Source organism: Dermacentor variabilis, unplaced genomic scaffold, assembly GCF_050947875.1.
Source record: "Dermacentor variabilis isolate Ectoservices unplaced genomic scaffold, ASM5094787v1 scaffold_22, whole genome shotgun sequence".
Lineage (NCBI taxonomy): Eukaryota > Metazoa > Arthropoda > Arachnida > Ixodida > Ixodidae > Dermacentor > Dermacentor variabilis.
Window position 1 is genome coordinate 726,921 of NW_027460390.1, and position 72,089 is coordinate 799,009.

Below are 72,089 nucleotides of genomic sequence, written 5' to 3' on the forward strand. Positions count from 1 at the left end.
CTCCTTTTGTGTCAATACATCGGCTCCAGCGAGACTTCCAGCTCTCGAATGCGTTGTCCTCCTCCGGAATGGCCTTTAATGCTGTGGTGCTAGCTGCTTTAATCACGTCCGCTGTCCCAAAATGATTGCCTTTCAGGGGTATTTTGAGGCATGGAAACAGAAAAAAGTTGGGCGGGAGCCAAGCCCGGGCTGTACGGGGGCTGGGGGATCGTTGGCCCCAATGCATTAACCAGGTAGTCGGTGACGATGAAGGCACTGTGGGCCAGCTCATTATCGTGGTGCAACTTCCAGTTGTCTGCAATGTCCGGCCGGATATGTTGAACCCTGCGTTTCAGTCTTTCAAGGACATCCACGTAAAACTTGGAGTTCACAGTGGTTCTTTAAACTCATGATGAACCAGTCCGTGGATGTCAAAAAAAAACAATGAGCATGATCTTGATCTTTGATTTGCTCATCCTGGCTTTCTTCTGGGGAGGGCATGAGTGTGTGTGCCACTCAGATGATTGCCTTTTGGTGTCCAAGTCATATTCAAATACCCAAGTCTCGTCTTCTGTAATGATGTTGTCCAAAAATTTTCGCTCACGTTTGCACATGTTGAGATTTTCTTGGCATGTTTCAACGCGGCGTGACTTTTCATTGTCAGTGAGCACTTTTGGAACCATTTTTGTGCACGCCTTCCGCATGCCGATATCGTTTGTAACAATTTCATGAACTTGAGTTTTCGAAACGTTTAACGTGTCGGCCATTAAACGAACACTTAATCGTTGGTCTGAGTTCAACAGTTCTCTCGCTCGTGTCACATTGTCAGTCATAGTGGTCGTAGATGGCCATCCAGCGCAGTCCTTGTCGTCGCCCTCTTCCCGGCCTTCCAAAAGGCTTTGTGCCACTGAAACACTTGCCGATCTGACCAGGCATGTTCTTTATAAGCAGTCTTGAGCATAGTAACAGTTTCCGCAGCGGTATTGCCCAAGTTTCACACAAAACTTGATCGCAAATCTTTGTTCTAATGAGCGCTGCATTTTCACTTGCACAAGAATAAAAAACAGCTCTCACAAACGGGCCCGTCCGACACTCTCCGATGTTCGGAGCACACTGACTGACGGACCGCTGCTTAGCTGGATTCCGTCACTACTAGATTCAACCAGTTAGACTGCTCTGACATACAGTCACATCACAATAAATTTACTGACATTACTTTCAGGACAGACCCTGTATGTGGTGATAGACAAGCTTTTTAGATATAAATGTTGGGAACCTGGATGGAGTTGAGGGACATGTACAGTAAAAACAAGATGTATAAGGTCAAAAATTAATTCTTTTAGTCAGAAATTGGTCAGTGGTGTCTGGCTTCTCTTGTTCCCTGGCCCTGGATGGTGAATACAAAGTCATATATATATATATATATATATATATATATATATATATATATATATATATATATATATATATATATATATATATATATATATATATATAGTTTTGTACAATCAAGCATAGAATCATTGCCTTCTACCTGAGCTAACGTATGGGGCAGAAACTTGGAGGTTTCTTGGAGACGAAAAAGGGCATTGTGTTGTCATGTTGGAAAGCACTTTTCCGGAGGAGGGTGTGTCAGCCACTGACATAAATTTTAATGAAATTTATACCAATATAGCTGACATAAAATGTTGAGCTGTCACGAAGTTGAATCAGTTTGGTTCGACAACAATCTCAAATGATGTTAAGGTGGAAAAAGGTTTTCTTTTATGCGCCTTCTTCAGTGCAAAACACACAAGCTTAGGGAATCCATATCAGAACCATTGTGTCGGAATATAAATCATGGCTTCATGTTTCAGAATTTCTGCAGACACACCTTGACAGGCTGGGAATCAACAACCAATTCCTTGCTGCCAGCTCTCAGACTGTTGTACACTTCCTGCAGGAGCATAATCTGGGGAAAATGGGCAGGCTTTAGTATAGATGCAGAAGATTTATACAATTCTTTGCCGCAGGTGCATCTCTTGCAGTTTGTTAAGGACTGCATACACAAGCAAACAAGTTAGCTGGAATTTGCTGAAAGGTGTAAAATTCTTGTTGCAAACTTTCTGGAGCTTCTTGATTTCTATTTAAGGTCAATTTTGCTCTGGTGGGAAAGTAAAATATGTGTCCAGAATGCTGGAATCTGCATAGGTTCCGGTGTTGCACCAGTGCTCAGTAATATTTTAAGTTATGTTGACCAGAAAATAATCAAAACCTGAGTGGGCTTGCTCTTAAAATTTTCAGATACGTGGATGATTATTTGTTTTTCATGAGCAAATGATAACTTTCGCAGAGCTGTCATCGAAGTACTGAAGCTATTTAGAGAACAATAGCAAGGTTTCAACTTCACTTTAGAAGTTCCAGAAAAAAAAAAGTGCTGCAACTTCTTATGTCAGGCTTACTTTTATGTGGGATCACGTATGCTGGGGATGTCAGTCGAGAACTTCTAAGCTCCTTCTTGATTATAGGTCTAGCCATTCAAAACTTATTAAGTACAGTATTGCCACTCACGCAATTAGAGATGCCCCAACCAAGAGCTATCCTCACCTTATCCTTGAAAGTGTAAGGAATCTGGTGACAAGGCTTAATGAGGCAGGTTATTCAGTTTCAGTGGTTTTTTTATCTTGAAGCACGTTAATTAAGGAACTTAAGGTGCGGCCAGGGTGGAAGAAGCTTAAGGAGTAAGAGCGGAACAAAGTTGCCATTATCCCCTCTATTAATTGTCACACAGGCAGAAAAAGGTGGCTTCTAAGTTTCAGGAGAGGATTGGGTTTTCATTTAAAGATAAGCTGAAGGGAATATGTGAAGCAATAAACAAGCACATTCTTCACAACGGGTGTCTGAGCAGGGAGGACTGCAAAGTGAAATATAGCATACAGTTTGTCTCTTGCACACGAAATGTTGTTTATTCGATTCCTTTTTCTTGAAGCCTACAAAATATATATCAGTCAGACTGGAAGGTGCTTAAACATTCGACTAAGGAAGCACCATAGTTTTTTTAAGGGTTTTTGCGCATCCACACCTTTCTGTGCATTGTTGCAGCATTGGGCGTCATCCAGTTTTTGAAAGTACTATTCTGCTGTTCACACACTGTGAAAAGCTCTCAAATGAATTAATGGAGGCTTATCACATTAGAAAGAAAAGCACACTGTGTGTTAGCCAGCCATCCATCTCGCTGCAAGATAGCGAGGTTGCCGTGTTAGATCTTAAGTAAAACCACAGAGTTGCATTGTGCCTTAGGAATTGTTTTTTTACATTGATTAATCAGCCGTGACATGTGTGTTGCCGTCAAAACATGTGCATTCGGTGATGTGAAGGTTGTTTTGGTATGCATCTGCATATGGTAGGGGGCCGGGTGTTGGTCACGTGATGTGTGTTATATATTGGTTGTTTTCTTTCAATAAACTTCATTTGATAGTGCTGTATCCTGTCCCATTCTATTACTTTTGTCGGCATCTGTCATGCAGTAGCTGCCATGAAGCTTCAACAACTTGTCCAATTTTCTATCATATTTTCAATCGTATGGAGCATTAGAGTTACGAAATGGGTGCCATGGTATATATATATATATATATATATATATATATATATATATATATATATATATATATATATGTGTGTGTGTGTGTGTGTGTGTGTGTGTGTGTGTGTGTGTGTGTGTGTGTGTGTGTGTGTGTGTGTGTGTGTGTGTGTGTGTAAAGGTAAAATGGTGGTAAGGTGGGGTGGTAAAAGTAAAATGAAGAGATTTTCACATCATGACTAGTCCTTCTAACACATTTACCTACAAAATTAAAGACTCTTCTTATTAAGCACCTTGTACATAGGTATTCATATTACTAATAATCTTTCAATGCAAATGCATATCAACTTTTTGAGTAATGCTAATAACTGAACACATGGCTTTTTGTGCTGCAAGTTTTCTTGGGACTCCTGCTTCCCTTAAACTTATGTTGTATAATATGCTTGCAAGATCAAGACTGGAGTATGCTTCATCAATCCGGGATACACCGACAAAAAAACACAACTCTCATATTTAGTTGAAGCCATACAAAACCAACCTGTACATTTTATTGTAGCTGCTTATTCCCATGCCGCAAGCATATCAACAATTAAAAGTTGCCTTGATTGGCTAGGCAACAAGAAAACTTACCTGTTTATTTCACAAATTCTCAATTGAAACATGTTTTTATTACCTCCTTGTAGCTCATTGATATATATGTGTGTGCGTGTGTGTGCGTGTGTGCGTGTGTGTGTTCTGAGGCTGCCTTTTACAGGAATAGTAAAGATTGGTTTGGGAAGTTGGCACCTGTACCTCGAGGTTGTAGTTCATTCTCAATGAGATACAAGGAGGTAATAACGTATGTTTCAATTGAGAATTTGTGAAATAAATGGGCAAGTTTTTTTGTTGACAAGCCTGGCCAATTAAGGCAAGTTTTAATTGTTGATATGCTTGCGGTATGGGAATAAGCAGCTACAATAAAATGTACAGGTTGGTTTTGTATGGCTTCAACTAAATATCAGAGTTGTGTTTTTTGTCGGCGTATCCCAGATTAAGGAAGCATACTCCAGTTTTGATCTTGCAAGCATATTATACAACATAAGTTTAAGGGAAGCAGGAGTCCAAGAAAACTTGCAGCAAAAAAAGCCATGTGTTCAGCTATTAGCATTAGTCAAAAAGTTGATATGCATTTACACTGAAAGATCACTAGCAAAAAATCTGATAGGGCAACCTAATAAAAATTATATCAGTTTTTTTCTATTGCATTATGAAACGATGCAACTGATGCAGTGATAAAATTACTTTTAGTTCTATTCTGGACGTATATGTGCTATTCTGCTTGTACAAGTCTACTAGTGTATTCTTTTTATTAGTGTAATAGTGTATTCATATTAGTTTGCCAGATCTATAGTCTATCAGTATCTATGTGTGTTGTATAGGTGTAATGTGCTTCAAGGAGAAGCAAGCTTCCTCTTTTGCCCAAAAAATGAGTCAGAAATTTTGCATTTATATTATGAGAAAAGACAATACATATAAATCAAATATGAAGCCCAGGATTCAGAAAGGAAAGATTGTTGGAACAAATATACACCATACAACAGCTTAAAAAGAATAAAAATGTGATCCCATTTAAAAGAGAAAAGATGTTTAGATTGGTTCACAACAAAGTTTAGCCTCTTTAAACAGGAGGTTATTGGCAATCAAGCCACCGAATTGGTTCACACTTACACCACAAAGATTATCAGACTTCACAATCTGGAAAGCTAGTGAATGGAAGTGGTGGGTTCTTCATTATTCATTACCATGCCTTCATGGCTTTTTGCTAGATAAGTATGTCAGACATTCCAGTTTGCTTACGGAGGGTGTCTATATACTTCTACTAGACACCGTCACTTCAGATGACCATAATGAGATCATCTGATCTTCTCTCGGAGTTTGTTGTGAGAGCACAGTCTTTGTTTGGATTGGGTGCAATGACATACAATGTACACCAAATCCTGCATCTTCCTAAAAGTGCGGCTAAACTAGGACCTCATTGGTCGCATTCTTCATTTGTATTTGAAGGCGGAAATTAACTTCTTGTGAAATTGGTCAGCGGAGCTAATGATGTTCCTTTACAAATATTGGAATGTTATGTACTTGCTCGAAAGTTACAGGCAGCTAAAGCTAGTTTAAATCTTTCACCAGAAGCAGTGAGTTTTTTTGGTGTACAGGAGAGGAGAGCTGGTCAGCGGACAGTTTTGTTAGGCACTGCAAAGCTGTGCCTCAACTTGGATGAAAGTGAAAAACAGGCTGTAGTCCACAACCGTGGCTGTGACTCAACAAGTGTCACTGAATATTAGCGAATGGTCATCAACCAACAAACATTCCACTCTCTCCAGTACACTTGAACTATAAAGACCAAAAACAGTGCATTTGTCAGCCTCTCAGGTGCGTTTTCTCTCATTTGTAGAATTCTTACTGGAGCAAATTCTTGCATAATTCTGAAATGCAAGAAACTATTTCCTGTTGAAATTCTCTATGCAAAGCACCTTTCAGTCTGCGTCAGAAGAGAGGAGCCACTAGTTTACGTAACACCCAGCGAAGTTATGCGCCTTTATGTGTTTATAGAAATAGACAACAATATTTTTGAATGGACAATACGAAACCTTTATGAAAGAGACTAATTCCCATGCTCAAAACATGGCAACGATGAACAGTATGTCTTCAGCCATGGTACATGAATGTCTGGTAATAACAGGTTATAGCTTTAAAAAAAACTGTTGGTAACAGTGCACCACACTTTATGGCATTCTGCAATAATCAGCTTTTTCATGTTTGAATATATTAACCAAGCCAGAGCGATCAAAATTCTAGAGTGTTTATTTTTTCTTGCGTTAGCTTCTTGTTTTCCTAATGAACCAGCTAGCCCAATTTGCCACTCTTCATTATTGTACTCTTGTTGATTAAGTGCTTGGGGAATTGCATGGTCTGCATGTTGGCAGTAGTGATGCAGCTGCTGATGAACAGCTGCAGTAGCCAAAAAATGACAATATTTTACAGGACTTATGCACAGTTTCAGGTCGGTGTCCTTACATGTAGCGAAGGGCCCTACTTAACCACGTGACTGCCTTGAGTGGGTGATCACAGTGAACAAATAGTGCTTCACTAGCAGATGGTGAAGAGGTAAAGATTCTCAGTCTGTATGCAGAGGCATGGAAAGCAGCTGAATGTTAAGTGAGCAGTTGTGCTACTTGATACAACAGCATCATTTTCACACCATGCATCTGTCTGCCTCACTTTATTTACTCCTTTGACTCAATGTAGCTGGTGCAAGTTTATCCATTAACTGTGGCAGCATGACTAAGACACTATCTTTTTTCTAAATGAAACAAGCAAACTCTGAAATTTTATTTTAACAGTGTATTACGGTTTGAATCAAAGACTCCAAACACTATATATGAAGCCTGTTCTGATAGTCTTCTTTGCTTTCGCATGCTGAAGGCTACACAGGTTAAACTACTTTTACACATTTCGACGCGCGGTGGTTGAACTAGCACCCAGTGAAGAATTGTGTCTTCTGATTTTGCAATATGTGCACTGATGTTTAGCTGTTTTTGTTCATGATTATGTGGTTTTAAAAATGGTAAATCCATGTTCTTACTTGAATAAGCTCTCAGATCTGTACTCACTTTTGCTTAAATAATATTGCTGTATTGTCATGTTCTGATACATTGCTGTAGATCTTGTACCAATAGCGATGCTTGTCCTGTTTCCTTGCTTCCTGTTAGTGTGCCATGCCAGTTTGTTCTTTTTGCACAAGCTCACTTGTGTTCTGTCACATATCACAACACTTTTGGGGTGAATGCAAAAATGCATAGTCTAGAGAAAATAGCTTCATATGAAGTTGTAATATTATAAAAGCATATGCCAATTAGACCTGGTGTTCTATACAGCATCTGTGAGCACAAATGGGCATGGTGAAGTTGGTACTTCAGTCTGTGTTCTTCCTCTTATGTGTTTGTTTAAATGTGGCTAAAGTTGCTTGCTTATTCTTTAGATAGTGAAGTGTAAAATAAACCCTAGTCATGTTTGTAGTCATGTTTTTTGTGTCTTGTCCTTGTTCCTTTGTGGATGGATGCATTAGCGTTGTTATAATTTTCAAATCAAGTATGCACAAACTAGCCCAGAAAGTAGCTTTAATGAAATCACGTTGGTAGTGTCTAACTTATGGCATTCACAAACTCAGCCGGACATGTTAGAGCTACAGTTAGTATCCACAGTCTTGAAAGTGCTTTGTTTTGCTTTTGTAAATAAACTTTATTACAAGAGTAGGAAGATACCTATGAAGAAAGGAGTCAGACAAGTAGACACAATCTCTGCAGTGCTATTCACTGCATGCTTGGAAGAAGTATTCAAGCTATTAAACTGGGAAGGTTTAGGAGTAGGGATCGACGGCGAACACCTCAGCAACATTCGGTTTGCCGATGACATTGTTCTATTCAGGAACACTGCGGACGAGTTACAACAAATGATTGAGGACATTAACAGGGAGAGTGTAAGAGTGGGGCTGAAGATTAATATGCAGAAGACAAAGATAATGATAAATAACCGGGCAAAGGAACAAGAGTTCAAGATCGCTAGTCAGCCTCTAGAGTCTGTGAAGGTGTACGTCTACCCAGGTCAACTAATCACAGGAAAACCTGACCATGAGAAGGAAATTCACAGAAGAATAAAAATGGGCTGGATCGCATACGGCAGACATTGCGAGCTCCTGACTGGGAGCTTACCATTATCATTGAAAAGGAAAGTATACAATCAGTGCATGTTATGGGTGCTGACATATGGCGCTGAGACTTGGAGACTGACAAAGAAGCTTGAGAACAAGTTAAGGGCCGTGCAAAGAGGGATGGAACGAAGAATGCTAAGTATAACTTTAATAGACAGAAAGAGAGCAGTTTGGACAAGAGAGCAAATGGGTATAGATGATATTCTAATAAACATTAAGAGAAAAAAATGGCGCTGGGCAGGTCACGTAATGCGCAGATTAGATAACCGTTGGACCATTAGGGTGACAGAATGGGTACCAAGAGAAGGGAAGTGCAGTAGAGGATGGCAGAAGACTAGGTGGTGCGCCAAAATTAGGAAATCTGCGGGTGCTAGTTGGAATCGGTTGGCGCAGGACAGGGGTAATTAAAGATTGCAGGGAGAGGCTTTCGTCCTGCAGTGGACATAAATATGATGATGATGATGATGACAGTAATACTGTTTTGGATATGCATTAAATGTTGCACATCCGTCTTGCAAAATTTGTAAATGTAATTTTGTATTAAAAGAACTGGAGCACACCTGCTACAAAGATGGACTGATACTTTTCTCATGCAACTTCCCCAATGTAGTTTCACAGGCTAAGTAACGCTGCTGTGCTTTGAAAACGTGTGCTTTAATTTATGTTGAAACTTGTTTAGGATAATATATCTGCATACAAGCTGTAAAAAGTTTTGATAATTGCACAGTTTACACACTTCATTTTTATTTGATACTCCAATATCGCAACTGTGTTTGTTAATTTGTTCACGTGGCAGGCAATGCATTCAGGGTTGTATATTCAGTTCATTTTAAAAACGTCTCTTCAGGCGTGTGGGCACCGGCATGTGTGCTATTTCTAACATGCTTTATCAGTGCCTCAATCAGATTTCTGTATGTCGTATGATGATCTCTATCTGGGTTTAAAAGACTGATACGTACATCATGCTATTTGGTCTTGTAGGCAGCACAGTGAGATCTATCTGCTGCCTGCCAGTCTGGTAAGGAGTTCTATGGGTCAGGTGGGAATATATATCACTCTTAGAAGGACCCGTACAACCTATACATATTCCTAAGAGACTATAGAAATTTCTATCAGTTTTTTTTGCTAGGGTACTGATGTTAGGTTTTTAACTAGTGATGGCACTCCGGAGAGACATTAGTGGAGACATTGCCCCACTGGGCACGTGCAGCAGCTAAGCCCAGTGGGGGGGGGGGGGTTGATATGGACTGGGCGCCGGCTTGCGAGAGCAAGGATGACGTGGCATTGCGGCGGTGCCCTCTCCCCTCATGCAACACCTGGCGCGCTAGAGCGACGGCAGATGTACCCTTTCACCCGCTCTGCTCCGTAGAGGCACGCTTGCAATGTGGTCACAACCAATGGGATTTGAGGTTCCATTTCGCTGAGACGACAGGCGCTGCCTTTTTTACTCAGTGGGCCATTTGTTTAGTCTGTTTGAACAGAAACGGAGCTGCCAGAGTTTGGTTGTTTCACGACAAAGCACACAGTCATCAACAGAAAGTTTAGTTTTCTACGTTAAGTTCAGTGCGAGATCTAAAATGAGAAAAATCAAGGGCCTAAACACTCAGCATTGTGGCATGCCAGAAGTGACAAAAGACAGATTTGTGAATTGGAGTTGTTAACATACAAATTGTGTTTAGTCATGAAGAAAGCATTCAGTGAATTTTAGTAATTGCATGTGGATCAATATTAAGTTAGCTTATTCAGGAGAAGGAGGCAGTGGCACAAAGTAGCAGAATTTAAAACGCTAATTAAAAGCATCCATTCAATGCAAGAACTAAGTTCAATGGAGGAGATCAAGTTAGTGAACATGACAATATAGTTGTGTTTTTCATGAGAGACAAGGTCTTATGGAAACCATGTTGACATTTGTTGCAGAAGTTTTGTGACACAATTTAGGATTATTATGGAGATTGAAATAAATGATGTTACAGGGAGGCTTGGCAATTGAGGCCAGCAATTGTTCCGCCCAAGTGTCTCTCATGATATTACTGCGGTAGATCACCATGTATGTCGTCTATCGCTGTCCTTGTCCTTTGCGCTGTACGTTATTTTTGATCACCACATGCATTCTGTTCTAGAAGCTGAAAAGGTAATGCTAATCTGTGTAATGCATCTGTCGAATGCCGACAACAGTATGACGCTGATGCGGTGACAACGATGGCATGATCGATGATGGGATGACAATTCTAGAGTCATCACGATTGAGGCATAACGACTTTGGGATGATGAGTGCATGCATGGCAATGACTGCGTATTTACTACACAGTGTGAAGGCGGCAGCATCTGACGGCGTGATATTACAACTAATTTGAAATGACAATGCAATGATGACTGTGACTGTGAATGGTGAACAATGATGCGTCCACTTGGCAACTAAGGAAAACATATGAGGACAGCTAAGCATGTCTTATCTGAGTGGTGATTGCGAAAGCATTAATGCCCCATTGAACGCCGCTGAGCAGTCCTTCGAGTTTTACGCTGCAAGTGTTGCACCCTACAGCTACATTGGGCCCGAGCTAGCAAGCAGCAGCAGCCTGCGGTGCCAACACCGCATGCCACCGACGTGCTGCATGACCAGAGACCAGGAAACAGCAGTGGCCATCAAGGCCGGCAGGCACACGCTGCAGTTAAGCCCAGTGGAGGGGGGAGATACGGACCGGGCGGCGGCTTGCGAGAGCAAGGATGACGTGGCGTCGCGGCGACGCCCTCTCCCCTCACGCAACACCTGGTGCACTATAGCGACAGCAGGTGTACCCTTTCACCCGCTCTGTTTCGTCGAGGTGCGCTCGTGACGTGGTCGCAGCCAATGGGATTTGAGGTGCTGTTTCGCTGAGACGACAGACGCCGGCTTTTTTGCTCAATGGGCCATTTGACGCTTTCGCATAAATAATCGCTACAGAATAATGACTACGTGGTTATGTTGAGCTCGCGTTCACGCTTCGTCTACACGGACCACCCTACCTGTGTACTTTTGGTACTGGGGCCAATTCTGTACCATGCAATACACTCAGCCATGGAGCACCCGCAACGATCACGCGATAGGCAAAAAACGCTGTGCTTTAAACATGCACCTATAGAGTGCCCCAATATTGCAACCAGCCGATCCGTGCATAGTGAAGCGTCCGCATGGCCGCGTTTGCCATGTGGCCGTGCTATGCGAGTGTGTGGCTGATATATCAATTGAGTAATCGAAAGACTGGTTCCGAATGCATTTACTAACCAATTTGAGTCCACGGCACTTTTATGTGCTGCTTTGAATAACTGCGTGTGGTACTGCGGTTCCCGCCGTTGCCCAATGCATGTGGCACGTACTTTAGCAGCAACGCTCGGCGTGTTTCGACTAAAGCAATTTCATTTCAATTCTGCTCGGCTGTAGCTGCTTATAGTTATACAGTACTTTGGTTATAAAGTACAGTAAGTCTAGTTAATAAATTTTATTGGGATGTGAGGTTTTATTTTGTTAAATCGAGAACTTCATCAAATTGAAACCACTTGATTAGATCACGCAACATGCCATAAAATTGATGCAAGAACCAAAAATGTCGTTTTTGCCTACATTCACACTTATTGTAGCAGTTGAGCATGTAATCTGCCTTAACAGAAGAAACGATTAAACATTCTTAAAAGCTATATGTCAGTGATACTAAAATCACTAGAACTCAATTAGACCTACTATACCCACATTTTTTTTAATTATGGCAAATCAGGCAAGATATTAGTTGATTCTAGGTTTTCAGTGCTCATGAATGTGACAGTGAAAGTATTGAATGTCATGTAGTGTAATGCAACGAAAACAAGGACACAAGAAAAAGCAAAACACAGACATAATTAGGCGCTTGTGTCTGTGTTTCATTTCTTTTTGTGTTCTTGTTTTTTGCTGCACTACACTACATGCTGTTCCATGATGATCAACGAACAAGCCCACATTGCCGCCCCCGTGTAGAGAACAGGAAATTTCGTTATACACTTAAACTTTGATATAACAAAGTAGGTAAAATCGGCAATTCGCTTCGTTATATAAAAATTACCTTGTATTGAAATTCGATCTGTTATACAAATGAGTACAGTCGCCGATCGATTTTTGTTGCACGGAAAGGGGCCATGCAATTTTCCGAATTATTGGGCAATAAAAAAAAAGCAAGTTTGAATGAGAAAACATTTTATTTTGACGAATATAGGAGTCAGCGATGAATGATACGGTTTCATGCCACGTTGATATCTTCACATCAGCGGTACGTACGAATTAAGTGACGCCATATGCTTTCGCGCGCACTCCGCCCCCAAAGCGTCGCCCGGTCGCACTGCGACGACGCTATCATGAAAAGCGCCAGCAGCTGGGAGCGAATGCTTCGTCTTCTTCTCGTTCCAACGGGTCATCAAAACTCGAAATTGCGCAACCTTCAATACTAAACGTGCTGGAAAACAGCTTACATGATGCCACGCCGTCTTGGCATGCCCGCTCTTTCCACATGCAGCAGATTACCTCTAGAGCAGGGTGCGCGGGTGCATATGCGCTCAGCCACGCGCAGTCATGGCCGAGAGGCGCGCCAACTTACCCCCTTCCCCCACTCCGCCCCCGCGCGCGCGCTTGATCGCGTTACCACGAGCTCGTTTTCCTTCCCCACTTTGCCATTGCTCGCGTGGGAAGGCCGCACTTACGAAGCCATCATCTTTCTTGTCTCACCCTCGCACTCTTTCACTCGCACCTAAAACACAAGTGCGTGGGGCGCGATAGGATCTGATCGCACTTAGACTTAATTTATACGGAACATGATGCGGCTCCAAGCTGTTGTTCTTGTCGCGCTGCACGCAGCTTGAGAGGTGCGTTTGCAAGCAGCCGCTTGTAATTCAATCATTTGACTATCGGCGTCAGCAGAAGTTACCATTGATTGTCTTGGCACTCCTCTGCGGCAGAAGCGAAATTTCGTTATACTGAAATTGCACACAAACACACTTCTTTATATTGAGGCTCTAAATGCATGGTGTTCTATGGAGAAGAGGTTATGAAAAGTTAAATACTTCGTTATATCGAGAATTTCGTTATACTGAGGCTTAACTGTATAGAGATTTGAATTTATATACCTTGTTGTTCAGCTCCTTGGGTCATGGTTTCTATGACTATGACTCATATAACTCTGTATCTGTTGCGTAGAAAATCTCTCTCGCCCCGTTTCCCTACCGTTCTCCTTTTGGAGGAGGCCCCCTCTTGATGCTATCCTCTTTCCACTCTTGGCCCACATCATTTCATAATCGAGGCATGTAAGGCCACAGTTCCTTATGCGATGCAGCTCTGACATCATGTGTACCATACAGAATTGTACATGAGCCTGAGCCCATGCATAACTATTCTTCTGATCAAATGTTAATTTTTAGACTGACGTCCTTTCCTCTTGCATGACAGTTATCTCTGCTGTATTGTTGCTGCTCTCTCATGTATGTATACCAATCAATTATCTTAGTCAATTACTTCTTGAACATTGAGTCCAATCTTTGCCAACTTAAGTGTGTGTTGAATGTTAATTTTTTAAGACCTGTCTTCACAATCTGTCTCCACCTCATCCATTTTAGCATCCTCAATTCAGTCACTTCTCCATCCTGACTGCTAGGTGAATTTATTAAAATTGTTTAGGTTCCATACAGTATTGCTGGTCATGTATTGTCTTATAAGTTTATTAGACAGTGAAAATCTTCAACTTGACTGGAACTTGTGTAACATAAATATCATAATGCATCTTTTCAGTTTTTCCAAACTATGTCAATTCTGCTGATTCTGTGGGCTGTCCAAATTTTCCATGTTGGTGTTTTCAGTTATCATTGAACCAAGGTATCCGTCTTCTTTATGGTTTACCCTCAAGGCTTCCCTTTCATCTACTCTGAGAAATTGGCATGCGGCTACCAGATGTGGGGAGCTTGCCTCACAACACATGCACATGCTCAGCTACTTTTTCCAACCTTTGTGCTAGATGTCAATCAGCATGAGCGAAGCAGCGAGAATGGGGAATTATGAAATTAAGGCAGAGGCTCGAGCATTAAGGGAAGTCACACTTATGGGGTGAGTACATGTGAAGAAAAGTATTCAGAAATGTTGGGAATTTGCAGTTTCCTGTTTATTGGTCTATTAAACTCTCCCTAGCTATTTAAGTTATTTCATCATGTGTTGCAATTTTTAGTTGCAATATGTTCTTCTTAAGTGCTGCCACACTTACTACTAGAAGTTTGAGAACTTATATTTCTTATTCACTTGGTTCATTCATACCTACAAGCAGCAGTCTTTTCACTTTACATCAGCTATTGAATGTAATGCCCAAATATGTTCTCAGTCTACTTCAGTGGGAGTCACTAACACAGTGAATGATCATGAAGCATGTGTGTTCTTAGAAAGTGCCTTCATGTGATGCAGCTGTAAGTTAAGGTAGGGGATGCTTTGGAAAGCATGTTATGTGGCTTACATGAGAATTATTTTATGCCAGAAAGCACACAAATATTTGTGTTTAATTCTGGTGTTCTTCTTCCTTAATTACTTTCTTGATTCAGCGCATATATATGAAGCAAGAGATCTTGGCTTGTTCTTTCTTTACATTAGCAAATTACATTAATCATATAATAGCACACTTTACATAATTGAGCACATTAAAAGTCACTTGGCGAGCAAAGCATGTACTTGTCTTTTTGAATATCCCAGCTTAATGTTTTAGTGTGTGCAGTTTGGACGTGATTCTTGAGAAGCACTACATCTGCTTCAAGTATATGAGGTATAATTGCTTTTGCTTAAAAATAATCCTAATCTTCCTTGATAGCTGTCCTTTTTTTACTAGACAATATAAACATGGTGCTTAATTCCAAGATAACTATGCCTGCTGTAACTGTATGCATCAGTGTTTGACTATTCGTTACCTACTATTCCTATTAGAAAAATGTATTTGCTAACCTCCAATTATTTGCATTGAAGTAGTGAAGAGTTTGACGGCAGCCTGTCTGGTTTGGTCAAAAGAGGCACGGTAAGTAGTTTAAAATTAGATGCTAACCATAAAAATGAAAAATAAGAACTGGTTCAACTGGAGCTTTGTTCACAATCTTTGCGAACAAGGCTTTCAAGTGGGAGCCGAAGCATCTATCTTGTATGCCCGATCTTCATTTGCTTATTATTATTATTATTTGAATTCATCTAGCCCTAAAGGGGTGGCAATTTATTTCGAATACTACTCTTTGCATTTTGTTTCCATTGCTGAGTTTTTTTAAAAGTAACTTCATGCACCACAGAAGTACAACTCAAACATTTTCATTCTTTCAAGGACGTCACAACTAGTGGAAGGTATTCTGCACTAACATAATTATTTTGAGATTTCCAGTAAATACGTAGTCCTCATAAAAAGTATCTAAATAATTTTTGCCTAAGCGGTTATACATTAACCATGTAGGCTTCATCAACTTCTGACATCACTTGGTCTTGGCAAACTTGTGAGCTGACAAGTTTGAGCCTGCAGTCACTTCCCTCCATATTTGTTTCGATGAAGGCTTGCCCTTTGGTGCTACTCTGGATCCACCCCCGTTTCCTGTGATTACCACTAGGGGCTTCAAGGCCCACACCCTCAGGAAGACTTTTCATGCACAAACCTGGTTCTTTCACACTTTTACTAAGACAGACATTGAAAGCAAGGATGGCATAGCAGGCATGTTGGTTACAGAAGTACTTTATTAAATAGCTTTGTAAGTATTCATCTTGTGGACATTTCCTTATCCTCTTCTTCTGAATTAGCTGGGGGAGCATGTCTCCTTCTCATGCATACCCCAGCCCAGCCAATCAGAACTTCAGCAGCGGATGAAATGGATATTTCCACTAGGTGGACACAGAATACATCCCCTGTGCTCTGTCCTATCTTATCTGTCCTATCTCCATGTATCTTACTCAGTAAACTACTGGTTCAGCATGTTGGTCACCTTAATCAATCTTCCAATAGCTCAGCACTTAAAAGGTATACAATACAAATAAGGCACTGTAAACCCAAGCAGTTAGGCTGGCGATTGCTGCTGTTATGCACCATACAGGCTGAAGCAATGGCTTCACCGTAGCTTTTTAAGTTAACTTTACTGAACTTTGAATTTAGAGAAGGCAGAATATAAAAACAGACTAGCATCTTTCTTATGTGCTTCACGCCTCTGCTTTTTTGTGTTACTAAAATAAGTATGTTGAACCTAAATGAAGTAAAAGGAAAAGAATATTGTCACACTAATTTCATTTCACTGTCTTTTGAAAGTTATAGCAAGATTTTTTAATTGCATTACGAGTTGTTACTTGTTTCAATCTTAATGTTCATTTCTCATACTCCAATTGGACTACAACTGTTCCCTCATCCACAGCTATCAAGGCCTTATGGCAACCTTGGAAGCTCTCTGAACTGAGTAAATGCTATGCATTGCATCATTTATTAATACATTTTCATGGCTGCCTTTAACCTCTATAGTTCCTTATTAAAGCCAGCATCTCTCTTGTGACCACATTTAAAGAGCTGTATGCCTAACAAGAAAGATGGGCACTTTGTAATGCTAGTATGCTCTAAGTAAATTGTTTTATGCAAGAATTGCTGACATAATTGTCTGACAAATACTGCATCATGTTTGCTATTTTGCTTTCTGTTTCAATTTCACTGCATCTATACATTTTACCAGTGCATGAGTAGGGTTCAAGGCTGTTCTCTAAAATGCTCATGAGCACTTATCATGATCAGTTCCCCATATAAGTGGTTTTGCTGATGAGAATACAGGAATACAAGCAAAATTGACATGGAACCAACATATATATAACGTCTGCATGACTGCCTATCAAAAGTTATATTTTCTGAGAAAATAAACTGGAACATGCATCGCGTAATGTAAAACTTATTGCATGCACCGCCTTCATTAAGATGATACTAGAATATTCAGCCGTTGTTTGGAGTCCCCATCAAGTGACGCTCAAGAGGAAGTTAGAAAGGATACAGAGTCTGGCGGCACGTTTTATTTGTTCGAAATACCAAAGGAAGGAATCGGTCACGCTTATGTTACAGCGCTGCAACTTCTATCTTCTTGAGTTACGTAGGAAAAAATATAGGCTGAAGGTGCTTTATCAAATAATGCAGGATCAACTTTAGATTGATAAGCTCAAATATCTACATGCTCCAGGCAAAAGATACCCGCAAACTAACCACGACTACGTCATAAAGCCGGACTGTACCAACAGTGATACATATCGATACTCATTTTTCCTGGATGCGATAGAAATGTGGAACCAATTGCCAAACGCTATTGTTAGCCTAAAAGATGTCACCGACTTTGAAGATGCTGCTGAAGCATATTTATGGGAGTTTTCGAATTAGTTTTGAAGTGCCAAGTGATATGTGCAACTTGATATTCATTGTGTGTATTTTGACAAATGTCAGAAGTGTGCTGAACAGCATTCAAGTGAACATCTTATTCAGTGCGAATTGATAAGTGTTAAGCAACTTTACGTACATTGACATTGTCCATATTTGATTTATGTAATTGTATTGTCCTCTCTGTTATTACCCTCTATGAGGGTTGACAGTATTAATAAATAAATAAATAGACAACGAGGAATGTGGGTAAGAACACTTTATTTTCAGCACACATGTTTTTTTAATGAACGGCTGTTATACTGCTAAAATATGCACATTTAATAAAAGTACACTGCTCTGCTTCATCACTCCATGCTAAGTGCAAGTATCCTGTACCAGGAAGTCAAACCAAGACGTGGGATGTTCAGTCTGTGAAAATAAAAACGAGTTTGAAACATTAACGTGCAAAAACTAAAGCACACTCAAGAAAATAAACACAGCACAGGAACATATCCAATGAATCAGAATTACCTTTGAGAGCAAACATATAGTTTCTATGCCACAGTGAAAAAACCTTATTCCTCCGGCTTTTTTTGTGCGTGAGAAAATATGAAAGTGCATGCGTTCTCCCCATATTGTGTATCTGTCATCTTTTCACACACAACAAAGATGTTGTCTCAATGTGCCCAACTGTCTTTGCATATCCATTTCTCTGCTCTCATACCATGATACCTACAGTTAAAGGCTGTAGCAATGCTTAGCTTGAATGAACCAACACAAGCTACATGCACTGTGCTGTTGAACATGGCATTGTAAGTTAAGATTCATGCACAGCACATTCATGTGCTATAAACATTTGATTGTTATTGTAGGCGAGATAAATAAAAAGAAGGTATGTAAATAAGAATGTTCCCTAATAAGCTGTGCAGAAGTGCTCTCCCGTTTGGACAGACGCCGAGCACAGCTGCAGTGAACAAGAAGCCAACTTATACAGCATTTAAAATCTAGGTTCTAAATGTGCTGCAGATTTTTCTGAATTCATGGTCGAAAATCTAGGTGTTAAAGGTGACAAACATTTAAACAGGTCTCTATTTGGACTGGTAATGCTATGTGTCACCTAGTTTGATAAAATATGCCATATCACTGGTCTCCCAAGCTAAGGCTGCTGTCCAGTTGAAAGTGCAAATTACTCAATTATGTCTAGGGCACGTTTGAGCAAAGGGCAGCCAAGATTACTGTGCCATTGAGGTCTATTTCCTGAAATCTGATTTCTTCTCAGAAAGCTACCTCTCTAAAAAAAAAAACCTTCCCAACAACATAAACCTTTCTTGAGAAAAGCCATCACACTGGTCCTTGAACAGTAATTACACAGTGGCTCCTTGTGATGTAATGTTATGTACGTCAGCACCTTACAAAGTACAGGAAAATTTAATAATGGCAGCGTGACAGGTATACAAAAAAGTAAAGGGATAAAACATAACACAGGCTGCCATCAGTGTTCATATCTCTACTTTAATGTGGATGTTTTTAGCAGTGAATACATGTTCTCATTAAACTGAGTCATAATATTACAAAAGCGAAACATTCTAAACTGACAAATGTGCTTTATTACGATCCACCGCAATACAGGAGGCGTTTTGCAGTGAACGGTCACGTAAGGTTTTGGCTAACTACGGCGGGCGTGTCCTGCAGCGAGGCCTCTTGTGTATTGCGGTAAAGCGTATTATTGTGACAAGAGCTAACCTGGCATGTATGGCTTTAGCCAACAAAAGTTCTCAAGACATCATGCATCCTGCTGCGAAAATCTGCTTTGTTGAGAGTAGAACATTAGGTTCGTCGCTGACAGAAACCATACATTCGAGATTCACGTAAATCTTTCCCAATATCGGCATGCTTCACCGCAACACACAAAGATGTTGCGGTGATAACGGTGGTCGAACAGGCTGGTGCAAATGTTTCGACAGGGGAGCGTGCCTTCATCAGGGCAACTGCTTTCCTTGGCAGTTTTCATATACGTGAGCCCCCCCCCCCCCCTCCACTTCCAACAGGGGAGATATAGCTGGACCTTTGCCAAGAAACGTACCGGCAAGCGTTTGGTAGTGGCTGGTAGAGATGCAGGAGTCTAAAAAGCGTTGCGAAATTCGGTTCCGTAAGGTTAGCTTCACCGCAATACAAATATGTTAAGCAGTTAGACATACATGTTTTGCGGTGAATCATAGCAAGGGTACCTGGCCTTTGATGCAAAGCAGCTTCCCAAGAGGAACGCTAATCCAGTGGCTAGTTATGCAGTTCCCCGCATGCGAGTGAGTTCCCTGCGTTCGGCGGTTTCCCAGTGACATACAAAATGACATTGATTGACTGTGTTGTAAAAGGGCGACGGCACTATATGCTGATGCAAAAGCGTCGTTTCGCTTGCGAAAACTGCGCTCGGCTAAAGAGAACACCTTGACTCGCATATGACCAAAGCAGTTGAACAGGAAACTACGAAATTACGTAGCTATTATGGAAGAAATCAACAGTTAAGAAAAAAATGAGCGTGTAAACATTAACTGGCTTACGAGGTCGACAAACCAATGGTTCAAAGCATCACAGCCACGTCCGAAATAGCGCTGAAGGCCGGCCAGTACACTTAGGCGCCTCGGCGCGCGTAATGTAATAGGAGACGGCAGGTCCACAAGTACATTATTAAGGAACACATATGTCGGAAAAAGCGGTCACTCTTCAGTTCTGACATGCTACACCGCGTAACACTAGTATACTGCGGCGAAGCTGACTTCAGGACGCCGATTTCTTCAACTCATCTAGCGAGGCAGGTCCGTTTATCACGCTTGGCAACGTTTGACATTTTCTGCATTAATTTCGTTTGTTCTTTTTAATTTTATTATCACAGTGACCCTGTATCACGCAGTAGCAGAGCTAGTGCCGCGTCTTAGCTGCGTTAGGAAAGGTAAGCGTGTATGCAGCAGGCACGGCGGCATTGGCTCTTGTTTGGAAACTTCAAGAGACGCTCTTCCGCGGAGCGATGCCATTTGTATTATTAAAAGAATGCAGGTGATCATTAAATGAGCCGCAGCAAAGCTGTAAAAAAGCAGTAATAATAACGCTGTTCTAAGATCCTCTCGCTCGAGCGAGATGGTCTTAGAAAAAAAGCGCGATGTAACGCGATCTGACGGAACAGCTCGTCATGCCAGTGTTTTCTTACGTCCTCGTTCTTACGCGCACCCTCCCCTGAATCAGACTACTGAATGGTTCTGTGCACGCACTGACGATCCTGACGGAGGCAATACCACTCACATGAGCAGTTCCATATAACATGCCACGGCCCATTCCACATGCCGGCTGCAATTTGACGCGGCCATGAGGCAAAATATGCGCACAAGGTACCTAATGGTAACGCATCAAACAGCTCACAGCCCCAATCCTTTATTACACGCATATAGCGTGGAAAGATGAATTACTCACGCTCTAAGTGGGCACGGAATACGAACCGCTTCGCAGCGCAGCCGGCTCCGTAAGACAGACGCCATGGAAATGAGCGGATGTGACATCATGGGTTATAGCGGACGTGACGTCATGGGTGAACGTAGACATTTCGGGCACCTTTCGTCTGCTGTGCCCCGGGCACAGCAGACACGGCCCATGGGAATGATGGAAAGTACAGGTTACGGATTGGTATTCTATTGACTGGCGAACTAGCCTACAGGTATTTTTTGGCATTTTTGGTTTCGCTCCAAGCGCAACTGCTATAACCCGCAGTAAGATAGTGCGACGCAAAGCTCTCTGCCTTTGTTCTGTTGCTCGAAATAGCGATAGCGCGCTGGGCCGGCTAAAGCCCCTCCATCCACGCGCTGGTCGGCGGAAACGTGTATGAAGGGGCTTTAGGGCCAGCGGCTGGGCCGATGCTTGTGTCGCGGTGTCGTGTCAAATGAAACCTTAACTAGGTTAAAAATTAAATTATGGTGTTTTACGTGCCAAAACCACTTTCTGATTATGAGGCACGCCGTAGTGGGGGACTCCGGAAATTTCGACCACCTGGGGTTCTTTAACGTGCACCTAAATCTAAGTACACGGGTGTTTTCACATTTCGCCCCCATCGAAATGCGGCCGCCGTGGCCGGGATTCGATCCCGCGGCCCCTTAACTAGGTTGGCACCAATTGAAGTGGGAGGCAAGGCACCAAGGCAACCAGTAGGCAAGAGAGAGAAAGAGAGAGAGATAGAAGAAAGGGGAAAGGCAGGGAGGTTAACCAGAGGGGAAGATCCGGTTTGCTACCCTACGCTGGGGAAAGAGGGGAGGGGGAGGTAAAGTGACAACAAAGTAAAGATAAAGAAAGAAAGGAGCACAGACATACAATCACAGTTGGTCACTGTCGCCGCACACTGTCACCGCACAGCACAGTAGCACTTGCAGCACACACTGTTCATGCTACAGCCGCTTGTCCAATTCTGTAGCCCTTAAAAACTGCAACAGTGCCCTCGTCGCCATCTGCTGCGATGGCTTGTGATGGCGGCGTTTTAATATAAGTTCCTCTGTTAGAGGTCTTCGGTCAAAGCGCCCTATCGCGTTTGCGAGCGATCGTATCTGTAAATTACAGCGAGGACAGTCACAGAGAAGGTGCTGAAGAGTCTCTTCGTTGCCACAGTTATCACACGAGGCGTCGTCGGCCCATCCGATTTGGAAAGCAAAAGACTTGGTGAACGCCACCCCTATAGCCATATTCGACAAAGCAGGGTACCTTCGCGACGGCAGAGTCCAGCTGAAATGCAAAGGCGTAAAGAAGAGTCCAGGTTGTGCAGCCGGTTGTTTTGAAAACTTCCTGCATTCCACATGGAAAACGTGATATCTCGGCTGAGTATTCGAAGTTTTCTTGCGGCATCTGTCCTTGATAATGATATCGGCTCCTCTTCGCTGCCTTGAAGAGCCGACCGAGCAGCGTTATCGGCGTGTTCGTTTCCTATGACGCCGCAGTGACTTAGAAGCCACTGAAATGTCACGTGGTGTCCTTTCTCAGTCAAGGTATGGATTAGTTCTCTAATCTCATATATCAGTTCGTGTGGTCCACACCGCAGGGCTGATAGCAAAGGCTGCAGTGCTGCCTTCGAGTCACTGAATATTGACCATCTTCGAGGTTGTTCTTGGCTATCTTCGAGGTTGTTCTTGGCTGACGAGACGAAGTGCAGCGCGAAAAGCTACAAGTTCCGCAGCCATCGGTGTCGTTGGGTGACATGTCTTGAACCTGATCGTGGGGGCTTTAGCTGGGAAAACCACGGCTCCAGAGGAACACTGGATAGTTGCCGATCCATCAGTATAAATATGTACGTGGTCGGCGTACCTCTCGTGCAAAAGGAGCAGAATTAGTTGTTTAAAGCAGGTGATGACAGCTCAGATTTTTTCCTGATTCCTGGTATGTTGAGGTGCACTGCTAGTCGAGCCAAACACCATGGAGGAATCGGTGGCTTAGTTGCAGGGCTGAAGCCTGATGGAAGGCAGGTGTAATAATTCGAAATCGTAGAACAAAATGATGCTGCGCTTTCTGACGGTAGTGTTGCCAGATGGTGGGAACGGGCACGGGCAACGTGCCTAGTGTGCACTCTCAACACTTCCACCGCAATGTGTGTTTGTATGGGTTGGTCTCGGGTGATCGCAATAGTCGCTACTGTCGATGTGCATTTTGGCAAACAAAGACAAACCCTGAGAGCCCGAGCTTGAATAGCCTGTAGAGCATGAAGATTTGTCTGGTAAGTGTTGGTCAGTACGGGCAAACTGTATCTCAAGAAGCCCATAAACAGAGCCCTGTACAATTCCAACATTGCATGCACTGAGATTCCCCAAGTCTCTCTGCCCAGAAACCTGAAAAGCTGGGAGATTCCTGTCAGACGTTGTTTCAAGTAGGTCACGTGTGGGCTCTATGAGAGATCTCTATCAATCTAACCAGTAGGCAAGCTCTCCCAAGTAACAAAGGACCTAATGAAGAAACGACAAAAAAATGAGTGTCCAACTCAAGAGATAGGATACAATTCGCGGGACTGTCAAAACTGATCAACAAGGTGAAAATAAGGGATATTCGAAATTATAACGTGAGAAAGGCTGAAGAAGCCGTAACAAATGGACGAAGCCTGAAATCGGTGAGAAAGAAACTTGGCATAGGACAAAACAAGATGTATGCACTGAAAGATAAGCACGGTAATGTCATCAGCAATCTCGAAGATATAGTAAAAGCAGCGGAAGAATTCTATACTGACCTGTACAGTACCCAGAGGAGTCAGTATACCTCGATTAGAAACAGTAATGAACAGGATACAAGAACTCCTCCTGTAACTAGCGATGAGGTCAAAAGGGCCTTGCAAGACATTAAATGAGGAAAAGCGGCAGGAGAATATGGAATAACAGTCGATTTAATCAAAGATGGAGGAGACATATTGCTTGAAAAACTGGTGGCTCTTTATACGATGTGTCTATTGACTGCAAGGGTCCCAGAAAACTGGAAGAATGCAAACATTATACTAATACACAACAAGGGAGACATTAAAGAATTGAAAAATTATCCGCCCATTAGCTTACTCCCAGTATTATATAAAATATTTACCAAAATAATATCCAATAGAATAAGGGCAACACTGGACTTTAGTCAACCAAGGGAACAGGCTGGCTTCAGGAAGGAATACTCTACAATGAATCACATCCATGTCATCAATCAGGTTATCGAGAAATCCGCAGAGTACAATAAGCCTCTCTATATGGCTTTCATAGACTACGAAAAGGCATTTGACTCAGTAGAGATACCAGCAGTTATAGAGGCATTATGTAATCAAGCAGTACAGAACGCTTACGTAAATACCTTGGAAAACATCTACAGAGGTTCTACAGCTACCTTAATTCTACACAAGGGAAGCAGGAAGGTACCTATATTGAAAAGGGTCAGACAGGGAGACACAATCTCTCCAATGCTATTCACTGCGTGCACTTAGAAGTATTCAAGCTATTAAACTGGGAAGGCTTAGGAGTAAAGATCGACGGCGAATATCTAAGCAACCTTCGGTTTGCCGATGACATTGTTCTATTCAGCAACAATGCAGACGAGTCACAACAAATGATTGAGGACCTTAACAGGGAGAGTATAAGTGGGGTTGAAGATTAATATGCAGAAAACAAAGGTAATGGTAAATAGCCGGGCAAAGGAAGAAGAGTTCGTGATCGCCAGTCAGCCTCTAGAGTCTGTGAAGGAGTACGTTTACCTAGGTCAATTAATCACAGGATACCCTGATCATGCGAAGGAAAGTCACAGAAGAATAAAAATCGGTTGTATCGCATACGGCAGACATTGCCAACTCCTCACTGGGAGCTTGCCATTATCATTGAAAAGGAAGGCGTACAATCAGTTCATTTTACCAGTGCTGACATATGGGGCAGAAACTTGGAGACTAACAAAGAAGCTTGAGAACAAGTTAAGGACCGCGCAAAGAGCGATGGAACGAAGATTGCTAGGCATAACGTTAAGAAACAGAAGGAGAGCGGCTTGGATCAGAGAGCAAAAGGGTATAGACTATATTCTAATTGACATCAAGAGGAAAAAAATGGAGCTGGGCAGGTCATGTAATGCGCCGGTTAGACAACGGTTGGACCATTAGGGTTACAGAATGGATACCAAGAGAAGGAAAACGCAATCGAGGACGACAGAAGACTCAGTGGAGCGATGAAAATAGGAAATTCGCGGGCGCTAGTTGGAATCGGTTGGCGCAGGACAGGGGTAATTGGAGATCGCAGGGAGAGGCCTTCGTCCTGTAGTGGACATAAAACATGATGATGATGATGATGTGTCGAAGCCCTGACGAGAAAGCGACGGCATCGTAAACTTTAAAAGAAAGTGTTTTGACCTTTTTGACCTTGGTTTGTTAAGTGTGTTAGGTTGGCGCTGTAGCATTACGTGCTTTATGAAACTTCAGAAGAGCAAAAAGAAGGCATTACTGATACAAGACATAGACAGCTGTACTTCTGGTGGCTTGACAATCAAATTTGATTGCGGGCTTCATTACGCATTGCTCGTTTACGTGCTCACTGAAATGTGTGTTTCAGGCCATTTGAGAACACAAACTTAGTTGTGGTAGAAAAGGTTGCTGCTTCCTGGCTGTAGTCTGCTGTCGCAAAAATGGGTAAGTGCAAAGCCACGCCATAACAGCTGCTGGCGAGCGCTTCGGAAGCGATACGTCAATATAAAATATAATCAAGCATACTCGTAGGAGGCCACAAGCGTCCTAGCTAGCATTGCAGCAGATGTGCTTAAAAGTATTTGAAGACATTCAGCAATCGTGACAGCCGACGCAGCCTTTCGAAAGAGCGAGAGAGTTCACAAGTGCCTGTCGTCTGCGAGAAAAGTCTCCCGTTCGCAACGAGCAGCTAGGCGTCGTAACAAACTACACTTGTAGCATTCCTGTCAAAGGCACAACACTTTCTCCCAGTACAAATCTTTTATTTCCATAAATACTTGATGAGTATGTTTATATAAAAACATGCACGGTTGTTACTGTTGTAAAATTAATAAATAATTATTCTCTGGCGCTAAATCGGGAACAGAATTGCAGAATGCATATCCTGGTGTGCCCTGGTGGTAAACCGTGATTCAATCTCAGTCATACAAAGTTTATGTAATGTGTTGTGCATTATATGAGATGCTGCAGAAATAAAATTAGATTTTACGCGTTAACATTTGAGTTATAGCTTCGTTTACTGCGCCGCAAGCAAACACCACTAATCTAAAGATCGAAGTTAATCCGAAGCCTGTACTTCCCATCATTTCCCTGTAGGTTGAGGCAACGCTCAGGAGAGGCCCCGTAGACACTAGCGCCACATTTCCCTCTAGGGTATTTATTTAGAAACTCTATGGGCCCACTCGATCATTGTCTAGTACACTCTTGTTGGAACCTACAAAACGCGCGCCAATTTGGCGTCCTATTTGGCTCACATTTTCCCCTTAGTATACATCGTTTCGTATTTTTGTGAAGCAGTCTGAGCACCGATATTTGTCTGGAGACTATAGCTTTAGAATAGTGTTTGTCGCGTTACGTACGTTAAATGCAAGCACCTTTGCGGGTCGTTTTGGTGTGCGTCCCTTCAAGACTCTTATTTAACGTACGGGAACGCAAACGCAAGGATGATATGGCTCCCGCAGAGCCAGAGTTGGGCTTCTGTTTTTCACGTGCCGCTCTGTTTCCATTCGTCAAGCGCAGTCACATGAAACTCCATCCTAACAGTGGCAACATGGCAGCGCCCATACAGCGCCAACCATCGCTACTAGATACTGGCGCTGTTACGTTTCGCCTACGACGCGCGGTATAGCCGGCGCGGATGCAACGGACGCCGGGGCTTCGTTCAAAGCGGCGGACATTTTGGCCCGTTCAGCGCTGCCGCAACGCCTCCCCGCCAAGCGCGTCCAGGCATGTTTCAATGCCACGTGTCTTCGTGTGTGCGTCTGTGTGTGTGTGCATGTTGGTGCCCACGCTTGTCAAAGCGCGGCAGCCGGGGAGAGGAGCTCCCCAACTGTGAAGCGAGGAGGTCTGACCGGGCCGCGCATTTACATTCGCTCTCCTGTGCAGCCGGTCGACTGCAGCGCCGCCCCCGCGGCGCCAGCGGGAACTATATATCTAGGTAACTTTGCGCCCTAGGGGAGCCTAGGTCCCTAGTTGTCGTGTAAAAAACGCGCCTAGCTCCTGAAAGGCCCTAGTCCCCATGCGCGCGCCACGGGGCCCATAGAAATATGCGCTAGCGCAGGGTTTGTGCCAACTCGCCGGAGCAACAGGGTGGGAGTTTCATTGCGCGTGCACGCAAGCAGCGCGACCACGAACGAAGCGATACCAAGGTGGAACAGCGGATTTTACGGCAATCGAAGCTGTGTGTGTGTGTGTGGGTGGGTGGTGTGTTTGTGACGCGCTTGGTGTGTGCAAAGAGCAATTAAGTTGCGTGTGTGACGAATGTGTATGCTCAAAATAGCACGACCACGAACGAAGGTGGAATATGGCGTTTTGGCGTTTGGTGTGCGCAAAGCAGTCGAGTTGCGTGTGTGACGCGTTTGTTCGCGCAAACAGCACGACCACGAACGAAGCGATGCAAGGTGGAACAGCGCGTGTTGCACAATCGAGTTGTGTGTGTGCGTGCGTGTGTGTGACGCGTTTGTGATGCGCAAAGAGCACGACGACGATCGTCTTCTAAAACTGCGCCAGAGCAAACCGATTGTTGAGTACTACATACGTACTGCGCGGGCGTTAAAACTAGAGAAACACGGGATTGCGACGCGACCAGCCGCAGTGTATAGGACTGTACGTACGTACGTACGTTTTTGTAATGTGGTCAATCTTAAAAGGACGATGGCATTTCTGCACCGGCGGAGAAGTGGGAAATCGTGATTAAATTTGGCCGATCATTGTCAAAAGCAAAGGCTTACCCTTAATTAGGGGTTATCCCCTACCTTCTACTGAAACTGGAGCCTCCAGTAGTCTTCATGCACTTTTGTAGTCCTGACACCATACGACGATACCCTCTGACGTGGGGCCCAGACTACTGGAGAGCTGGTTGATCAAGCTTGCACTTAACCTTTTGTTCTTTGATTATGCTACAGTGCTAGAGCGTAGTTTCTTGCTATTAGTAAACAGGCAAGACAACAAAGCATTGCTACTCTACTCCTGTTGTGGCTCTACAGTCAATGACACTAGAGGGGAAAGGAATCGAGATCCAAGCCAAGTGGCAAATTGTGTTTAGTCAGTCTTAAACACCCTTAACTCAATGTTTTAAATGCCTGTGTGGTTGATACCTTGTCTAGTGGAACTTCTTGCCATCCCCAAAATGTGCATAGCACCAGAGGTATAGTTTGACAGCTGTAAGCAGTGCAATTAAGGGAATGCAGTACCTGTATTGCAGCTTTACACCGGCTAAGATATTGAAGCTTGGGAGTATGTTCATATTTCTCATCTATAGTGTGGCAAGAACTTGTAATCCGCCCTCAAGTTCTGCTGGAGCACAAGCTACTGTTGCTCTTTTGTGCAGCTAGTGTCAGCAGACAAGCTTGCAGTATTGCTAGGTAGAAAAGCACTTAGGCTTCACGACCATCCAAGTCATAAATGAATAAGTGCATGGCTAGAAGTTGTAAATTGCAAGAAACAGTTCAAATGCCATTGAGCATAGTTGCGCTATTGCAATGTATCCTTCGGAGCATTGTACGAGCCATGGTAGTTCCCACATTGTGTTGAAGTGCCACACCAGTGACATATGATAATGATGCTAGCGTGATCCAGTGTGGCTGTACTTTAATGTATAAAAACTTTTCATGTGTTTTAGATTATATTTAGTGCAGTATCTGAAAGTTTATGCGCAGAAGATGATAGCTGACCTTACAGCCATGTTTTTTATACAGTCCTTCACTTTCCATCAACTTCAGCAAATCATTGAAGCCCCAAAATAACACATTTAATATTGGTACTCAGATTGAACAGTTTCAGTTCTATGTCTATGTTTCAGAGAACTGGACCAAACTTGAAGAATGAAAATTTAGCTACCTATTGATGCTGTAGCTTTAGGCTCTGCAGGAACCATTTATCTGCAGCACCCAACTTATCCCGTATTTGACGGATCATGATAGATGTGTGAAGAAGCAAGAGTGTTATGCAGAACAGTTTTCAAGAGGTAATGAACCTCTCCCATATAATTCATAAATAACTGGAAGGTTTCTCCTAAGGAAATGTTCGTGCTCTGCACTGTAACATTGACAAGTACCTCCCTAAGATAAGGTGATAAAGAGAGCTGGTTTTATGAATCTGTTGTATTTCCACAATTTTGACATGGCATAAGTGAGGCCCAAGGCATAAATGGTACTGCGTGCTGCACTTATTGTACAGATCAATAGTAGCCAATCAATAGCCATTTTATTGAAGATGCAAACTGGATCATATCCTAGGGCCAATTCACTGTCAATGAAAACTGTTATACTGGCTTCCTGCACTGTTTATTGATCATGGACTTCTTTTTGAAGTGCGATTGAAGTCCCTCAATATCTTAAACTATGAATTGCAACTGGGAGAATGTGTCCATTCATTAGGACCACACTTTTTGTCTTTAGTTCTCATCATTGTAAACAGCTTCATAATGAGAGCAACCTCAGACGAAATGCTTTTTTTCCTGGCATCCTTCTTCTGCCTTCTTTGTAAGCACAAACTATGGACATGTAAACAAGGTAATCTTGCATTTACCCTGCCTACAAGTGCCTCTTTTGACATTCATGCCTGTATTGCCTTTTCAGTGCCACTGAACCACTGAACAGTAATGACGAAAGCATTGTGCGGAAATATGCAAGGTGATCAGGAAATGTAAAATGAGTCATACCCCCGATTGTAGCAAACTGTTGCAGAGAAAACCCATGCACGTTTCTCGGAAAGTCTTCACAAACCTATCACATGCTTCAGACTGCTCCTGTGATTCAGATGTCTGCGATAACACGTAAAAGTAGGTTCTCACGGGCACATCTATTCTCTAGTTCATGAAGTCTTCATTCCAGAGAGCCTCACCATGCCGCAACACGAACCCCCGTATTCATAAATGCATCTTAACTTGAAGCCCATGCTTGACTCGATTTAAATGACGCCTGTCATGAACACACCAAAAGAAACGCAATGAGCATCTTGGGCGCGTTCACACCATGCGTCATTTATATCAAGTCAAGCATGAGCTTCAATACATATTGCTGAATACGGCGGTAAGACTTGATAAAGTTTGCTATTATTTATTTGTCCAATGTTTCAGTTTTCTCATCAAGAATATCTAGCTTTTTCTGAATGCTACCAATTTTTGCTTCATTCTCCTTTTCACCACATGTGCTTCATGGCAATCTCTTTCTCCTTTCCCATGCTGTTGGCCAACGTGCAAGTGCTGTCTATGCACTAGACAGTTACGATGTGGTCAGCAGGCTTTGAATTTCTCTCTTTGCTTTTGTGATCAAGTCTGCCTGACCATTAGATTACTGTATACAATGAAAACAAAGCCTTTTTTTTTTCATGAAATGGGCAAGCACTTGCATCTCTTGCAAAGGATCTTTCAGTAAAGTTTTTCGTTCCTGCAATCACACTGAACATGCACGTCCATCATAATTTTTATGTATCTAGAACGCACCGCCAGAAAGAGTAACAAAAAGCAGCTATATTTTCAGATAGCACTTGTGGCTAAGAAAGCAACCCAAGACCAATTATGGATGGTCTCCATTTTTTTTTTTTCAACATGTAAGGAGCATTGTGCACACACCTCTCAAGCATAAAGGCAGCACGTATGAGCCATGATGCCTCAATAGCTCCCATGTCTGATCACCCAAAAGAAGGCAGGCCAAACATAAAATTTGTTTTTTGGAAATTCCGTTTATTATAGCTAAAATTTTATCTTGAAAACACAAAAAGTAGTCTTCATTTCAAGACCGTGCAACCTCTGGCTGTATATTGCAGAGCATGAAAACATGAAAATATACTAAATTGAAATAGCAACAGCAAAGAAACACTGGCTTCCATCTTCTGCAATGCAGAAGAGAGTGACACTGTACACGGTAATCCAAAGTATGGACCCAACTTGGTCGTAGCATACATGCTCTGTGCTGATGTAACTTTAATTAGAACTGAAGTGTGGCATCCACTACTCGCCTGTGTCATCAAAGGCCATTTCATGTTGCCACACATTCTTTATCTGCTACCTGAAAAGATTACATTACACCATGAAGATGACAAAGCTCACATGCATTAAAGGAAAATTGGTTGGCTATCTTGTCTCCCACACAACTCCGCCAAATACATGCAATTAGTGTAAGTATGCTAGTTCCTTGCACTGTTTCCCATAACATCTTTGTTGAAGGTACTGGGTAACAATATCTCAATCACTTCACAAACTGTGGAGATTATTGTTAATTTTTAAAGCAAACAGCTTTATTTGCCTCTTGACAGCACATGGCATAATTTGTTTAATGTAAAAGGTTGAAGCAATTCATCGGCATGTGCTTCACAATGTGCCTTGCAAAGATTCCTCATTAACAAATATACTGTTTCGAGAGTTTTCATTTCAGTTTGCTGACACAATGACAAGAGACAGGAGGGAAGCTATGAAGCTGCTTGTCTCTCCACACCAAAAGCCAGCACCTATAGACTCTGCTAAAGATGTACTTCTCAAAATCTGGCTACTCCTTGACCAATCCGTGCAAAAATGTTAAATACGTGAGTCAGAAGTTATGTCAATCAGGCTGCTGCCACTCAAAGGGCAAAGCTCCTTGAAACAGCAAAGCCCAAAAAACAAGGAAATAAGAGCATGTGCGAACGTTTCATGCTTTATAATGTAGAATAAAGATTTCACCAACGCCAGGAATGACACGCATTAGTGCCAGCGGGAACATCGTCTTGAGAATGGCTCCTTGATTTGGATTACATATTTCAACTAACAATTCTGCTGTATTGATTTACAGGTTGTATTTATGAAATCAGCAGCAATTCTGCTCGTACAGTTTGAGAAATATGCCAAAATTGATGCATGGTTCTTTCACATAAGAATTTGAAGGACAAATTCTAGGAAGCGTTACAAAGGCAGAAACAGTGTTCGAAGGTGTCAGAATGAGGGCCATGAAATGAGGTCCTTGACTAACCGAACAGTGCCACTGCTTCAGACATTTTAAGCATGAAATGCTTTTAGCTCCTGTTGTCAGCCACCTTCAATTAACCAAAAGCCAGAGCCATTATCCTGGCACTCAAACCAGCTCATCCGGGCAAACAGTCAAGACTGCAATACATATGCTAGTTACTTCCCAAACATGTTAAAAAAATATTGCTTTTGAGTTCTAAATATTTGCTCACAATATCACTCAAGCTGTAACTTCTAGTATGCTGAAGTTTTATTTGTCACTTCTAATAGCAACGTTCAGAGGCAGATACAAGGCACTGTACACTTGTCATTTTTTGGCACTGAGACACAGTTGCTTGTGCTCTTTTCAATGCCAGCAGTCCGCGAGGTCCACGGCGCATATGGTGGACCATGACGAGACTTGCAATGGGGTTCTGTCTTTGACAGGGAACTTGCTTCCATATGGACCAGTGTACAGTTGCGTGATGCGGGGGGGTGGGGTGTGCCATTGCGAATGTGCGCTACACCCATTTTAAGATTGTGGCTAGTAACATCTACAATCAATCTGCTTTGTCGGCAGCCATTTCATGCTTACATCTATTCTCGATTACAGGAGAGCCAGTATATTTTATTGTCACCAGAACAGCCTGAAAATGCTCATACAAAATTCTCCAAAGAGTGCAAGCGCTTCCGAGCTTTTTTAGTCTGTACATTCCAGCTATCTGAAATGAATCCAAGAAAGTAGTGGATGTTAAGGATATGATCATAGAGCTATGGCATATTACTTCGAGGTAGATGAAGTGGTACACGAAGGTTTCCTGTGTATTCTATTTCAGTGATAACATCATAGTGAACTGTTGGATAGGAGAGATGCCGCGCTAGTGCGGCCAGCATCAAGTGCAATCAAAACGTGGCTTTGCTGTTGTTCAAAGCAGATATTGCATTCACCCTACAGCAGAAAGGAAACGAAGCAACACCTTCAAGAAGGCAGTCCCCAAACAGCGAAAAAAAAAAAAAAGGTTGGAGGACACTTAAGCTGCGCCTTTAAGAGCGGAACACGATAGCATTAAAAGATCCCTGGCTGCTTCTCACGCTTCTGGGCAACTGCAGCTTATGCTTCTGTAATGTTTCCCTTGAAATGCTGGTGGCAAACGCTATGCACGAAGGCGAGCTTTCTGGGGCATGCCACTCCTAAGACATACCTGAAATGGCAGCTGGAAAAGGGGTTTGTGTTTGAGTTTCCGCACAACAGAATGATGTTTTCTCGCATATTCAAATTACAATCCAACGCTATCATGTCTCAAAGTTGTGTGCAAGCCATACTTTATGAAATTTTGACACATTATACTTTGAGAATTTTAATTAGTTCAGTAACGCCTATATGCCACGTGGAGGGCCTGCACGAATCAGGATGCATGGTTCGGGATAAATTTTCTCATATGGAAAAGGTCGCCAACACCACTGCTGGATTTTCAGCGACACGGGGCCCTGAACGCTATGGCTGTTAATACCATTGTGAATCAGTTCCAGGCCAACAGCACATGTGCCATGCACAAAAAAAAAATAAATAAAAGTAGATGCACGTGGGCACTTCCCAAAATTTTTTTACAAGAAAGGCAGAGGAAAAACCTTTGCTGCTAAGGCATCAGATGAGTAATGTGTAAAACATGCAATATAAAGCTTAATTTTACACCCGACAACGATTACATTGTAATGTAGATTGGAGACAAGAGTCTTGCAAGATATACGCTTCTCTTTAATGGCGGGCCAGAACAAGAGCGTGCAGCTTACGCAATTCATCGTCTTTAGTGGCACCGACCTTTGCGTGCGCCGTCCTGCGGTGCGGGAGCCCCACATCTTTGTGTCAATTGCCTCCCATGAGAAGAGCGACCGTCTCGGTTCAAAAAGCTCTTTCAGCTACATAAGAAATGGAGCTCCTCAGGTGCATCTCAGCATTCAGGTATGCGTATAGTAGGGTTTCATGCGCACTACACGAACAACTTCAGCGGGAGGACGACGACGTAGTGAACTGGGCTCAGAACTGCAGGGGACCACTTCGTAGGTCACGTCACTGAGGCGGCGTGTAACCTTGTAGGGACCAAAATACTAGCGGATCAACTTTTCTGAGAGTCCATGGTGGCGGACGGGCGTCCAGACCCACACGCAGCCGCCGGTATTGTAATGGATGTCGCAACGACCCTGGTTGTATCAAAGGGTGGCGGTATGCTGTTGGCTCCGGATACGATGCCGAGCAAGCTGGCGTGCCTCTTCGGCTCTTTGTACGAACTCTTCTACGTGTTCGCTGGTCGGGCTATTATCAGCCATAGGTAGCATGGCGTCAAGTGTTGACCTGACGTGGCGCCTACACAAGTTCGAACAGCGTAAGCTATGTAGTCTCCTGTACAGCAGCGTTATACCCGAAAGTCACATAGGGTAAGATCGCGTCCCACGTCTTGTGCTCTACGTCGACATACGTGGAGAGCATATCAGCCAGTGTTCTGTTCAGACGTTCCATTAATCCATTGGTTTGAGGGTGATATGCAGTGTTCTTGCGGTGAGAGCTATGCGTCAGCTGGAGAACATCCTGCATAAGTTCCGCTGTAAATGCTGTAACGCGGTCAGTGATGAGAACAGACGGTGCACCATGTCGTAGGACGATGCGGCGTACAAAGAACTTGGCCACTTCATATAAATTTACTTGCGAAATAGCTTCGGTTTCGGCGTACCGGGTTAAGTAGTCGGTAGCGACGACTATCCATCTGTGGCGTGAAGAGGTCACTGGGAATGGCCCAAGTAGATACATTCCTATTTGTTGGAACGGTGCTTGAGGAAGGTCCACAGGATGGAGAAAGCCAGTCGGTTTAACTGGTGCTTTCTTGCGGCACAGACAATCATGGCAGGTCTTCATGTACCGTTGCACAGAAGAATATGACCGGGGCCAGTAATATTTCTGTCGTATCCTTGCCTAAAGTCTTGGCGAATCCCAGGTGTCCCGCGCATGGCTCATGATGGCAGGCTCGCAAAATGTTGTGGCGTAGCGCCGACGGCACGACAAGGAGGTACGTATTGGGGCCGCTTCCGCAGTTTTTCCTGTAAAGGACGTTGTTGTGCAAGTAGTATGAGGATAAGCCGCACATGAGCAAGCAGGGTAAAACACCTTCAACTCCTTGGAGGTGTTTGATCCACGGCAGCAGCTCAGCGTCAGCGTGCTGGTGCTCAACCATCTTTATGGCGTCGATAACGGCGACAAATGGCAAGTCATGGTCAGGGTCCAATGAAGTCGTAGGGAGTGGTGCACGTGACAAACAGTCGGCGTCACTGTGCTTCCTGACAGATCGGTAGACAACTGTAATATCATACTCTTGTAAGTGTGGGCTCCAATGGGCTAGTTTGCCTGAAGGATCCTTGAGGTTGGCAAGCCAGCACAGGGCGTGGTTGATCGCTCACAGCGTTAAAGGGTCTACCGTACAAGTAGGGTCGGAATTTACCAATTGCCCACACAACCGTTAAGCATTCTTTTTCAGTGGTTGAGTAGTTTTTCTCAGACTTGGTGAGACTGCGGCTTGCATAAGCAACGGGTCGTTCCGCACCAGCTTGCCACTGCACAAGCACCGAGACTCTCATTGCTGGCATCAGTATGGATTTCAGTGTCAGCGTCTTCGTTGAAATGAGCAAGTATCGGGGCCTCTTGCAAACGCTTGCGCATTTCATTGAACGATTGCTGCTGCTCCTCCGCCCAAATGAAAGGCGCATCATCGCATGTAAGCCCTGTTAGAGGCTCAGCAATTCTCGAGAAGCCCTTGACGAAGCGCCCATAATATGCGCACAAACTAAGGAAGCGTTGGACAGCCTTCTTGTCTGTGAGTGGTGAAAACTCAGCGACGGCAGCTAACTTGTCGGGGTCTGGTCGGACGCCTTGAGGACCAACGACATGGCCAAAAAATTTGAGCTCTTGGAACCCGAAGTAGCGTTTTTCAGGCTTGATGGTGAGGCTGGCAGTATGGATCGCAGGACACCCTCGAGTCATGCGAGATGTTCGTCAAACGTGCTCGAGAACACAACGACATTGTTTAAGTATACGACGCAGGTTTGCCATTTGAGTTCAGCAAGCACGGTATCCATCGTCCGCTGAAAGGTGGCAGGTGCGGAACAGAGACCGAAGGGGAGAATTTTGAACTCATACAGCCTATCAGGTGTCACAAATGCTGTTTTTTCACGATCCTGTTCATCAACTTCGATTAGCCAATATCCTGATTTAAGATCCAACAAAGAAAGAAACTTGGCATGTTGTAGACGATCCGATGCGTCGTCGATGCGTGGCAATGAATAAACATCACGCTTGGTGACACGGTTCAACTTTCTGTAATCTTCACAGAAGCATAGTGTGTTGTCTTTCTTTCTAACACTACAGGGGAGGCCCACGGGCTGGTGGATGGCTGGATCACGTCGTCTTGGAGCATCTCTGTAAGGATGCTGACGGACAGGACATGCAGACTCGTCCGTAATAATGCGGTGTTTTGTGATACACTTGCGCCGCACTTTGGATGACGTTGAAAAACAGTCCACAAATTCATTCGCGAGACTCAGTAGACGGTCTTTCTGATGGTCTGGCAGAGCAGCGTTAACGTGAATCCGTTCTTTTAGGCTGGGGAACCCAGACTGCTGAGACGATGCGGTTTCCAATGTGGCAATGTCAGTAACGTTAGTGATTTCGTGAAGAAATGAGCTCAGTTCGGCCATGTTGTTCCTCGCGGTACATGCCGATAATCGTTGCTAAAGTTTGTTATCAAAACGACTGAACATTTGTTTTGCACCTGAAGAAGCCCTCTGGCTATACAAATGTGGCGCCCAAGAAGCAGGGGCATGTTTGCCTCAGCAATTCCTTCGGCGGCGTCCTCCATGTCGCATTGGACAAGGGTAAGCATGCTGCTCTTGGGTCGCAACGTGATGTGATCGTCAGTTACGCGAAGCGCGATGTCACGGTCGTTGTCATTACTGTTCGCTATGGCTTGCGTAGTAGTGAAGCTGACTCTAGACTCTTGCAGGTCGATGATGGACCGTCCGCCTGAAGGAAATCCATGCCGAGTATAAGGTCCTTTGAACATTCAGGAAGATTGACGAAGTCGCCGATGTACGTGAAGCCCCGAATGTTGACTCGTGCCGTGCACCGGCCCATTGGAGTTATGAGATGACCTCCTGCAGTACGAATCTGAGTTTCGGTCCATTGCGTCGAAACTTTGTTCAGCATACGCGCGAGATTCTGGCTCATAACAGACGTGTCCGCACCCGTTTCGATTAACGCCATGACCTCGTGGTCATCTGTGGTAACTGGTACGGAACTACACTGCTTTCTTTGCGTCTCAATTACGTCATATCGCGGTCCTTGCAGTGGAGGATCTTCAGCGTTCGCAACATCAGCGACCTCTTCCTCCGCAGGTTGTTGGACTTGGTTTTCCCGGGAGGCTGGGCTGAGTGAGCGACATCTCGTTGCTCTCAGCTTGAATAGGGGGCTGGAAGACCTGTTTCGGGCAGGTGACGGTGACCGGGGTTCACGGAATCGTGGGGCAAAGCAAACGAGGTATGCGTCAATCTCCAGGGCGCATTCACCATTGCACGGGCACGGCGCATTCAGTGAAAATTCACGGAGCCCAGCTCATTGGTAGGGACACGCCCTGTAGAGGTGATCGGCTTCACCGCAATGAAAACACAAGGGCCTCCGGTCTGCGGAGCGCCATACGTCGCTCTTGTGGGGTGGGTGTGTTTCAGCCATGAATGGCGTGCAACGAGGCGAGTGTCTTGTTCAACGGCGCGCACACCAAGAAGGTCCAGGACGTCGCTCACATCGCGAAAAATCGGGGACAACGAACTTCGTGCAGCTTCTGTATACGACATACGAGGTTATGGCTGCCGTACCTTGTGCTGTGGTGTCTCGCTTCGCTCTGGGACTTGGACTGCCTGCCTGATTTCCTCCCGGACGACCTCAGACAGAGCAGGTCGCTGTACCGATGCTGGAGCCACCTGAAGCTTTTGAAGCTCCTCTCGAACGATAAGCCTAAAGAGCTCCCACAAGGGATTAATATTGTCCAGGGATATAGCGAGAGAATCACGCGATAAGGTCAACACGTCGCGGTTCTGCCTTGTTCGCTGCTGCAGTGCCTTTTCCATCGATACGGCTTCCGCGAGAAACTCTGCAACAATATTTGGTGGGTTGCGTATTAGGGCACCGAATAACTCTTGCTCGACACTGCGTATCAAATTCCTTAGCTTCTTTTCTTCTGGCATGGACGGATCTGCGTGTCGGAAAAGTCGGCACATACCTTTGAGAAACATTGCAACGCTTTCGTTCGGCCTCTGTACTCTCGCCTGCATTGCAGATTCAGCTCGCTCCTTGCGATCGAAGCTGCCGTATGTGCTGATTAGCTGCCGTAGGAATTCGTCCCATGTCGATAGGGCCCTGCCTCACGGTTCTCAAACCAGGTCCGTGCATAGTCCTCGAGGGCAAAGTAGGTGTTGCGTAGTTTGCGCTCTGTAGTCCAGACGTTGAATTCTGCGACACGCTCAAAGTGATCGAGCCAGTCCTCTACATCCTCAAAGGTGTCCCCATGGAAGGATGTGGGGATTCGTGGCTGGTTGAGGACGACCTCGGTCGGGGCGGTCGATGAAGAAGGTGGAACCAATGTATTCATCCTTCTGACTTGATTGCGTAGAGGCTCATGCTCAGGTGGCAGTCCTTGAAGTCGACAGCTTTCCGTACCTGCACGGGAGTCAGCTTGACCGGACTTCGTACTGGGCTTGTAGACGGCGTTCGATCTGCGAGTGGTAGCACGTACCCCACACCTCCGCCGAAAAATGTAATGTAGATTGGAGACAGAGTCTTGCAAAATGTATGCTTCTCTTTAATGGTGGGGCAGAACAAGAGCGTGCAGCTTACGCACTTTATTATCTTTCGTGACGCCGACCTTTGCGCGCGCTGTTCTGCAGTGCAGGAGCCCCACACCTTTGTGTCAATATGCACAAATTGCACGCAGAATTGACGTCGACTTGGGGTGAAGGTCGCTTTCCGAGTTCTGCCTGGTGTTGTCTACAGGCAACAAACGCATTGGTGAAGAAGCTTACACAAACATTTTTCGTTGTCCTTCACTGTCTTTAGTCTCTGTGTATTTTCTACATATCCACCAAACCTAAATGTTTTCCTTAGGGTTTTTCATGTTTCATCCCTAACAGATAGTGCCCATTACAGTGTTGAAGATGTTTGCATGTTTTTTTCTTCTACGCACAGCACTTAAAGAAGAGCCATCCTGTCAGCCACCTAGGTCTACTCCTTTTGCTCAACTACATTTTTTAGCCCAATGATGAGAAAGACTTCTCTAGCGTACCTGAAGGTCATGAAGAAGTAGAACAGGATTACCGGCTGCGCGAGATATTTCAAGACATACTAATGATTTTTTTTTCAGACAAGATTCAAAACATGTTACAAATTTGTTAGCTTTCTTTTACCATTTTTTATAAGGCTATTGAGTAAAACTATCTTCATCCTCAATTACTGACTGAATTCATCTTTGATAGCAGCAACATTCTTGTATCATATAGCGTGTGTTGATGTTGGGCAGTCCTTCCACAATAACAGCCTTTAGGGAGTTTTTATCTATGTGTAGCTGTTCGTTATTCTCCTTCCCAGTAACCCCCACCATACATAGTGGCATGCAGATTGAAGTATTTGGAGCTAGGGATACTACATCGAGGTTGATGTGGCTTCAGAAATTTACCACCGGACACTCGCGAGCCATGCAGATGTTGTGGAAGCAAATAAATTATATAGGGTGGTGCCTAATGACATTGTGCCCAAAAAGCTTTACTATGTCACCTGGGGCTGCTTGGCTAAGGCCATAATTGGCTTTTGAGGGTTCTCACTCGTATCACCCCCTACCTCCTGGAGGAACTCAACCACTTGAATGGCACCTTGCCACAGGCATCAGTTATTTTTTGTCACAGATGATAATTAGACACGATTGCTTGTCTCACCCTGAAAACAATGTGGTTCGTGACATTTCGAGAAGGTGGTGATCTCCAAGTTACTGTGGTCAGTGTGTAAGGCGACTAGCACAACATAAAGTTCCATCTCGTGCATCAGGCAGAATGCTGCTATTTCCAAATAAATTTGCTAAATAGGTCACAGAGGTGATTGTGAAGCTGAAGTCGAGTGCTTAGACAGATTGAGAATGTTAATGGTTGTGGAGATTCAAAGCCGCATCCTCAAATACTTTGCGCAGCTTGCATGACAATGTTGAAACTGGAGCCTGTGTCCTGTGCACTAATATTTCACTGTTTTGTATGGCTGCTTTTATAGAAGACGAAAGCCAAACTTCTCCAGGTTTAAGACTGGTTTTACGACAGCTATGACAGAGCCAACTCCTTGGTGCATGCTTATGGTGACGAAGCCATCAGGAGCACTCCACACTTTTATGGATTACACAAAAACTGAACAAGCAAGCCCTATGAGCCAATTCCTGCAGTAGACCATACCCTTCAGATACTACAAGTCACAGCTTGGTGTATGAAAAATTGATGCCCAAATTCAGGGTTTTGGCAAATCCCTCAAAATTACAGAAAGTTCTTGACCACCTTTACAGCACCATTCCGTTGGTTTCGCTTTAACTGCTCATGCGATTTGGTATCTGGTGTGCCCCAGATCAAACACAATGGTATATGAATGATATTCATCCAGAACTTATATGTGTTGCTTGTCATATGGTAGAGGTTATCAGTTGGTGCTCAACTAAACATGAACACAACGACCTCTGCAGTACATTTGAGGGCACCCACTGTGCAAGAGCTGCCATCCACAAAGAGAAATGTAAGTTTGGCATCACAATAACATCCTACTTGGGGCACATGAACGAAAACAAGCTCAAAGCTGTCACAGACATGCCAAGACCATCCTCCAGAAATACTGCTGCTAATGGGCATGACCACCTATCTAGGTTTATTCGCTCCTAACATGCAAACACTACACCCATTGTCCAGCATGCTGTTTTCAAAGCATGGTTTGTCTGGAACCCACACAGGTTCCAGAATTCTCAAAATGGAAAGAAATACTTTCTTCAGATCCAGTGCTTGGCTGGTGCTCCTCAAAATGAGAGACCAGCTGCTAATCACAGCTGATGCTTTGTGCTGTGGTCTAGTTGCAGTGCTCAGCCAAAAGCAAGACGATGGGCAACATGTTACCAGATACGCCTCAAGATATTTTGCAGAGACAGAATGCCTGGCTATGTCCAGATATAGAAAGAAGTGCTTTCTTTCTTGCAAGCTCGAGATAAATTCTATAAATGGGGCAACAATCTGTTTCTCAATCTATAAAATGAGCACATGATTGATGCATTATGAGGCATAATGTACATCTTAGGCAAAGACTTTCCCGCAGCTGATACACTGTGAAGTTCTCATGTGAAGGAGAATAACAGGCACCACAAGGGCCTACCAAGATTGAAGCCTATGCATGCTGCCTCTCCCCACCTTCTTTACAACAATTGAAGAAAGAACAAGTGCTAGATTAATGCTGCTGCCAACTTTGCATTTTCACTCGAAAGAGCTGGACAAGGTGTTGCAAACTCTGAAAGAATTCTGGCTTTACAAGGACAATGTAGTCCAAGACATGTTGATATTTTGGCAATAAAACCATCGCGCCCAAGAAGCTACAGGAGCTTACCCACCCAGCACTTCTCACTTGAAGGCCACTTTGAAATCAAAAAATGCCTATCAAGATGACAAAGTGCTGCATCGTAAATACATACAAACAGCAAATGTCTTCAAGTCATGTCGTACATGCTAGCACCACAGGGCTAAGAGAAGGGTGACACTCCTGCAATTGGGATTCCGAGAAAAGCTGTTACAGAAGTTCACTATGGACATATTTTCTATTGGAGGGGTGTGGTGGCTCATCGTCACAAAATACTAGTAAGGGTATCCTGAGCTAGTACTGGCTAGTTTGACAGGACCTGTGGTTGCGACTCAATGCCTCTTTGTTTTCACAAGGCGTGCAATAGTGTAGTGGTCGTGAACCGCAACAAACTGTAGCTTCCAAAAGGGCGCAGCTCGCTGTTTGCAGAATTCATAAGAATTCCAACAAATGGCGTGCAGTCCACGCTACCAACAGCGCAATGATCTCACAGAAGCCACCATAAACTTATCCAAGAACTCCCTTGAGACGTCAGGTGATGCCTACAAGACACACGATTATAGACTGAGCCTTCTGAAAAATAGCTCCTCGCTAGTGCAAATGCTTACGAGCCAAAGGCTTAGGACTACACTTCCAGCTACTGCAAACAGCTTCTTTCCACAACTCCCGGACCCGAGGAAAATGAAAGTGCATGAGCAAAAGTGCAAGCAGAAACAGAAAACTTACTCTGATGTTGGGCATGGCATACAAGATCTACCCAATTTGTATCCAGACATTAATGTCCGAGTAGTTGACCTGGAAAATGCAGGCACACTTCAGCAGCCAGGAGATAAGCCCAGGTGATAGTGGATAGACACGGACAAAAAGACCATTCATCTCAAACAGGACACAACGAGTGCCACTGCCTCTGGCTGCATAATCAAGGGTTCGATGAAAGTTCGGCTGGTCAGGCATGGAAACGAAAAAAAAAAAAAATGTGATCTAAGAAATAATAGTCACACGACTATTATTTGCCGAGCATGCGCAGGAACATAGTCACAAGATTGACTGGGACAATGCCACTGTTGTTGCCAAAGAAAAGAACATGTCATCCTGGCGGCTGCTAGAATTGCTAATCGTTCAATTGACGCCAGCTACGATGAACCGGACACCAGGGACTATGCCTGCCATTTACACATGTTCATTACGTCACATGCTGGCTACATAAGTGACGACGATTTCCTGTCCTACTCAGTGAACAAGGAACCCGTGTGTAGTTCCAAAACGTCGGGTTATACATCAGACTTGGTCAGTGACCGTGAACCCCCCTTCATGCCTCTGGCTAGGGGAGACGAACACAAGCAGCCACACGACTGTACCGAAGAGGTTCCGTTTTGTAGAGATCCTGGGCATCAACACCATAGAAGTGGACAATGCATAACACCAGCTAAGCAGTAAGCAACATGACCCTTTTTATACAGGGAAGGATGTGCTACAAAGATGCTTGTACTACTGTAACGCTAATGTGCATGCTTGTAGAAAATGATCACAATAAAAAACTCACCTCTTGCCTTGTGCTCAATGTTGAGGCTACCATTCTGAATCACAATTACTTTATCCCACCTAGCTAACAGTTTGTCAAATCTCAACGAGGTTTTAATAAGACTCTTGTCTCAACTACCCGAAACGCCAGTCTGTGTAGTAGTGTTACACAGTGTTGGGTTCAAATCTGCCATAATCATGAATCCGAATGAACTTGCCCACATTTCAGTTATTCTGCAAAAGTATTTGGGATCACTTCGTTGCTTCTATATGCACTGCGGCAATCACAGCTGTGAAACACATTTAGGTCGTACTGAAGATGTCAAAGACCATGTAACATATGTGCTGAAAGGAGCAATGACAACTTACGACATTGACAGATGCCATTCAGATGAGTGTTGCTGTGCCAGTCGAAATTGCTGCTTTGACAATGGCTAAACTTGAGACAGAATACCACGAGGCAAAGTGAAAAGAGAACAAAGGTGCATTTTTCAGCTACATCACCTCATTGCTCCAATGCCCATGCATTTGATAATTCATTCATACAATGCGACGGCCTAGGCAAAGCCACGTTTGGATGAACCAATGTCTGCTTTTAAACATCACAAAATTCCACTTTTTCACGCACTAACGAACAATTGGCAGGTTTGAGGATTTACGAGTGTCAAGAAATAGTGAATCTGTCATTCATGTGTTTACACTTTGTCTCATTATCTTCGTATGATCAAGTGTATGCTTGAAAGCGCAGACACTACACTGCTGGCCTGCTAGCTAAACGCACTTTCAAGTGGCAGCTGGTGATAGAAATCTTCGAGCATTTGTCTATAAAAACGCTCGCGTAGATTTCGCGGTATGCTCATGCGCTTTCAGTGCAACGCACTGCGTGACACCTGCCTGTCAGGCCGAGCAGGAGAGCGCCAAGGGACGAAACACCAAATTGTTCATTTGGCACTGTAAATACGTATGTCTCTATTATAGTGTGCCTGTATATACACTTCGACGACGGCAATGATGCCACCGCTTGCAAAGTCGGCCAATTTAAAGAATGTGTCACAGCGTTCGCTTTCCATGTGTACAATCTAACACGGCGAGTCTCTTTTTTCATGCGGAAGCAGCCTTCTGGATCTAAAAACATTGATATCGCGAGCGCAACAGAACAAACGGGCGGTAGTGCGCATGAGGTTAAAATCGTAGTCCGCAAAATATGGGCTATAAAAAACGGCTCAAACACGTTACAGATGGGTGTCAATTTAAGGCGTGCAGTGCATTTAAAGCGTACTTTTAGCGAGAACTTCAGGCGGCGTGAAAAATGATGCCTAAGCATGCATAAATAACAAAAAAATTATGTACGTCCCAGATGAGTTGAAAGTGGTCGCGAACAGCTACCTTACCTGTCTATGTGAATGACAGGTGCAGCCTCTGAGCTTCTATACGATTCATATTCGGTATTCTATTGGGTACAAGAAAGAGTTATTACGAGGAAATATAAGGAACAGCTGGGGATAACCAAAAAAGCTGAGATGTACCATTGAAGCTCCCATGCTACGCTCACATCCAATTGACAGGAAGCCGCCATGGCACATTTTGACTACCGGAAATAGGTGGCGCTTAGAGCCTTAGAATTAGAGCTACATAAAGAAATGTTGAAACAGTTTTTCGTTTAAAATATTCTACGTGTTGCTTATTTTAATTGCCAGTTTTCGTTTTCATCCCTTGTCTAGAGAATCGCCAACAAAAAGCACAATTTACAAACTGTTGAGAACCGAAACCAGGGCGACGCACTCTTTGCGGGTACAGTTTTATTAACCTTGATGAATGCCTTGATGATAGTGCGCCGAAGCCAGCACATGCGTGCAAAGGCGATGGATGCTACGTTCATGAGAACAATATCTCGACATCGGTCAATGCTGCATAACATAAGCTTGCAGCTGTAGTTTTCACACATTTTTTACACATGGTATGCTTCGGTTCTTTTCGGATTTACTCTCCGACACATTTTAAACTGTGCCACTACGCACATGCCAACATTTCGTCACAATTTCTTTAAAGCGGCATTGAGTTCATCGAGTACACCGACAAAACATGCGTGGAAACGCTTTCGAGCACCTGTCTCAGCAATCCCGCCTCCCTCCGCTCCCGCCCCCCCCCCTTTTTTTTCCTATACCGCCGCTAATTAATGCACGTATAAGTTAACCTCCACATACAAATCACTCGTGGCGTGTCCCTTCACTCCGAATTAAGTCTGTGCTGTAAACTTACGTACGTACATGTACAGTGCTATACATCGCGGCTAGTCGCGTCGCAATCCCGTGTTTCTCTAGGTTTAACGCCCGTTCAATACCTATGTAGAATCCAACAATCGGTTTGCTCTGGCGCAGTTAGAAGACGATCGTCGTCGTGGTCTTTGCACACCACAAACGCGCCACGCACACACACACACACAACTAGATTGCGCAAAACGGCGCTGTTCCACGTTGCATCGCTTCGTTCGTGGTCGTGCTGTTTGCGCGAACGAACGCGTCACACACGCAACTCGATTGCTGTTTGCGCACGCCAAAACGCGATGTTCCATCTTTCGTTCGTGGTCGTGCTATTTGCGCATACACATTCGTCACACGCGCAACTAAATTGCTCTTTGCACACACCAAGCGCGTCACACACACACAACTTCAATTGCCGTAAAACGCGCCGTTCCACCTTATATCGCTTCGTTCGTGGTCGTGCTGCTTGCGTGCACGCACAATGAACCGCCTACTCTGCTACTCCGGCGAGTTGGCACAAACAATACTACCCACTGATACATGCTGATACTACCACATACTATCTGCGCTATGGTACAGTGGCTAGAATGTAGCTATGGTATATTTCTATGGGCCCCGCGCGAGCGAGCGCATGGGGACTAGGGCGTTTCAGGAGCTAGGTGCGTTTTTTACACGACACCTAGGGACCTACGCTCCCCTAGGGCGAAAAGTTACCTAGATATATAGTTCCCGTTGGTGCCGCGGGGGCGGCGCTGCAGTCGACCGGCTGCACAGGCGAGCGAATGTAAATGCGCGACCGGGCCGGCCCGGCGGATGCGTCACCTTCTAGTCTCAACGTGCCCGAGCGGCGCCGTCACGTGCGCCCCATCCAGAGCCGTTCCTTCTTGCCCTCAACTCCGAGAGTATAAAAGCAGCTGCCCCGGACGCCGAGAGAGGCTCCGATTTCTTCCGTCGAGTAACGTGCTCTCCCGTCTCTCCACTTCGGTCGACCTGACCGGCCGCTCTTTTGCGATGCTAGAATAAACAAGTTCTGTTAGCAGTCGACTCATGCTTTGCCAGGACCTTCGGATGCTTCCAGTTGTGCCCCAGGCCGCCAGGCCAACGCTACCCTTGGGGCTTGCGACCCAGATGCAACAACTGATGCCAGCGGTGAGATTGCAACAACTGTTTGCCAGCGGTGAGATCGCGACAACGGAGGCCAGCAGCGAAGATATGCGGTCGACTGTATGCTGAGCAGCACAACGACCATCCGGGAGCAGTGCAACGAGCCCTGTGTGATGACTGGTTGCCTGCAGCGGAACGACTGCGCTGAATTCTTGGCTGCGAGGTTTGGTGAGTGCGGGACTTTCTTCTTCTGAGTTTTGCCAGGCTTTTGTTAGTGTCAGAAACAGAACTGTTAATTGTGGTTGTCGTTGCTGCCGGGTTTGTTTACGCCAAGACAATAGTAGGCAGTAGAGAAAGCAGCATTCAGAGCAGCCATGCATTGGAAGTCGTTGCGCAAACCGAAATTGCTGGAGCTTGCAAGAGAGTTGGGTCTGGATGTCTCAGACAAACTTAGAAAACCAGAACTGCTAAGGGCTATTCTTGAGTTGGAAGCTGAGGATGACGAGCTGTCGGAATGCCTTGAGACCATTGAGGAGAGAAAGACGCAAAAAGAGCAAAAAGAGAAAGACGAGCGCGAACGTAAAGAACAAAAAGAGAAAGAAAAATAGCGCGACCGTCAACACGCTTTGGAAATGAAGCGTCTTGAGGTAGAGATGGAACGCACTCGTAATGGAAGTCAGGCACACGGTGCAGGAGAACGAGTATCGTTCAAAATGACTGACCTGATGCGGCCGTTTAAGCTTGGAGAGGACATTGGTTTGTTCCTGGTTAACTTTGAGCGAACGTGCGAGAGGCAGGGGTTCTCTCAGGAAACGTGGCCACAGCGCTTGCTCACTTTGTTACCCGGCGAGGCGGCCGACGTAGTCGCTCGCTTGAAGAGAGAGGAGGCAGAGGATTTCGACAAAGTGAAATCGAGTCTGCTAAAAAAGTACAGGCTGTCAGCGGAGGCGTTCCGTCGGAAGTTTCGGGAAAATGAGAAAGGCAGAAGTGAGTCATATACAGAGTTTGCCTACAGGCTTATGTCAAACATGCAGGAGTGGCTCAAAGAAGAGAAAGCGTTTGGTGACCACGAGAAAGTTCTGCAGTGTTTCGGGCTGGAACAGTTTTATAGTCGGTTACCTGAGAACGTGCGGTACTGGATCTTGGATAGGCCAGACGTTAGTACGGTGGCTAAAGCCGCCGAGCTAGCCGAGGAGTTTGTGACGCGTCGGGCTCGCGGAGCTAAGGACGGTCAAAAGGGTGAATTTGGCTCCAAGTTTGAGAGGCCGAAGTTCACACCCATGAGAGCAAGGGGGGGGGGGGGGGGGGACACGTAGTGCGGATGCGAGTGAAAGCAGTCCGACCGAACGTAAGGAGACGGCGGCAGCCGAAGCCGAACGCAGAAAGCGGTTCGAGACGAGGCAAGCGCGCGTGTGTTATACGTGCCAGAAGCCGGGTCACTTTTCGGAGCAGTGTCCAGAAACAAAAACAAAAGTCGTGTTTTTGTCATTATGCAGCACTGACGAGAACATGAAGCTTCTCGAGCCTTACATGCGAGACCTCCTCTTGAACGGGAAAGAGTGCCGAGTGCTTCGCGATTCCGCAGCTACGATGGATGTAGTTCACCCCTCTTACGTAGAACCCGATATGTTCACGGGCGAGTGCGCATGGATCAAGCAAGCCGTGGAAGCTCATAGCGTGTGTCTGCCCGTAGCAAAAGTGCTTATTGAAGGACCTTTCGGAGCACTTGAGACGGAGGCCGCAGTGTCATCTATGCTGCCCCCCCAGTACCCGTACCTATTTGCGAACAGGTCCGATCACCTGCGCGAGAAGGGGCTTTTGTTTGGTGAGGCTAGCGTTCAGGCCTTAACCAGAGCGAGAGTTCGGGAGCTCGCTGCAAAGGCGGTAGTTGCGGGGCCGACGTTGTCGAACAATGAGAAAGGGTCGGAGGCACAGCAAGCTGATGTTCAGAGCACGTCCGAACTGAATAAAATTGAGCCTGTAGCGTTGAATGCACCAGATACTGGAGAGGACATGCCCGACACGGGAAAGTTAGAAGAGCTATCTGCAGATTTGCTCATCGCGCCTACGTCAGATGGACTTAATAGGTTGCTAAAAGTCAGCCGGTCGGCTTTGATAGCCGAGCAAAAAAAGGATGGCAGCCTAGAAAACATGCGCTGCAATGTCAAGGAAGGTATCGCCAAGAAAAATGCTCGTTTTGTGGAAAGAGGTGGGGTCCTGTACCGGAAGTATCTAGACCGCAGGGGAGTGGAGTTCGATCAGCTGATCGTGCCTCAGTGCTACCGTCAGGATCTGTTGCGCTTGTCGCACGGGGGTTCGTGGACCGGACACCTAGGAGTTAAGAAAACTAAGGACCGTCTCTTGCAAGAGTACTATTGGCCAGGGTGTTTTCGGGACGCAGACCACTTTGTGAGGACATGTGACACCTGTCAGCGGGTGGGCAAACCAGGGGACAAATCGAGGGCGCCGTTGAAGTTGGTACCTATCATTACGGAGCCTTTTAGACGGCTCGTTATTGATACAGTGGAACCTCTGCCGGTAACAACCACGGGGTACAGACACATTTTGACTGTGATCTGCCCAGCGACAAAGTTCCCTGAAGCAGTGCCGCTTAAAGAACTCAGCTCAGTTGAGATAGTCAATGCACTACTGTCCATATTTGTGTGAGTTGGTTTTCCTGCGGAAATCCAGTCAGATCAGGGCACAGTGTTTACTAGCGCTTTGACGACAGCCTTTCTCGAAAGGTGCGGGGTAAAGCTGTTACACAGCTCAGTGTACCACACACAGTCGAATTCCGTTGAGAAGCTCCACTCCGTCATGAAGCGCGTGTTGAGAGCCTTGTGTTTTGAACAACAAACTGACTGGGAGCTGAGTCTGCCTGGGGTGATGTTTGCATTAAGGACCGCGCCGCATGCGGCTACGGGGTTTTCGCCAGCTGAGCTGGTGTACGGTCGCTCGCTGCGGTCTCCGCTTCGCATGCTTCGAGACAGATCACTGCCCTCTCCAATGGCTGCAGACCATCTCTTCCATAAATGGCCGCCTCCTGCGCTGGAGCCTCGCTTTGCAACAATATTCCTTTGAGGTGCGTTACAAAAAGGGGAGTCTCAACGGTAACGCCGATGGCTTAAGTCGAAGCCCCTAACGTAGGAATCACCCTCAAAGTTATTTGTTACTGATGTTTTCTTCCTGAGGCAGGATCTTTAACATATTGCTTTTGTTTAGTGTTTCAAAGTCATGACGTGCTTTCTAGTGCAATTTTCCAATTTGTGGACGCGTTCTGAGTGCTGCTAGACTACTGTAAGGAACTAGGCAGTAGTATAAAAGGGGAAAGAGGCTGGCAAGGCTTAGTGAGGATTGTGTCGTGCTTGCTGACTGAGCGGTTCAGTTTCGGCGTAGTTCTAACGCTTGCTGGGAACAAGAACAAAAATGGCAACTCTCCCGAAGTCACTTTGCAGTGTCCTGTGTGAACCTGAACGTGAGAACGAGGCCTTCTCTGTGCGCTGCGCTCAAGAAACGCCGAGGGGCGACCGACTTCGGTCATGAGCATCATCGAGCGACATCCCTCCGGACAGCGGATGCAGCCCCCTGACCATCGGGATCTCCTTCTCCCGGCGGGGCGGTCTGTTACGTTTCGCCTACGACGCGCGGTATAGCCGGCGCGGATGCAACGGACGCCGGGGCTTCGTTCAAAGCGGCGGACATTTTGGCCCGTTCAGCGCTGCCGCAACGCCTCCCCGCCAAGCGCGTCCAGGCATGTTTCAATGCCACGTGTCTTCGTGTGTGCGTGTGTGTGTGTGTGCATGCTGGTGTCCACGCTTGTCAAAGCGCGGCAGCCGGGGAGAGGAGCTCCCCAACTGTGAAGCGAGGAGGTCTGACCGGGCCGGCCCGGCGGATGCGTCACCTTCTAGTCTCAACGTGCCCGAGAGGCGCCGTCACGTGCGCCCCATCCCGAGCCGTTCCTTCTTGCCCTCAACTCCGAGAGTATAAAAGCAGCTGCTCCGGACGCCGAGAGAGGCTCCGATTTCTTCCGTCGAGTAACGTGCTCTCCCGTCTCTCCACTTCGGTCGACCTGACCCGCCGCTCTTTTGCGATGCTAGAATAAACAAGTTGTTCTGTTAGCAGTCGACTCATGCTTTGCCAGGACCTTCGGATGCTTCCAGTTGTGCCCCAGGCCGCCAGGCCAACGCTACCCTTGGGGCTTGCGACCCAGATGCAACAGCGCCAACCACCCGCTTCGATCCGAATTCGCATTTGTTACTGGCTCTCTGCTTGTCAGCGAGAAACAAGCGGCAAAATCCGTCCTCACTAAGCCTCATGTCAAGCTGAGGTCAAATGAATAAGTATGTTTTGTCGTCACTATTTAGATCGGCTGTTTGTTTTCACGCTGCTAGGACTGCAGACACGGCACCAAGCCGTAAAGCTGGTTTGGTTTCTAGTTAGCAGGTGGCGCCACAGCATCATCATTGGTGATGCGTTGACGATGTGGAAATCTATAAAAGCCCAATGGTTCACTGCATCATTAATTTACTACCATGCTTTAGCATAGTACGTGATGACGGTAGCGACCAATTGCCAAGTAGACGTCAAATAGACACCGAGCAGACGCTGTGACGCAAGTGAACATTTGTAAGGGCATTCGCTCGTACTGCTTGCTAAGGAGGTTGCAAGGTAATTGCAGGGAAAGCGTATATGTAAAGCGAAGCCTTGCTGTCGGGTGAATGTAAACGCAGCTTATGATAACGGCGTCAAAACATTTTTGCGTCAGTTCACCAACCATGGAGCATGTAACATGATGGCAAGCAGACGCTGAGCAGACGACGCGGCGCGGATGAACACATATCGAGGGGCATTAGGCCTTCCTATTGACTAAGAAATTTGTGTAGCTTCCACAGTGCTGCAACCAGATTGTGAAATTGGTCCCCTCTGCAATACCTTTGGGGTTTTGAGGGTCTAATAAATGAAATAGCCCCTGCGCGAACGAGAGGTGACTTCACTGCACAAATGTGGATTGCAAGATGGCGGACCTATGCCCAACTCTGGTTCCCTGTATACATAGTATGCACGTGACGTCACATCCGTTGCTGTCGTCAGCTTCCGCTACCTTCCGCCATCTTGGGGAACCTTATGGACAGGCGCGTGCATAGGCCTATATATAGGTTCCCCAACATGGCGCCGCCGTAAACCGGAAGTCGCGGAGTATCCTTGAATGACGTACGTGCATACTATGTATACAGTAACTCTAGACGCTATAAGATAAGGCGCCGTTTGGTGCCTCGTGCCAAACGTACCCAAGCCAAGTAAATCCATTTCCAACTATGTATACTATGCACGTATGCGTGCGCCGACACGCATACGTGCAGTTTGGCTATGTTGCATGGAAGAAGTATTTTCTTTACTCCATGTTATGTTGTTCCTATGCGGATGCTTCTTATTATGTCTACGGGCACCGGAATCGCAGAACGATTCCAGAAAGTTGACACGCTATGCGCTCGCAACTAACGTTTCAGGTGAGTTTAGAGAAAGTAAAAGCTCATTTCAATAGTCCTGGCGAGCAACGCAAGTGAGAACGTAGCCACCATGAGAATCCAGGCTAAAGCGGGAGCCATGGCTGCCGCCATATTGGACTACGCTATTAAGCCCAGACCACACGTACGCTTCCGGACGCGCGCAAACTCGCTTCTACGCGCCTATGTGCCTGCCGCGCTTCGCGAGGAATGGTGGTTTGCATCCACAAAGACACGCGATAGCGCACGCTCACTGGGCTTACTCATTAGGCCAAAACTACAAGCATATTGCCGGCGCGTCAAAGCTTGCGCCCGCGCCCCTTGCGTTTTGCCGCGCCTCCGAGTAATTAAACTTACGAGACGCGCGCCAGCGCTCGTCCACTTAGCTTACATTTTCGCCTTGGTAGACATCGTGTCGTACTTTTGTGAAGCAGCCAAAGCACCAATATTTGTCTGGAGTAGATAGACAGCTTTAGAATAGCGTTTGTCGCCTTACGTACATTAATGGCAAGCACTTTTGCGGGTCGTTCTGGCGCGCGTACCTTCAAGTCTTTTAGTTTCACTTACGGGAACGCAAACACAAGGAAGCTTTATTGGGCGTGATGTTAAAAAACTAATTTCGCTCAAAGAGAAAATGCAGCAGCGTACAAGGTGTCCTGCACCATCTGCGCATGTGGGAGGCACGTGGGCGCAAGGTTTCGCGCGCCGGCACGCATACGTGCAGTTTGGCTTTACGTGTTGATTTTACGTGCGGCCGCTTCTGCGTCAGTCGTCCACTTGAAAAATAGCAGAAATTTACCGTACCATACCTAGAGCTTGGCCTTATCCAGTTTTTTCCGCAACCGATGTCGTGTCTAGTAGTAGCGTTTCCTTGCCTTCTTACGTCGTCTTTTTCCTTTCCCGCCCTCCCCAATGGACGGGAGCTGTAAGCGAATAGTGGCAAGGCTCCTATTCCCTCGTTTCATGGGCTGCCGTCGGTTCTACCCATTCTCTATCTCCTCCCACTGCTCTCTACCATTCTATCTACCTCCCCTCTGGACTGAAAGAGAAGAAAGGGAGCCGAGGGGCCCGATTTTTTTTAATCGTATCGTTAGAGGCCAACAAAGACACCAAGGGGAAATTACATGTACTTACTAATTGAATTAATGCAATGATAAATTAATGGAAATGAAAAATGGATGAAAAACAACTGGCCGCAGGTGAAAAACGATCCCACGTCTTCGCATTACGCGTGCGATGCTCTTACCATCCACTTTCACATGTTAGTACAAAGGTAAGCGCTGCAGCTTCTGCAATGCTTTTGCGGAAGGTCACGGATAATTACAGCCGTCAAGAGGGTGTTGTGGCGACGCCCAGGGAGCTTCAGAGAGCATTGTGACTACGCGATGGAAAGGTCCAAACGAGTTTCTTGCGTCGTCTTTCCTCTCTTCCACGTTCCTGCCATGTATACGCACGCTCTGAACCACCTCCCGACGCGGCATGCAAGACAGCGACGACAGCAGTGGGAAAGTCGAAGGAACAGTCGAAGAAAGTTTCGCTTTAAAACGAGTGCAGTGCTTCCTTTCCGAATTCCTCCGCAATTGAAAGGTTTCTTTCAGCTGAGGCAGCGCCGACAGCACTGCAGCCTTAGCTGTCTGCCATTCATTTATTTTACAGCCCCCGAACTTTCCCGGAGAAAAGCCGTTCAAGCAGCGTACTTAAAAGAACTATACGTGCCACCCAGTTTATATTTCGTAAAAACAAGGAGCATGTTAACTATAATGTAAGCGTAAGGAAACGTAACGTAAGGCGAAACGTAAGCGTTCATGACATAATAGAAGTTTTGTAAATGAATGCTTACCTCTCATTTTCTCCATACGTGTTATACGAAGTTCGTAGTCGATTTTCCCGGTGCCTTCAGTGAATCCAGCCAGGTATACCTTGCTTGTATTTTGTGAAAATAAGACGAATATTATGTTTAATGTGTTAGCGAAGTACAAAGTATGTGGAATAATTACAGCCTTCGCAGTAAATTACGTATAAAAGCACTCTGGAGCATTATAGGCATGTTTTACGAATGGCGCAGAATTTAGTCCGCTGTACCGAGAGAACTGTAGCTGCCACCAAGATCCAATTTGGTGAAAGTGGGGCCAGCAGTATGGCCAGTGAGCATGCGAAGTTAAGTGTGCGTTCGTAAATTACAGGCTTTGTAATCACAGCCGATGTAATTCATCGAGTGCTCTAGGAATGCGTTATGCGGCTGTTATCCGCCATGTTTTCCAAGGCCCCAGTGTTCATAATTGGTGAAAATAGGGGTCGCGCTATGTGCGATGTGTAGCGAAACGTTAACGTTTCTGTAATTGTTAGGAGCTTTTGCAAATAATTACTGAACCGTTTTCTCCCGCTTATCATGAGTTATATGAGGCCTGCGCGGGTGTCCTCGATGAATTTACCAGGGAGAGCTAGGCGGGCTAATTGGTGGTCGATACTGGACTGCATTGTGTAACCGCGCAAACGACAACGGAGAAGGAGTATCCGCGCGTGTCCTGTGTGTTTCCTTCTCCGTCCGTTGTCGTTTGCGCGGTTACACAATGCGTCTTCGATGAACTAAACGATTCACATTGTTTGTATTTCCTGACTATAAGGGAGAGCTTGTGGTTGATGTTTAGGCAAAATTCACAGTGTGTGTGTGCCATTCAGTTACAACGCAGACGGCGTCCCGTCGTCCCGGGAGAACGATAAGCCACTGAGATCAAGCTCAGTAGGATGGGAGAACATTACGGTTGATGTGCATGTGAAGTTGAAAGTGCGCAGGTGAAGTACACCCTTGGGGGAGAATTTCTAAATAAAAAGTAGAAACCGCTGGGTGAGGTGGTACGGTGACATGCTGAAACAACTCTATAAAGACAAATACAAAGAGAAGAAACAAATGTATTTGAGTGCACAAAAGGGCATTATATTCAAGCAACAGTGCAAACGGCCGAGTCATATGTGGGCAACATTTTAAAGTGTGTTTAGCTAGTACTTCAAAATTCGTGATGCCACTGCTCGAAAAAAAATCGCTGGAAATTCGGCTGTTATTCTGAAAGGCCGTAGGAGTCTGCTCTCGGTTTTTGACTTGTGACTTCAGTGATTCCTACGGTGGAGTCGTTTTCAGTGGCGTGCGAAATAGGCGTGAATGGTACGTGTCTCAACATTATTGCTTCTTTTTCGAGCAGGCAGCGCTAAAGGCTCACAAGAAAACAGTTTGTTTACATTCATCAGGGATGAAAACATCACCACTTACACCCAGCGATATATGTGAGTTATGCGAGTGCTGCTTGTTTCATGCTACGTCGACAATACGTGCGCGAGTAATTCCACTCATCAAGCTAGTAATTAACTAAAATTGACTTATTACTCTTGTAAGCAACAATTCTGTGAGCATGTTTTAACGCAGAATTGAAGTCATCTAGTGCGCAAGGCACAGCGATTCACTAGCAATCTCGTGCCTTGCACCACTTTCGAGAAATACGCTCACAAATTATGCGGCGTATTGGCTGGATTGGTGTTCTATTTAACATTTATCGCGACTGAATTTTTCAACAGTTCAGTTAAACTGTAACTACACAACTTCTCTAAAGTTCTGGCAGTGACAAGCAAAAAGCTAGTTGTTTTGTAATGGCTAATTGCCCCGCAGCCTAGACTTCATTCCACAGCCTATTTCAAACAATTATATGTAGTTTTATGCATTCATATGTATACATAGAAATCAAAACTAGCGCTTATAGTCACGATTAAGTAATCGATAAAAGGCTTGCTGTAAGAACATATAAATTTATCCACAGAACGTTTTTCTACATAGTTACTTAGAAGAGGGCATACGTACAAAAACTTCTGACAATATAGAGATTCCCTGGCTCGACCCCGGTCGCAACGTGAGAAAATAAAGATGTTTTCATACGAACGTCCTCACACACACACACACACACACACACACACACACACACACACACACACACACACATATACATATATGTGTGTGTGTGTGTGTGTGTGTGTGTGTGTGTGTGTGTGTGTGTGTGTGTGTGTGTGTGTGTGTGTGTGTGTGTGTGTGTGTGTGTGTGTGTGTGTGTGTGTGTGTGTGTGTTACGGTGAAGGGAAAGAAGAAGGTGACATGAACTAGAGGAAGACGAAGACTGGCCGTTGCCTGAACGCCATATTTATTTAGTGCATACTGCAGACCTTTGGGTCTAAGCAGAGGGGCAATAGAATGCATACAAACAAAAGAGAACAAATTAGGAACAAGCAAATACAAATTTACACAATTTTTAGTCACACTGTGTCTGTAAACTGTCGTTCCAGTCTGATATTATTCTGGGAAAAAAAAGAAAGTTTAAACATGTCAGTTCGAGCATAATAGGGTGTTAGTGAGTGCGGATGATGCTGTCTTGTGTGCCGTATTATTGCAGGCGTTATTTAAGTCGATGGTTTCATTTCAAACCTGTTATTGAGAAGAAGGGAAAGGAATTCAAGCCTTAGCTGCTTTCGGCGTGATTCAAGAGCGGATATGGCATTTTTTGTCATAATTTTAGAGGGAGAGTCCAGTCTTGCGAATTTATGAAATATAAATCTAACTGCCGTTCTTTGTATTTTTCAAGACGCGCGATATTTGACTTTGTGTAAGGATCCCATGATATACATGCATACTCTAACTTTGGTCTAATAAATATAAAATAACACAGTAATTTCACATAAGGAGGAGCATTTTTCAGTTTGTGTATTAGGAAACAGAGTTTGCGGAAAGCAGAACAACAAATATAATTAATGTGCATGTTACACGACAATGTGGAAGTCAAAGTAACTCCTAAGTATCTGTAATTGTTAGTCTCACGCAGAGCTGTAGAACCTAGCGTATAAGAAAAAGTTAGTGTTTTTTTTTTTACGAGTAATGCGAAGAAATACGGATTTATCAGCGTAATAAACATACCCCATTCATTACACCACCTCAATATGTTATTTAAGTTATTTTTGAGGACAGTCTGACCATTCTGACAAGTTATATCACTGTACAAAATACAATCATTGGCACAAGTTGTCAATCATACACCAGTTGTAAATATATATTATATTACATTCGTGGGCCAGCTCTCCTCTTGCAATATTTTGGTGGAGGGTGCGGGGTACAGTGAAGGAACTTCGCAGCGGACGTAATCTACCGGCCACCACAATGGCAAATCAACCGACACAAGCCACAACGCCTCAACAGCTCGTGCCAATGGTCATCCTCACTCATCCGCGGGACCCGGACACATTTTGTGACACGGACAACGCCGACGTCGAGGACTGGCTTACGATGTACGAGCGAGTGCGCAACAACAACAATAGGTGGGATCCAACAATGATGCTAGCAAACCTTATATTTTATCTGATAGGAACTGCGAAGCAATGGTAAGACACACATGATGCTGACCTAACGAGCTCGGATGTCTGCAAAGACAAAATGCGAGACCTGTTTGTGTCGTTCGTCAGCTGGCAGCAAAAAAAAAAAATATCTTGCGTGCCGCGCTCAGACGTCCATAGAATCCTATGTCGTGTACATACAGGATGTGCTGGCCCTCTGTCGCAAGGCTGATAACAACATTACCGAAGCAGACAAGATTGGTCGCATGCTAAAAGGTTTTGCAGACGATGCCTTCAATCTCTTGATGTGTAAGGATTGCGCCACTGTGGATGCAATTATAAAGTGCCGGCGCTTCAAACATGCGAAGGGCCGCCGCGTAGCTCAAACTTTCGACAGATTGTCCAATACGGCCGCGACATCTTCTTGCGAAGACCCGTCGCGGTTCAATCAGCCGACAGGACCGGATGACACAACGCATCGTTCGCCGTGAGCTTGAAGCCATGGCTCCGGCTCCAGTTCATTCCAACAGTCGGGAAAGCGTGCCCGCTATCTCCCTTATACAAACGGTCGTTCGGGAGGAAATAGCAACTTGGGGCACTCCATCTCTCTGCTCGGTTCGCCATACAAACACCTACCAGATTTCTCCGGCCGCTCGCTCCCAGAACAAAGCTTTCCGCCACTCCGTCGCAACCCAGCTGACTGGAGCACAGAGGATGATAGACCCATCTGTTTTAATTGTTCCAGTATTGGACACATCGCCCGTCATTGCCGCAACCACTTGTCGTCGCCTCCTCGGTGGTCGTCTCCGAGTCACTACCGCCAAGTGCCAGACAATCGTACTTTCTCGCCCTATACGCCGACTAGGAACATCAACGCCGACAGTGCTCCACCAAGATCCAGCCGCTCCCCGTCTCCGCAAGGTCGTAGGTCCCGTTCACCTCTCTTCGTCCCCGTCTGCAACTGGTCGCTTCACTTCGGGAAACTAGGCGGTGCAGCTCCCAGAGGTGAAGCTGCACTTCCGACCCGGTCCACAAATCCTCTGTTGATCCTGCCTACACGTGGAAACCTACTGGACACTGAAGTTGATGGCGTGCCTGTTACATCTCTCGTTGACACAGGAGCGCAGCTTTCAGCTATGAGCTCTGCTCTCTGCCGAAGGCTCAAGAAGGTTCTGACGCCCACTGTACCGTGCACTGTGCGAGTTGTCAATGGTGGGTTATTATCCCGTTGTTTTATTTATTGTCCTTGAGCACTGTCTGCACGACCTAATTCTCGGCCTCGACTTCCTTTCGAAACACTCTGCCCAAATTGACTGCTCCGCAGGTGTTGTACAGTTGGATCTGCCGTTTCCTGCCGACACAACAGCTTCTGCTTCACACCGCTTATGTTCTGCTGAGTTTGCAAGGCTGTCTTCACAGGTGGCTACAAATGTCCTCCTGACGCCCTGTCCTCCCGTACCTGATGGTGCGTACGTCGTGTCGCCGCTTACTGACATGGTTTTGTCGTGCAATATTGCCCCACCGAGCACCTTAATCTGAATCCACGAAAACTGCGCTCGCGTGCCCATCATCAATTTTGGATTTTTGTCACATGTGCTGCCACACGGTATCGCCATAGCGCATATCACTCCTCTGTAAGAAATTTAGATTTTTTCTTTGACCTCTGAATCCTTCCTCAGTACCAACGGACCTTTGTCACCCACTCCTTCATGCTCGACGCCTACGGACGATTTTTATAAGATGATTGCCCCTGACCTTCCTTCCGAGCAAACAACAGCTCTTCGTCACCTCCTGTCGTCTTATCGGGATATCTTTGATTTAGAGGACCGTCCACTGGGCCAGACACCTGTTGTCACGCATCGCATCAACACCAGTGACGCCAGCCCCATTCATAGTAGGCCATATCGTGTCTCCGCAACAGAAAGGGCCATCATACAAAAAGAGGTAGACAGGATGATGGACAAGAACATCATTGAACCTTCCAGCAGCCCGTGGGCATCACCGTTTGTCTTAATAAAGAAAAAAGACAACTCGTGGCGCTTCTGCGTTGACTACCGTCACCTCAACAGGATAACAAAGAAGGATGTTTATCCCCTGCCTCGCATTGATGACGCTCTTGACTGCCTTCACGGATCTTAATACTTTTCATCATTTGACCTCCGCTCCGGCTATTGGCAGATTAGTGTCGATGAGATGGACCGCGATAAAACTGCCTTCGTCACACCAGACGGTCTGTACCAATTTAAAGTCATGCCCTTTGGATTATGCAATGTGCCAGCTACATTCGAGCGCATGATGGACTCTCTCTTGTGCAGCTTGAAGTGGTCTACACGCCTCTGTTACCTCGACAATGTGATTGTGTTTTCACCGAACTTTGAGAGCCACCTGAGGCGCCTCACGACTTTACTCTCCGTGTTTCGCAGGGCTGGCCTTCAGCTAAACTCATCCAAGTGCCATTTCGGTCGCCGTGAAATTAACATGCTTGGCCATCTCGTAAACGCCGTCGGAATCCTACCTGATCCACAGAAAGTTCATGCCGTGCAAAATTTTCCTGTACCTTGCTCAACAAACAATGTCCATAGTTTTCTGGGCTTATGCTCTTATTTCCGGCGATTTGTAAAAAAAAATTGCCAACATCGCTCACCCTCTCACTGACCTTCTCAAGAAAGATGTCTCTTTCTCTTGGCGACCACTGCAGGAGAAAGCCTTCTCTACCCTGATTGAGCAGCTTACAACTCCCCCGATTCTCTCACACTGTGACCCTTCTGCGCCCACTGAAGTACGAACTGACGCGAGTGGCCATGGCATCGGCGCTGTCCTCGCTCAGCGTCAACAGGGCCAAGACCGTGTCATCGCTTACGCCAGCCGCCTTCTTTCCATGCCCGAGCGAAATTACTCCATTACTGAGAGGGAATGTCTCACGCTCGTATGGGCGGTTGCGAAATTTCGACTGTACGGTTTCAGTAGGAGCTTCTGCGATGTAACCGATCATCACGCCCTTTGCTGGCTCTCCTCTTTGAAGGACCCAACTGGACGACTTGCACGTTGGGCACTGCGTCTACAAGAATATATATTTTCTATTACGTATAAGTCAGGGCACCTGCATAAAGATGCTGACTGCCTGTCCCGCAATCCCGTGGATCGACCGGACAATACCGATGCAGACTCAGACATCAGTATTCTGTCCCTCTCCGGCTTCCTCCATATTGGCGACGAGCAACGCCAAGATCCTGTTCCTCGAACACTTATAGAACGTCTAAGCTCCTCACCCAATGACCCGTCCCTCTGGATGTTCACCTTGCGCGATGGAACTTTATACCGTCGTAGCGTTCGTCCCGATGGTCCGAACTCCTCCTAGTCATTCCGAAGCACCTTCGTCTGGCCATGCTTCAGCAACTTCATGACGCTCCTACTGCTGGACATATGGGCATCACTCATACTTACAACTGCCTGCGGCGCAGCTTCTTCTGGCCCGGCATTTATCGCTCTGTACGCCGTTATGTCGCTTCTTGCGACCTGTGTCAGCGCCGGAAGATGCCTCCTGCTGGTTTGCTTCAACCAGTTGATATCCCTACCGAGTCCTTCTTCAGTGTGGGCCTTGACCTCCTTGACCCCTTTCCAATTTCCATTAAAGGAAACAAATGGATTGCTGTAGCAACAGATTACGCCACAAGGTATGCCAACCAGCTGTGCTACAGGTGTTGCTGACTTCTTACTATACGGCATCATACTGCACCACGGCACCCCTCGCCAGTTAGTCACGGATCGCGGCCGCTACTTTCTATCGAAGGTCGTCAGGTCGTCGATGATCTGCTCCGCTCCTGTTCTACAGAACACCAGCTTGCTACTGTGATGACCGTAATACGGGGATAAAGGTTCGTGTACTCAAAAGGTTCTGATGGTTCTCTTAGGCGGAGCCTCCGAGAACCCAATTGAGGACAAAGCCGTTCGTTTCGAACACACACACAAACGTTTAATGGAACTAAAGAACGCTAAAAAATAAATAGAAGAAAATAGCAAACATAAACACTCATATACACATCAAGACACACATCTGGGGCTAGTATGGAGCTAAGTAGTGCGCGAGTCCGGGCTTGCCACGACGGCAGGGATACATAACAGCCTCGAAGCTGCAACGCTGCGACAAGCTGGTGAAAGGAGTGGCGCCGGTCTCACCAAAGGTCGTGGTCTAAGTTGGTTGACCGGGCGACCGGAGCTGGCCAGCTCTGTCTCGGAGAAGTAAACCAGGCGGCTTGGTGGCACGAGCAGACGGCGGCGGCGTTCTGGCCGGGCAGCTGAGTGTAGAGCTCGGGCCCGTAGCCCGACTGCTCTTGTTCTGCCCACGGGCACAGAAGCTCGAACGCCGGCCTCGGGCAGCAGGCGGCACGACAGACGGGGGCGGCGTTCTGGCCGGGCAGCTGGCGTAGAACTCGGGCCCGTAGCCCGACTGTTCTCGTCGTACCCGCGAACACAGAAGCTCACCAGCCTTGAGGAGCTGGCGGCACGCTCAGGTAGACGGGCGACGCACCGGAACAGGTTGGCAGGAGGCCCCGGTCGGGTGAAGTCCTGGTGGCTCGGGTCCGGAACCCGACGGCCCGTCTTCAACGCCCGCTCCGGTGATTGACCTACTCCTGCCGTCGCTTCCCGGAACTCTCCTGGCGTCTCCCCGGCGTCTCCTCTGCGTCTCCTTGCGTGTCCTCTCGTTCTGCCAGCGCACCACGCTTTTTCTTCTGATCTGGCCGATTTGGCATTTTCCGATTGGCTGCCTGACTCCCCGTGGTCTTTCCTAATTGGTTGATTTTCTTCTTTTTGTTGTTTTTCATGCGCCGCGCGTTCTCGTGCCGGACGCTCTTCGGCGTCGTTGTTTTCCTTCTTCCAGCATGGAATCCGCCTCGGCGCGCGTACTCCTGGTCGTCTGCTCCTGACCGTCCCGATCACCGCACCATGTCGCGCATCACACATCACAGCTACCGCGTACCACCCTAAAATGAATGACCTCACCGAGCGACTCAACCGCACACTCACTGAAATGCTGGCTATGTACGTTTCCGACGATCACCGCGACTGGGACGTCGCTTTACCATACATCACTTTCGCATACAACTCGTCCCGTCACGACACTGCCGGATTTTCACCATTTTCCCTTTTGTATGGCCGCGACCCCACCTTGCCTTTCGACACATTGATACCTTCCACAGTACAATCACTCAGCACTGGTTACGCTCACAATGCTATTGCCTTAGCTGCCCATGGCCGAGAGGTCGCCCATCATCGCCTTACGGTCTCGCAAGCTTCTCAAAAGCGACGCTACGACCTTCGGCACCAAGACCACCATTTTTCACCTGGTTTCCTTGTCCTTTTCTGGACGCCTTCACGTCGCGTCGGCTTGTCGGAAAAACTACTTTCCCGTTATTCTTGTCCGTACCAGATCTTACGTCAACTGTGCGACGTGACATACGAGATCACCCCAGTCGGTCAGCCTTCATTGCCTCCCAACGTCACCAGCGATGTGGTTCACGTCGCCAGGCTCAAGCCTTATGTCCCCCCATTAAGTGAGGCTCTATAACTTGCATCGGGACGGAGCTAACCCCGCCGGAAGGGTGATGTCACGGTGAAGGGAAACAAGAAGGTGACATGAACTGGAGTAATACGAAGACTGGCCGTTGCCTGAACGCCACATACACCAGTTGTAAATATATATTACATTTACACTCGTGGGCCTGCTTTCTTCCTGCAACAATACAATATATATATATATATATATATATATATATATATATATATATATATATATATATATATATATATATATATATATATATATATATATATATATATATATATATACAAAGAGAGAGAGAGAGAGAGGTTTAAAGGCTCGTCGAACCACAGCAACCCCCACAGAGAAAATGAAAACTCTCCGCCTATGCGGTGTACTTTTGGTACACTTCCAGAACTAGGTTTTAATATGATCTTGAATTGTAGCTAGTAGTTAGAATTGTAGTTAGTTTTTAACATTGCGGATGGAATATGTTGGCCACGTGCTCAATTACATTTCGCGGATTCGCCATGGTAAAGACTACGTCAAACATGTAAGCGCCTTTAGACGTATGAAACGATAGAAAGGGGCAGCGCCGTAAATACATACCTATAGACCCTCCTTCTGTGACACGGTTGAAAGCAGTTTGCGATAGCAAAGTATTCAAATTGTTTATTAATCCTTGAAAACAATAGGAATGTGTCCAACACTGTTTGGACCCGTAGCCATAGGCTAGTCATGGGTCCAAAAAATAAAGCACAATAATGCAGACACTTCATTATTTATAAAATACCAACATAAAACAGCGGATAGAGGGAAATTTCGAATATGTTAATGCGCAAGCATTATATGCCCCATTACGCGAAAATCCGGCGCTGTAGTCGGCGGCATGACTGAAAGATTGTACCAAAAATGGGCGACGGGGCAAAGAGTAAAAACACGTCAATGAATGCTCGGATTGACGTCACAGTTCTCGCGGGGATGTTCCTGTAAACAAAGTAAATTATCGGAACCGAAAAGAAAATTTGGGTCTGAATGGATCGAAAACGAACCCGCACCTCCGGGGTGCGAGACGAGCACGCTTTCCCGACGCCCCGGCGGCTCCAGGGTTACGGTTGACTAAAGTCGCAGGGGAGAGTTATTAGTAGAGTTTGCGGAACAGAATAATATGAGGATAATGATATTAGTAATATGAGGGCGTAGCCAGGATGATGATGATGATGATGATGATGATGATGATGATGATGATGATGATGATGAAAGTCGTGCCAAGTACGTGCGCCATTGCGCACGTCACGTCACTGCCTACCGCGCGTCACTCGCTGTTCGGATTTTATCGGTGCTGTGTCCACTGGCGTGCACTCCGAAGCGTCTACCTCAGCGGCATCTGTGACACGTGGTCGCCCACGGAAGAACGCCGCAGAAGACGAAGCAGGGGAACACACAACACAAAAAAATATGGGGTTTTATTTGCTAATACCACAATCTGATAGAGGGGGACTCCGTACCACCTGGGGTTCTTTAACGTGCACCTAAACCTAAGTACACGGCTGCTTTTGCATTTCGCGCCCATCGAAATGCTGCCGCCGTGGCCGGGGTTCGATCCCGCGACCTCGTGCTTAGTTGCAGTGCTTAACAGCGTAGCCACTTAGCAACCACGGCGGGTAAGGGAACACAAAAAGGAATGCGTATACAAGTTTACAACGTGCACGACGAGCTACGGATGAATGCTTAAGCGAAAACATCTCCCCAAGGCTACTAAAATGCTTTCCCATTCCCACACGTAAGCAGTCCTATGTGTCCGTGCCCAACTTTTTTACTCATTCTGTGAAAAAAAAAGTAAAGCCAGTTCCATGCAGTGAAAGCCATCATAACAGCGAATCTGGTGATCGTTTTCTCAAGTTTGAACTCGTGTTTAGCGCGATTTTCATGAAAGTCTTTTGTCTCGTGGTCGTCGTTTTGCTAGATTCGAGCTTCGGTTCCGGATTGCGCACACTCTTCAGCCTCCTACACCGCGGGTCGGCCCGGCATTGCAGTAACTTCGGGATCGGCCCACGTATACATGGGGAGTGCTTAACGCCTGCTTCACCTCCGCCGTGGGTCAGCCCGGCATTGCACTATCTTCGGGATCGGCCCACGCATGGTCAGTGCTTAACGCCTGCTTCACCTCCGCCGCGGGTCGGGCCGGCATTGCACTATCTTCGGGATCTGCACACGTATGGGGAGGACTTAACGCTTGCTTCACCTCCTCCGCGGGTCGTGCCGGTATCGCAATATATCCTCGGGATCGGCTCACGTATGGGTAGTTTTTTGCTCACAACGACGCGAAAATTTCTTTGGATGGTAGGTATATAGCTTCGCTGTAAAAGAAAACGTTTGTATCGTGCAGCAAAGGGCGGGAAAAACGCGTGTGTCTGGCATAAATACTACGCCGCGGAACGCTCATCAGGTATCCGGGAGGCAAAACAGTCATTCTTTCATGATGCACCAAATATGCTGGCCAATATCCATGAAAATTCTGGCAGGTGATCAATCCACGAGAAATGAACACTAATGCGCCAGTCAATGAAAGCGGTGAAACGGTCGACGAAGTTGAATTGGGCTAACCTTTTTAATATAGCTTTTGCGTCCATCTTCTCCAATGAACCTAACTTGTCATAACCCGCTACAGTTACCCATTCAACTAGTGTCATGCCAGTGGTAACCTTCTTTGCCGATGGATTTTCTCTTTAATTGATAATCTTAAACCAACATCCTCAGCCGGAGTAAGTAACATTAACTCACAAGTATTAAAAAATCATGCGTGGCTCTGCTATCGCAAACAACAGAGGCCAGCGGAGCTGGGGGAGGTGAAGGCTTCAGAAAAATCCAGGCCGTCTTCTTCTATGAAGAGTTTCGGTTGGTACGGCGCGCCATTTGAGGCGCCCTCAGCAACAGAAGCGATTTCTTGAGACGCCATATGCGTCGGTGCCGTGTGCCAGACGCTGCACCGCCTCAGCGCGGCGTCAACCGTCGCGCCTTAGCTCTGATACATGCTAGCTCCGACGCCATGTACCTGATAGCTTCTTGAAATCCGCCGAAGCGAGTGCGCGGGGTTTTATCGGAGAGGAATGACGTCACGCACCTGTGTCCCCCGCCGCGCCGCTCCTTCTCCCCCGCTAGGCTCAACCCAACCTTGCCGCGTCGCTATGCTGCGCGATGCTATTTTTATACTCTGCTTTCACTCTCTCTCAGCTCTCTCTCCCCCAGCTCGGCAAAGCTGCGAACGTCAAGAGAAACCCAGCGAGGTTCTAACACCTCCACTATAATACTAAACACATCAGTGCTGCTCATTTGTGTTTGCTGTTCTCGCACTCGCTTTCCGCTGGCATCATACCACGTGATCGGAAGGCGGGGAGGGTCGTTCGCATCTACAAATCAGGTAGCAAGAACTCCCCACTTAACTATTGTCCCATCTCACTAGCGAGCGTACCTTGCAAAATCATGCTACATGTCCTTTATGCAAAAATTTCAAAATTTTTAGACATAACTTTTGCCGTCCTTCACGGCTCGCATTTCGCGAAGGCTTTTTCTGCGAAACCCGATTGGTAGTTTGTCTTCATGATCTTCACAAATGTAGATACAAGCCAACAGACAGACGCAGTATTTTTGGACTTTGCGAAAGCATATGATAAGGTACCGCATCAACGATTATTGCCAAAATTATCTCTGGCGAATGTGCAGCCCCCTATTTTGCGATGGATTGAAGCATTACTTAGTAACCGCTTGCAGTTCGTCTTTATTAACAACAACACATCTGTTTCTCTAACAGTAACTTCTCGTGTTGCACAAGGATCTGTTCTTGGGATTCTCCTCTTAATATATATGAACGACTTACCAGTGCATATGTCCAGCAATATTCGCTTGTTTGCGGGTGACTGCGTCGTTTTACCAAACAATTACTGGCATGTGTGATCAAATGTCGCTTCAGGAAGATATTAACCACTTCACTTGCTATTGCTGGCTAATGAAGATTAACCCAAATAATTGCAAAGTAGTGTTATACTCTCGCCGACGTAACCCTGTAGCTTACCCATACACAATAAATAACTTATACGAAGAAACTGCGCGATCTTACCTTATTGGTGTTACCCTTACTAATGATTTGTCTGGGAGCGCACATAGTACTAACGTCATCTGATCTTCTAATGAGTATCTCGGTTTCTTAAAACGTAACCTAAAGCAATCCCCCAAGTATGGGAAATTGCTAGCCTCGAACTATAATCAGACCTAAACTCGAATACGCATGTGCCATATGAAGCCCGCACCAAAGCGCTCGAATCAGTGCAAAAACGTACCATAAGGTTCATACATTGATCATATTCTTGTGATATCAGCCTGCGGTCATGGACATTTCCAGCCTGCGTATTTTCACCTCCTATGGATCTCCACTTTTACACGTGAGTCACACGTCTTGTTTACGCTATTAGCCCTTTATTGACGAGTGTTGCCAAAAGGCAATATACAAGAAAACAAGTTTTTCTCGCCGAAACTGAAACTCGGCACTACGAAGAAGTAAAATTTATTTGCTTCTTCTTCTTGCCGAGTTTCAGAATCGAGTACGAAGTTTCTGCATGGTCTTGTGTGAGTTTTGGTCCCAGGATGCGCAGGACGCTGGCCGGCAAAACTCCCGGCAAGTATAGTCGGCATGCGTCCTAAGGGTCCGTTAGTACATGTGCCGATTGGCCTTTAGCTTCGGCCGCTCGTACGGCTAGGATGATGGCCGCGGCCTCCGCCGTTACGCTGGTCGAGGTATGCAAGGACGTAACTTGATGGAGGCGCACACCTTCGCTTTCGTGGCGGTCGCGACAAACAGGGCTGAGTGCTTGAAGCCTCTGCCTTACAGAGGTGCGAGCCACTGCTTCTGGCCCTGCGCTGGCACCAAGATCGCCCCACATTTTTGCTAACAGATGCGGACACTAAAAATGCCGACCAACTAGAGGCTAACAGCTTCGCTGTAAAAAATTCCAGCAGACCTAATCTTACGATGACTCTCGATGGTAATGCCATTAGCATTCGAGACATGTAGTGACACACCGTATTTCTAGTCACAGCTATTTACCAACTGTACTGGTCATTCTTAGACTTCGTTGCTTCGGCTATACGCGACAGACATCGGTATCGTCCAACTTTGCTATGGCACTAGCTTGCCGAGGCCGCCCATGCGAGCATGGTGACATGACGACAACTGTATGACGTCGACGCAGTGACGACGATGGAGTCACGACGAAGAAACAACATCAATTGAACGGCGAACACGGATGACGACAATGAAATGGCGTTTCCTAAATGATGACAATGGTATAACGACGACATGAGTACAATGGGATGACGACTAGTGTACGACGATTATGGAGTGACAACGACGGTATGGCGATGTTTAACGACAGAGCTGGAATGACGACGATACCACGACCACGATGGCATGACGACGACGGTATGACAAAACGGATGCATGGTAGCGGCTATGTGATTACGATGAAATGACGACGGTGGCATACTCGCGGCTGATTGACGACAGCGTAATTACAGTATAATTAAAATGGAATAACGACGATGGATTGACGACGGCGGCATGACGAGAATAGTATGGCGTTACTGAAGTGATGACGATGGTAAAATGACAGCGTGAGAAAGACAGCTTGATGAGTCGGATGTCGAAGCTTGAGCGACGACGATGGCACGGCCACGACGATTTAACGAGAGATGCATAAAAGCGACGGCCTGACGATGACGCAATGACGACGATGACGTGACAAGGGCGGATAATCAAGATTGAATGGCGACAGCATAATTATGATAGAATGACGAAGAAGGATTGGCGTCGATGGAGCTGTGAAGGTGGTATGACGACGACAGCGCGGCGACAATGGGGCGACGTTACTGAAGTGATGATGATAGTGAAGCGACAGCGTGACAACAACGGCATGACGAAAATGGTATGACGACGATGAAGTGACGACGGCATGGCGAGAGTTGAATGACAGAGTTAGAATGTCGACGACAGAAAGACCACGACGGTACCACGACGACGGTATGGTAACGAATGCATGACGACGCCTGTATGAAGGCGACACAATGACGACAATAGCATGACAATTGTATGAGGACAATGGGATGACGACGAGTGTTTAGCGACAATGGCGTGATGACGACTATCACAAAGACAGTATGGCGACGATGGCGTGGTGACGAGGGCATGACAAGACACGGATGACAAAAATGGAATGACGACGATGTAATGACCCCAACATCATCACGATGGCGGTGTGACAACGAATGCATGAGGACTGTATGATGACAATGGCATGACGAGAGACGGATGACAAAGCTGGAATGACGACAATGCAACGACCACGACGGCATAACCAGCAGGAGCACATAGTGGCCGAGGCAATCAGACAACTAGGATCACTGCGTCGGCGTAGAAAGCGTGACGACGAGTCAGATCACGAAGCTGGTACCGGGCCGGCAGGCTACACCTGTCAGTCCCGTCGTGGGATTAGCCGGGTGCGCGTTTTATCGCGTTTTGCTGGGCCCAACAAAAGTTTATTCACTCACTCACTCACTCGCTCACTCTCACTCACAATGGAACGACCAAGAGGCATCACGACCAAGAGCACATACCTAGTGGCTCAAGCAGGTAGAGGACTTGAGCCACTATGTCGGCGTAAGAGGATAGATAGATAGATAGATAGATAGATAGATAGATAGATAGATAGATAGATAGATAGATAGATAGATAGATAGATAGATAGATAGACAGATAGATAGATAGATAGATAGATAGATAGATAGATAGATAGATAGATAGATAGATAGATAGATAGATAGATAGATAGACTCCAAACGGCTGAAGTAGACAAAATATGCTAATCACATTAAAATTTCTGCTGCAGAAACATCTGCTCGGCTTGCATTCTTGTGACATTACTTAAGAAAAAAGTTGCACACTATACTATCTGCCAGAATTTATTACATGAGCCAATGAGCATAGAGAAAAAACGAAGTAACACTACTTTAAATTGTGGCAGCACAAAATTAAACAAGAGGAAGAAAGGGAAAAAAATGCGGCAGGCTTGAAGCGCCGGCGCCCAGGTAGCCTTAGCTTGCCGAGCTCTTTTTTTCATAGAAGCGGTGTCTCCACGTGCTATCAACTATTTTCTTCCGGCACGGCTTTCACGTTGGCAAGAAACAGTGCAACGATGGCATTAAAGGTCATTCGAGAGAAACCGCCTTGTGACCGGCGAAGCTGGTCCACCCGCCTGCGGATCTCTTCGTCAGTGTAGTCTGGCTTGCGCTTCTTCACCATACGTACAATTTTTGAGATTTGTTGCTCCATCTTGCTCTTCGACGGTGGTTCTCCCTGGCTGGGCGGCATGGACTCGACGTCCGAGCGTGGAGCTGCAACCTCATCCTTACTGTCGGGCATTTCATGGGATTCGGGCACTTGCGGCGGCTTTTCGCACCTTCTGAACTTTCTGTCAGCCGAAGGAAGTGGCCGGGGCTTTGGCTCAATGGGAAGCGCGCGCGATTTCTCCTCGGGCCTGGGACGAGGTAATGGATACATCTGTGGCCGCGGGCTGACCTGTGTGCCTGCCCCATTCGTGCCGGTGAGCTTCGACTCCTTCTTGGCGGTACGGTTCTTTGCCTCCGCCGCACGACGTGGTGGAGCTGGTGCAGGTGTCTGGAGAAGCTTGTCAATCTCCACACGAAGCTCCTGCACCTCGCTGGCATGATTATCACGGAGAGTTTTTAACCTCTCTTTCAGCTCCGCAATCTCTGCGTCGCGCTTCCGCGGCGTCGACTCCAACTCAGAGAACTGGGCAGAGTCCCATCCTTGGGTCTGGGCTACGGCATCGCACGTATCCTGCCCCGGCTGCAGAGCGGGTGACAGACAACGAGGAGGTGAAAGTACCTGGCTCCAGCCGTCCTTTGATTTGCGCTGTTCTTGTACCTTGTCCTCTCCATCGATGGCTGACTCGTAAGTGCTGCTGGTCGATGAGTTGACCCGCGCGCGCCGCGCTTCGCCGTCACCAGCCTCCACGTGCTGACGTGCGCTGTCGTTGGAACAAGTAGACCCGACGGTAGCTCCATCCTGGAGAAGGGGTTTGGAGCCACATACATCTTCGTCATCAGGGTCCTGGTAATACACAAAAGAGTATAAGTCCTCGTGCACCACTGCAAATCCTGGGCGCCGGTCCAGGAAGACAGTTAAGGAGCCGTATACTTCGCGTATTAGCTGAGCCTGCGAAGGGCTCAGCGCTTCCAGTAGGTCGTTTTCCTGGGACGGTCCTTTTTCCTGCAGCACTTTTCGCAGCTGCCTCACGATATCCACTACATCCGTGTCAGTGGGTGCCTTCGGCTTGGGCTCTTCATTGGGGATAACTTGATCCTCTGCATTGACGCTGGTTCCCGCCTCGACAACATTGGACGTGCTTGCCTCAAGTTCCTGCATGCCCATAGGCTTGATGCTTTGCGATAATGATTGAGCGTTGCAGCTGTCGCTCGCAGTTGCCTCTGAAGTCTCCAGAATCTCACCTTTCAAATAGCGTTCGGAAGCAGCTGCTTCTGTTCCGTTTCCTGCAACGCCAGGTTTGTGCTGCAGCTTGAGAAGGGCAAAGAGTTCCGGTAGGTTTGCCTTCATGTTGGACGGCAAACTACTGGGACCGCCGCTTGTCGAGCCGAACGACAGCTTGGGTTTCAGCTTCCTTCTCCTGTCGCGCCTTCGAACAGCGGCGGTTGACATGTCTTGAAGCTGGCCGGGCTCTGATGAATAGGCGAAGCTTCAGGAGCGTTGG

General features: G+C 45.9%; 2 long non-coding RNA genes across 8 annotated transcripts; both read right to left on the reverse strand.

Moving 5' to 3' along the window:
- Positions 1-17,918: 17,918 nt before the first annotated feature.
- Positions 17,919-21,290, reverse strand: LOC142568597 (uncharacterized). The gene is made up of 2 exons (XR_012825477.1): positions 21,122-21,290; positions 17,919-18,088 (listed from the first exon to the last, which is right to left on the reverse strand). It is a non-coding gene; the product is annotated as an uncharacterized LOC142568597 (long non-coding RNA).
- Positions 21,291-31,026: 9,736 nt separating this feature from the next.
- Positions 31,027-45,584, reverse strand: LOC142568581 (uncharacterized). 7 transcript variants are annotated; one of them, XR_012825475.1, is made up of 5 exons: positions 45,007-45,583; positions 44,872-44,930; positions 43,850-43,919; positions 42,686-42,901; positions 31,027-33,005 (listed from the first exon to the last, which is right to left on the reverse strand). It is a non-coding gene; the product is annotated as an uncharacterized LOC142568581 (long non-coding RNA). The 7 variants fall into 7 exon arrangements; XR_012825474.1 differs by having other exon boundaries at positions 42,686-42,754; positions 43,850-43,914; positions 44,872-45,584; XR_012825471.1 differs by having other exon boundaries at positions 43,850-43,914; positions 44,872-45,583.
- Positions 45,585-72,089: the final 26,505 nt, after the last annotated feature.